Source organism: Rattus rattus, chromosome 5, assembly GCF_011064425.1.
Source record: "Rattus rattus isolate New Zealand chromosome 5, Rrattus_CSIRO_v1, whole genome shotgun sequence".
Taxonomy (NCBI): Eukaryota; Metazoa; Chordata; class Mammalia; order Rodentia; family Muridae; genus Rattus; species Rattus rattus.
The window spans coordinates 89,739,670-89,811,758 of NC_046158.1; the positions used below are offsets into that span (position 1 = coordinate 89,739,670).

General features: G+C 35.5%; 5 protein-coding genes and 1 pseudogene across 5 annotated transcripts; 5 read left to right on the forward strand and 1 right to left on the reverse strand.

The window, feature by feature from the left end:
• Window positions 1-2,407: 2,407 nt before the first annotated feature.
• On the forward strand, window positions 2,408-3,569 carry LOC116900545 (olfactory receptor 4K3-like). The gene has a single exon (XM_032902272.1). It carries the CDS (start codon window positions 2,652-2,654, stop codon window positions 3,567-3,569), a length of 918 nt encoding a protein of 305 aa, XP_032758163.1. The 5' UTR covers window positions 2,408-2,651.
• An 8,669-nt stretch (window positions 3,570-12,238) lies between these two features.
• LOC116900546 (olfactory receptor 4F21-like) lies at window positions 12,239-13,174 on the forward strand. The gene has a single exon (XM_032902273.1). It carries the CDS (start codon window positions 12,239-12,241, stop codon window positions 13,172-13,174), a length of 936 nt encoding a protein of 311 aa, XP_032758164.1.
• A 27,588-nt stretch (window positions 13,175-40,762) lies between these two features.
• LOC116900548 (olfactory receptor 4F17-like) lies at window positions 40,763-41,701 on the forward strand. The gene has a single exon (XM_032902274.1). It carries the CDS (start codon window positions 40,763-40,765, stop codon window positions 41,699-41,701), a length of 939 nt encoding a protein of 312 aa, XP_032758165.1.
• Window positions 41,702-43,117: 1,416 nt separating this feature from the next.
• Window positions 43,118-46,481, forward strand: LOC116900945 (olfactory receptor 4F4-like). The gene is made up of 2 exons (XM_032902586.1): window positions 43,118-43,126; window positions 45,510-46,481. Exons 1-2 carry the CDS (start codon window positions 43,118-43,120, stop codon window positions 46,479-46,481), a joined length of 981 nt encoding a protein of 326 aa, XP_032758477.1.
• A 5,984-nt stretch (window positions 46,482-52,465) lies between these two features.
• LOC116900549 lies at window positions 52,466-53,571 on the reverse strand (annotated as a pseudogene).
• An 8,838-nt stretch (window positions 53,572-62,409) lies between these two features.
• LOC116900946 (olfactory receptor 4F4-like) lies at window positions 62,410-65,447 on the forward strand. The gene is made up of 2 exons (XM_032902587.1): window positions 62,410-62,418; window positions 64,476-65,447. The coding sequence occupies exons 1-2, from the start codon at window positions 62,410-62,412 to the stop codon at window positions 65,445-65,447; spliced, it is 981 nt and encodes a 326-aa protein (XP_032758478.1).
• Window positions 65,448-72,089: the final 6,642 nt, after the last annotated feature.

The window sequence follows — 72,089 nt, forward strand, 5'->3', positions numbered from 1 at the left end:
CTAATATGCAATTTTACTGTATGTGTGTTTATCAAAAAATAATGTTGTGGGGTTGGGGATTTAGCTCAGTGGTAGAGCACTTGCCCTGCAAGCGCAAGGCCCTGGGTTGGTCCTTAGCTCAAAAAAAAAAAAAAAAAAAAAAAAAAAGAAAAAGAAAAAGAAAAGAAATGGTGTTCATCTTAAGTACATATAGTAAATAGATAAATAAAGGCAAATTATACAATCTAAAATAAGATCGTTTGCCTGATTCATAAGTGTGGTAGCAGTTAAAAGTAAAGTATCAAAAAAGAAAGAAAAAAATTCCTCTGTTAGCATTTCCAAGTGGGGATGTAATTATCTAAAAAGATAGGTGAACTGTAAAGCTACAGACAACATGTTTTCCTACTTTTTCAAATAATTATTAAATTTATTCAGTGTAAGGTGGGTGCATGTGTCCTGATTAGACTTGTCCATATACACACACTCATATAACAACACATGTGGCCATCAGAAGACAACTTGAATAAGTTAATTATATTCCTCCAACTTGTGGATCTCAAAGATTAACTCAGGTCATCAACAAGTGACTTTACTTGCTGTGGAATCTCAAGGTCCCATATGACTCATCTTTTAGCTTGTAAGTTGTCATAATGGTCGTAAAATATTTACTCATAAATTATAAAATATTTTTAAAATGAGAAGAATAATGTTTCTTTATTGTTAACTTCTCTTATTTATATTAGCAAGAGATGTTGAAGGCTAGGGATCCCAAAGGAATATGAAAGCAGAAGGCTTTCCAACTTCGTGGTCCTATTTAATGTGCAAAATGGGAAACTTTCCAGGTAGACATGACTGTTGTCGGTGTATATAAGCCACACTGAGGTAAAACATTCAGAACAACTGGTCAAAGCAGAAACCACAATTTGAGAGATTCATATTTAAGGAAGAATTAGAGGAAACATCATCTAAAAGGGAGGACCTGCTTTACAAGGTGATTCCTATAGTGAATAATACATCACAAACTATTTGTACTTTCATTTTTCATCACAATTCCTCATTTAAGTTTTGTTTTAGTAGCATATTTTTTAACTTCTTTGATGATTGTACAGTGAGTCTTGCATTTGTATTTTTTAAATGTTTTGTTTAACAAATACATGGTAGAAAGTTTCCCTTCTAATTAATCCTTGAGACTTTGGACACTTAAAAGTTTATATGTTCACATCTAATGATCTCTTACTATAAGCTTGAAAGGTCCAAGTCTCTTGACTTGAATGAATGTCATACTCGCAGGCCACTAAACTTACTCTAATGTTATCTAATGATCTTTATATTACTGGATGCTCTATTTTCTCAAGATACAGACAATATAGTAAAGTAGTTAATAGAAATTGGAGGGAGATGAGAGTGGCTGTGTTTAGAATAATCATAGTGCTGTCAGAATTCACTGAAAAAAGTATGTGAAGTGCCCCTGATATTCAGTGGGTTAAATATGCTTGATTTTGAACACAATAAGTTAACTTTTATGCAAACCTGATAATTTTTATTAATGAAGTTGGTCATTTATATTTATTTGTATGTACAAATGCCTTGTTTTACAAATGTCATTAATTTTCTTGGACTACTGAACATCAAAATTCCTATCATGTCATTTATTTCATAGCCTGGAGGCAATATTGGGGACTTGGAGTCAGAAAGGTCTCACTTTGCACTGCAGTTTTACTACTTTATTATAGAAATGATTGGCATAGGAAATCAATATGAATTATTATTAATAAAATATAATGGTTTTTAAGTTCTTAATACGGAAATTGCAAAATATTTCCTAATTTCCTGACATGTCAGCCTTCCAATTTTAAACTTAAATATAGTATTAAAAAGTACACAAATTAAGATGTGAAAAAAATTCATGAGAAATAAATTGTCCCCTGACAATTAAGGAAAGGAAAAAGAAAAAAGAATTGAGACAGAAAGGTTGAGAAGATTTTAAGAATAATTTATTCAAACTAGTATATGACTTCGTACTATTTAGAATTAAGTAGCATCCATCGTGTCTAGGAATATATAAATATTCAGTGACATAATTCAGTGGCTAAGTCTATAGTTCAAGGAAAGACATAATGCTTTCAGCCTGTAGGTTCTCTAATTATTCGATGAAGCATGTTTTATCACTCATTTTATTAGATTTAATTCAATTTTGTCTATTTATACTTAGTCGAAAATAGATTTGTTCCTGGGAATTTTGTGTTTATTCCTGTAAGATGCCAAGACATTGTCATTTTGAGCTTATACTTGTCAAATATAGAGGCTCTAATATTAACTCAGGTATTCATTGAAGAAAATTATTTCTGATTCCATAAAGAACAGGTAGTTTTAAGTGTTGTAAAGCATAAGAGAATATTTGGTACTAATGTTTTTCAACAGTATATTAATTTATATACATTTACATATTGTTTTGAAGATGTATATTTCAGATGTATAATTTTTGAACATTCCCTGATTAGAAAAGTATAACAACATAGGAAAGCTATTTTAAACTTAAGTAGATACAATACTTAGACATAATTTGTATTTTTCTCTGCTTATTTAACTCTGAACATTAAGTTATTGTTTCTATTTCAGGAATTGTTAGTTCCGCTGTGTCTCTCTCAATCCATCAGAACGCCTTGTAGTAAATGGAAGAAGCAAACCAGACTGTGGTGTCTGAGTTTATTTTTCAGGGACTTTGTGCTTCAAAGGAACTACAGATCTTCCTCCTACTGCCATTTTCCACACTCTACCTGATGGCTGTGGTAGGCAACCTCTTTATTGTGATATTGATCATCATTGATCATCATCTCCATTCTCCCATGTACTTTCTGTTAGCTAATCTATCATTTATTGACTTCTGCCTTTCCTCAGTAACCACACCCAAACTGATAACTGACCTCCTAAAAGATAATAAAACCATTTCCTTTGGGGGCTGCATGAGCCAGATCCTCTGTGTTCACTTCTTTGGAGGAGGTGAGATGGTACTTCTTGTAACAATGGCCTATGACCGCTATGTGGCCATCTGCAGGCCACTACACTACAGCAGTATCATGGACAGACAGAAGTGCATCTGGCTTGTTTTGATATCATGGATCATTGGCTTCATACATGCCATGAGTCAGCTGATCCTGGTTTTGGAACTACCTTTCTGTGGACCTAGACTGGTAGACAGCTTTTTCTGTGATATTCCTTTGGTGATGAAATTAGCCTGCATGAATACTGATACCCTGGAAATACTAATAAATGCTGATAGTGGTGTTTTAGCAACAACTTGTTTCATCCTCTTGCTCATATCCTATACTTACATTCTATTAACTGTTAAACTTTACTCTAAAGATGGCTCATCAAAGGCACTATCCACATGCACATCCCATATCATAGTAGTTCTGCTGTTCTTTGGGCCAGTCATTTTCATCTATCTGTGGCCAGTTAGCATCACTTGGGTTGACAAGTTTCTTGCGGTATTTTACTCAGTCATCACACCTCTCCTGAATCCTGCCATCTATACACTGAGAAATAAAGATATTAAAAATGCCATAAAGAAGCTGATAAATCACATGTGAATTCTGGTTTAGACATCTTACATAATCAGAATTTACTTTTCATACACCATTTTATCCACATTTTTTGTGAAAACTGAATTATATACTAACTCATTTTGGAAATCTATGAATTATAATTAGTATATAGTTATGAAAATAGGCATTAGAAAAATACATTTGAAATTATAATACTAATATTTTTATCCATTTGAATGAGTAATAACTCTGCATAGTATACCTGTATATACTGAGGATTAGCAGATGGTAAAAATGTTCCAAAGATAATGATCATGTTACTACACATTATCTGTGTTCCCAGCGTTGGGAATTCAATTTAATCAGATTTTAAAAAATTGGCTTTGAACTTCTTCTCAATACTACCATCCTTTAAAATATGGCATTATATGCCAGTATACCAATCCTAATTCTATTTTTGCCACTGACGATATTGAAGATATTTGTGAAGTCTGGATATGTGTGAGAAATCAAATCATAATGCTAATTGCCTCATATTGACCTAATCCCTGTCAGTTTTCCAGTGTTATCTACTCATATGAATTCAGAATTTTTTAATTCATTCCTTCACAAAGAAGACAATTTGCATATATTTTAATATATTTTTCTCAGTTCAAAAATTATTTGTCTAATTTTTATTTTATATTGACAGTGAAATGTCATAATTGCCAAGGCCAGTTAAGTAAATTTTATATACTCTTGATAATATGATAGAAATGATATTTCATGTACTGTGTCATTTGCTGGATATAACTATACATATAGGTGTTTACAATACTTCGAGTTTTAGTTTATTGCTAAATAGATATGAAAACCATAATTTCATGAGTATAATGCTCTAATATTTCATGTGATATGGTTAAAATCAATCTGTATGTATATTTCAGTAAATTAAAGCAGTTGCTATAACAAAAATTATCTAACAAAATACACACAAATACCTGTTTTTCCAAAATCGTATTAAAGGTAAGTATGATTCATTTCTATACACAAACCTTCCTGCATATATATGTGTAGTTTTTGATCTTTTTGAGAAAAAATTATCTCCATTGTAATTATAAATTTAACTATCAATACTTTTATATCACCATATTTTTATTAAATATGTTCTTTAATAATATCTGCAATAGTTGAGCATATCTTATTTTTGTCTATGATTTTATATTTTCTTCCCAACTATTATCCCTTTCCCTGGACACACACACATACACACACATACACGGACACAAGGTTCTTTGTACATTTATGCATTTTTGATTTATTCATATGTTTTTTTTTATTTTCATCTGTTGCTCACAGTTCAACAAGAAGTTGTAGTAGTACATAGGAACTCTCTGGTCTGTGATTGACTGTTGACTTTTTTGTTATGCAGAGGCCATGGCTGGCAGCCTTGGGATCATGACTGCATTTTTTGTGACATGCCCACAGATTGTACTTCATAACTCTTGCATTCTTTTTGTTCCCTTCCACATTCCCAATTCTAAAATGACCTATTATTGCCTGTGTAGTTTTTAAGTCTTAGTTAAATGGCTTATTCCTGGACAGATCACGCCAAGCCAGCACAGTCCTTAGGAGAGAGGTCCTTTATTGAAAGAGGGGAAAAAGAGAGATGAGTCAGGGACCTTGTCCTTGTCCAGCTGTGACATAGGTAACACAGGTAGAGACACACAGAGGTGATACAGGTGAGGTATGGGCAGAGAGTGTGCAGAGGAAGCCATGGCAACAGACACAGGAGGGTCTTTGTCACCTAGGGGTGTCATCGTCACTGGATTCAGAACCTGGTTGTAAACAACTTCTGATATTAACACTAAGGGTATATATTACACTTAAATTTTAGCAATTCAGTAACGCTACTTGTATAAAATGTGTGTTTCAAGAAGAAGCCCAATGGAGACTTATTATTTATTATTATTTTTATGGCTCAGCACATAAAGGAACTTCCTGTCAAACAAGAAGGTATGAGTTCCAAACCCCAAATCTTTGTGCTTTTTGCCTCTCTGTGGTTCAAGTTCCTCTAACTGGGCTGCTTTTTCTGGCCTCAGAGGGCAAGGATACCCCCAGCCCTGAAGAGACTTGATATGCCGTGGTGGGGTTATATCCAGGGGGGCCTCCACCCTCTCAAAGCAGAAGGGTATGGGGAATTGGGGAGGGACTGTGAGGGGGTCATAGAGAGGTGAGACAGCGATCATGATATAAAATGAATAAATAAATAATGGAACAAGAAAAACAAGCAAACAGGACATGACAGTAATAAAATAATAAGGTTCACTAATTCATTACTTAGAAATAAACTTACAAAGCAAAGATCTGAATTTTTCCAACATGCCAAACATGTTGAGTGAAGGAAAGGATAATATATTTAACAAATGAAGAATGAATTTCACCATGTCCCTTCAACATGAAAATCAACTCTGTGAACGAGCCTGCCGGTCCAAGTCAACATGAAACAGGAATTGGGGAAGTGAGGATGAAAAGACACAGAGACAAGGAATGGAGCCAAAGCCTGATCCTGGTCAAGACTTGAAGTTTATTTCTGCAGCTATAGCTTAAAATCACTTCAGCAAACAAAGCTCTTCTTGAGAAAGTTTCTCTACAGACTATGTTTATAGATAAGAGGTCCTCTTGGCTGCACACAGCTCTCTGACCTTGGCTACACAGACTGCTCTCTGGCCTTAGCTACACACACTGCTCTATGGCAGTACTCTGGCTCTCCACAGTTCCAAACAGATCAAAGGCCTTATTATAATACCTGAAACTTTGAAATAACTGAAGATGAAAAGATCATGGGAACTTCAATTATAGGCATATATACTTTCTGAATAGTAACCTAAAACCCCAGGAAATGGTAAAAAGAATTGAAAAATGGGATTGCATGCAATTAAAAACTTCTACAAACCATAGGCAACAACTTACAAAGTGAAGAGATAGCTACAGAATGAGGGGAAAATCTCTGCCATTTCTCCCAACAATAAGTCCCGGAACCCTGGAGCTGGAACTGACCTGATTGCTTCCTTCATGAGAAAGAGCTTTTGTGATACCAGATGACCGACTACTTCATGGTACCTGAAATAACACTAATGAATTCTCTGTATGCTCTCACACTGTGGTAAAAATGCTAACAATAGTGCAAGAGATTTAATGCCATTAGGAGTTGGCATAAGAAAATACAATTTTAATGTAGAAAAAAAGACATGAGCTAAAGAAAATTAATCTCAGGAAAAAGAAAGGGATGCCAAAACTGCAGGAACATGAAGGGTGATAGAGGGCAAATATGATCAAAGTATATCAGATGCATACAGTAAAATGTGACATAAAACTCACTGTGCAATTTACATTAATAAAAACTTAAGGGGTTGGGAATTTAGCTCAGTGGTAGAGCGCTTGCCTAGCAACTGCAAGGTCCTGGGTTTGGTCCCCAGCTCCGAAAAAAAGAAAAAAAACTTAATTCATCAAGCAAGTGCTAAACAGCAAATTGCCTCAATGTCACCTCTTCAATCACTATAAAATATTATTTAGATATTTAGAAAATGCTAATTATAGAAGAGTTATTATCCTATAGAGGGCAAAATTATAAAATGTGAAAAAAGTTTAAATGACTTTGGATCTGTTTATGTATACTAAGAAGTCCATGGATAAAATTATGCTTAGTGGGACTTGTTGAAAGCATGGAAAGAACTAAAATGATATATTTATAAAGAAGAAAATATATGAAGCTTATGAGAAACCAGGACAATATAGCTTTTTTTTCTTTGAAAAATAAATTAAGTTTTATTTAGCCACAGTGGATTAATACAAATATTAACATTTCTAAATTATTGATCTAAGAAACATCATTTCTTCTGTCTTTGTTAAAATATTTAGAGATACTTATATGTCCATTTTACATTTCTTTTTTCTTCTCTTTTCATGTTTGATATTATCATAGATTTCTTCTTTGTCTTTCCTACCTCTAATCTCTTTCATTTTGCCACCCCCACCAGTCTCCTTTGAATTCATGGCATCTTTTTCCATTAATTGTTACATCATGAGTATATATATATATATTAAACACTGTCTGCTCAGTCCATATAATGTTACTTATATATGCATTTTCAGAGCTGATCTTTTGATTTTGGACAATAAATAGATGTGCTCTTCCTTGGGAAGAACACCTTTCCCACTTGCAGCCCTCCTCAGTTTCTAGTTCTTTTTGTAGGCATGAGGCCTCATGGGCTTTTTGCTATCCACTTTGGAATGCCCTTTGGTATCATCCTTGTTCGTCTCACATTTGAGCAGTCATGTTCATGAAACTATATATGTGCCAGAGCATCAGAGAGTTTGCTTTAAGAGTGTATATTCTTCTATGACCGGAATCTCACCTTTTGTTCTGGCTTGTATTGTTGTATTAAACAATAGGTTAAACAATGCACACTATATCTGTAGTTCTTTAATTATGTATCCCTGAAATCTGTATCCATTCTTTTTCTATAATGTGTTTAGGTTTAGCTTAAAGTAGTACATTTATGATGATAATTTTGCTCTGCATGCACACGTGCATGAATACATACATATACCCTCACACCCTTACTTTTTCTCTTCTGACTTTTGTCTTGAGCTTTCATTCATCTGTACAAGCCAATTGCAGACATGACAATATATTATTCTCAAGTACTTTATATTTCTAATATTTTGTAAACCACTTATCAACCTGTTACCAAGACAACTGATCAAGATCTTTGCCAGAAAATAAAGTTTTGCTCTTTGAACCAAAGGGTTCTGGTACACTAAATACCAGAGTTTGTAAAGAAATAGATTCACGCTAAATTTAGTTTTTCTATCATCCCATCGCAATGAACCATGTCTTTAAAAAAAGATCTTAAAGAATAGCTTTACCTGTGATGGGATTCATCAAAGAAGCCAAGATAATGTTTTGCAGGACAGTGAAAGCCCCTATGGGCATACATATTAAATGGACAGTTAACAGTACACTATTTTACTTGGTTTCTATTTATTTCTATATATTTCTTAGTGTTGGGTATGAACATAATTTAATAGATGCCAAACAGGTATTATCAATGATTTTAATAAGTCAAATACTTCATTGTACATCAAATCTCAAAAAGAAAATACTGAAATTTAAGAATAAATTGAAATTTTTATTTCATCCCAATACAAGAAGTTGTAAAGATGGCCTAGTGGGTATAGTGGGTATAGTGGCTTAGTGGGTTTTCAAAAATCAAGTTTCTAGATTTGTACATGATTAGAAACATGTTTTTTTAAAAATAGCCACACAGTGTCTCTTATCAGATAGAACAGTCAATTTGCCAATAATCAATTCTGCATCTGTTAATTGTTGACTCTTGGGAATAACAATATTTATAGAAAGCACTGTTTCTATAAAAAATCAATAATGATGTAGGTATTGAACTTTATGCCCAGTTGTATTAATTGGTTACATTCCTGATAATAAATACCCTTGTGCCTTTAGCTGTAATGTTGAGTGATGGATTAGAGAAAGAGTAAGTCTCCCTGTATTTCTCATCCCTAGAAGATGCTGAGGGTAGAATCTATGCTTACACAGGTAGGGTAAACACTGTTCTCTAACCTTCTGGTTTCAGACTACATTCTCCTCACCTTGTTCTGTGCTTTTGTTCTTCACACTTTTCTTCTTTTCATCCTTATGTTTCAATCTCAGCTCAACTCACTCAAGTTCATTTGTGGCTTTTGGTTTCTTTCCTCACATCTGAAACTGTGTGGAAAGAAACTCAAATGTCTTCAAAGCAGATATATATATATATATATATATATATATATATATACATATATATATTAACTTGGATATATTTTAAATTTGAAAAACTACTAAATGTAGAACAACTCATATTGGTAAGAATAAATTGAACTTGTTATTTTGTACCAATACCAGACGTTGTAAAGATGGCTTAGTGGATAAAGGAGCTTCCAAATATCAAGGTTCTAGATTTGTATGTGATTAGAAATATGTTTTGAAAAATAGACAATTTGTATCTATTTCTTGGTATTTTGGTAAAAATAAGCATTGCTTAAATAAAACAAGTCTGGGGCATTTTCTAAACAATAATAGTTTTCTGTTCTCTGTCCTACTCCTCATTATTTATTTCTTCAAATTTCATGCTTCACATTTTGGGTTAATCCATCATATTTATACTACTTTTCAGGAATTATGCAGTTAATCCATAGTCTTCTGTGAATTGATATACTTGTAAGTTGGAACTTGCTTTATTCTATTACTACAGTTTGGTCTACTATTTTAAACAGGATTTCAAATGTATCAGAAAATATTTTAATAGAATGTATATGCTGTCTAAGTACTTTTTATGTCTTTTTGTATATTTCTAACTTAGTTTAAATATTCTTCTTGCATATAATAGTACTTCTTTGTCTTGATTTAGAGACAGTCATGTAATTTGACAATTGATTACTAGAAATTTAGTTCTTTGCTTCAAATAACATTCCCTGAATTAGACTCTTGTCTACTTCATAACATACTGCTAATATATAGCTCCGACAGTCTTTTCTTTACTCTTTTATCTCTGTATTTTACTAAAAATCAGAAGTTGGCAACTTTAAAATTCTATTCATATCATCTTGGATACATTATTTATAAATGCTTCCTTTTATTTTTATAATTATGTACGTCAGTTTAAATTTAGTAATTTGTGTGTTCTATCCATTTTCTATAATAAGTGTGTTAAAACTCTCTGCTGTTTCATCAAAATTTTATACAATATGCTATAGAACTTCAAAATGTTTCTTAAGAAATACAACCAAGAATTAAGTAGGAAAATCACATTGACAGCATGATCTTCAAATAGCTTCACAAATGTCGTGTAGATTCACATAAACACAAGAAAGAAAGGAGACAAGAGCATCATTCATTGTGGTCAAGATAAACTTGAGGAGTAGAAGGAAAAAATGACAATAGTGATCTAAAGGAAGAATTGATTTAGGAATTATTAGAAAGTAAATATATAAAAACATAGCAACACTTTAGAAAAGCATTTATGATATACAATAAAGGTTGTTTCACTTAAAATTAATACCCCTCTGCTCACATTCTGAGGAAACAGATTTTATTTTGAAAAGTTAGAAGGGCACACAGCTGACAGATGTCAGAAAGCCACAGGTAGAAACATATAGAAATCAGACCATGACTGAGAGCATGAAATTCTGCAGTAATGCCAAGAAAACTAAGATTAATATGACAATTGCCTAAGATGTTGAGATTTATAATTATTTTCTCTAAAATAAAGCAATGAAAGTATCACAGTAGATAAATAAACTTGCTCAAGCCCTTACAAAGGAGGAGTTGGAGAGAAAGGAGGAGTTGGAGTTGGACTAGTTAGTGCATAGAGTTCCAGAGCCTTACTTATTTTTGTGTTTGTTTATTTGCTTTGCATTTTGACATAAGGTCCCTTGTAGACAATTCTGGCCTCAAACTCACTATCTATTCCTGAATTACATTCAATTGGTGATCCTCTTCTGTTGCCCATACCGAAGTGCTACCACCCCCAGCATCTAGATTTATATTTTAAATGCAATAATAGAAACAGATTTCGCTGTGTTAGCAGTTTAAGGAAAATAAAAACTGAATATAGCTTAGTCAATTGATTATATGCTTGAGAAAGATCTACAGCATATGATTAAAAGGATTGCTCTTCAAGAACGCAGTGTGATACTTAGGAAAATGGATTACCATATCCTTTTGTTATGAATCCAAGTCCTAATTCTGACACTTTATTCCTCTAAAATTCACTTTCTCCATGAATAAAATGGATCTAAAAAAATAGCTCTGGGAATTGTGTAAAATTTAAGTAAGATAGTATACTGAACAGATAGTATCCCTTTGCAGAATAGTTGTTTAATAGAAGCCATATGTAAGCATTATATGCATAGGCATTGCTTATCATATTTTACTTCCATATGCATATCCTATCTTTGTAAGAAGGAATCATTTGACATCTGTTTTATTTGGAATTCGTTGTGAATGACTTCTGTGTATCTTACCTCCACAGTAAGTTGTGCAAACAAAAACAAAACACATGCCAGATACATTGGATGAAATTTTCAGTTTGTTAAGAAAATAATGATGTCCATAAAGGAGTAAGAAATACAGCTAGGAATAATTTTCAAGTTACTGTGAAAGCTTTGATGTGAAAATACCATTTTCACATAATTGTGACCTGAGTGCAAATAATCACAGTAACAGCGCCAAGAGAAACATAAAGACATCTTTGAAAGTCAGAGCAAGGCAAAACAAAACACAAAATACCTGGTTATAAAAAACAAAAAATAAACAAGAAAAGTAGCCCATTTGCATCCATTTAATATCTAACAACTTCCTTTTCTTTATGTATTTAATAATATACCATCATGATTATGAAACGATTTTGTATCTCAGGAGCCTTGAACCCATGATTCTCCAGCCTCCACAACAACACACGGGAACTAAAGAAATATGCTGCATTATACTGCTAGCTTCCATCTCTTACATGATTTCTTGATCACTCTTCTTCCTTTTCCTATAGTTTTTCCTGTATTTCTGACTTTGATACATACAATAAACAATCAATAGGTATCCACTATACTATTTTCAATGACAATTTTATCATTTTCTATCAACAGTTCCATTGAAATTTTCTTGACTGTTCTAGTCAATGGATCCAATAAATGAAACTGTCGTTTTTGAATTTGTGTTGCTGGGACTCTCCAGTTCCTGGAAAAGTACAATTTTTCTCATGTCCTCCTTCTCTTTTCTCTATGTAAGCATCATCCTGGGAAACCTTTTCGTTATCTTTTTGGTAGTTACTGACTCCCATTTACAGTCTCCTATGTATTTTCTTCTGGCCAATCTCTCTCTCATTGATGTTGGACTTTCCTCTACCACAGTGCCCAAGATGATCTCAGATCTTCTGAAAGAGCACAAAGTCATTTCTTTCCACAGTTGCATGACTCAGATATGCTCTATCCACATTATGGGAGGAGTGGAGATGGTGCTGCTCATAGCTATGGCGTTTGACAGGTACATAGCCATCTGTAAGCCTCTGCGCTATTTGAGCATCATGAGCCCTAGAATATGCATTTCATTTGTAATTGCTGGCTGGGTCACTGGAGTGATTCATGCCCTGTCACAGTTCTCTTTTGTTGTAAACCTCTCCTTTTGTGGTCCTAACAAACTGGACAGCTTTTACTGTGACTTCCCTCGAATCATACAACTCGCCTGCACAGATGGAGACAAGTTTGAGTTTGTTGTTGCTGCCAACAGTGGCTTCATGACCATGGGGACCTTCTTCTTGCTTCTCCTCTCCTATGTCTTCATTTTGGTCACAGTCTGGCAAAGGTCCTCAGGGGACTTGTCAAAAGCTTTTGTCACTCTGTCAGCTCACATCACTGTGGTTGTTCTGTTTTTTACTCCATGCATGTTTCTCTATGTGTGGCCTTTCCCTACATCATCGATTGACAAATACCTGTTCATTGTTGACTTTGCTGTCACCCCTGCTCTTAATCCTATCATCTATACACTAAGGAACAAAGATATGAAAAATGCAATAAAAAAACTGAGCAAGCAGAGATGTTACATCAGAATTTTCTGACCAGATTTGTCATTAGAGTTTGTTTATGACTACAGAAATCTGTATTTGCTTGGTTATTTAACAGCTTCGGTTAACATGTTGTTCAGGCCAGGCTCAGCATTAAATCTACCTCACTGGACAAATATATATTATTTTTGCAGGCTGCTTACTAATGGTTTTTAAAACTGCGGGAAACAGGAAACATCACAATGTGAGTGAGATATTATAAAAAGATAGAAGCTCTCTTAAGGAATAATATTTTGAACTTTGTGTCATAGTCCTTTTGACATAAGAAATAATATAATAACATTCCTTCTGTTTCTCATATTCTTTACAAAATAAAAACCTGTTCATTTATTCTGTCAAATGTCATATGCAATCATTAAATATGTAGAAAAAGTAGCTCTATTTCATTTCTTCCCTCAAAGCTCCTCCAAACAAAACCGGACACAATCTGATTATAGATACTTGGTTTGAAAACTGATGGTTAATGGCATAAATAAGAAAGGAGAAAAGAGAAAAGAAGAGTTAAGTGTTATGGTTACAAATAACTGAGTTCCAACCACAAGACAGTCAAGAAAAGACTACACTACTATTAATGGGAAATCATTGTGGAGATTGCTCAATGATTCTTAAACAAGATGAGCAAATGATGACTCAGAAACTCTGGTGTGTGTGTGTGTGTGTGTGTGTGTGTGTGTGTGTGTGTGTGTGTAATTAATATATAAAACAGATATCCATGCACACACATTTATTGCATTTCTGTTCACAATATCTAAGAAATTGATACTACCTAAGTACCTATCAAGTAATGAATGGAAATACCATCAAATGCAAAATGAAATATTACTAAGCCATAAGTAAAGAAAAATTCTCATTCATGCAAAAGTAGTTAAAACTGGAGATTTTATGTAGAATAAACCAGTTCTGTGAAAACAAGTTCTACATGATTTTATGCCCGTATGAAACTTTTTGAAGTTGATATCACAGAAATGCAAAGCAAAAAACAAAATGGTGATTTCTAGAGTCTGAGGTGAGTGGTGGTGGAAGGTGGAGATACCAAAGTTAGATTTGGACAGAATAGTAAGTTCCATTTTTTTTTTTTTACATTGGGGCTCTACAGAAAACAAGGATGTGCTTTATATTTTAAAAATTAGAAGCAAGTATTGCGAATGATTTAGCAATTATAAATCATAAATATTGAAGAAATAAACATTTATTTACTAAATTATTTGTTATCCCATAAATATTTATAATTTCTTGTTTTTTATATGTTACATCAACTTTCAAGGGAAACATCAAAGAAATTCTTGTCTTCAAATTGGAAATGGCTGGTGCTCAAATACCAAACCTGATTTGAAGAATTCAAATGTGATGGATAAATGAGTTTACTAGTGTTAACTTAGCAGGGTTGAATGACTTAAGTGAATATGCATTCAAAGAAATCACCACCCATGCCTATTAATGTCCTGTTTTATGTAGCTGTATTACTATACAGCACAAAGAAGAGATCAGAAACTAACACAGAACAATGACGTGCTAGGTGAATACCATCTTTCCTTTTACTAAAAAATCATCCAGAGTCCCCAAGACCAAAGTACAGGAGGCCTTGCTTCACTGTAATCTCATACATAGAATCAATGCACAGAACTGAAAACACATAGTAGTCTGATGAAAATGCTGTCACCTTTGAAATGTAATTGAAAATAATGCTTACATAAATCTTAGGAACAAAACAAAGAAGTATAATTGTTGATGTTCATATTAAAAGTGTTCATTCCCTCAAGTATCCAAAGAAATGTAAATTTCAAAAGAGATAATCACTATTTCCTTTATCAAAACTGCCAAGCTTAAAATAATATTCCATATATATGTGTGTGTGTATATATATATTAAAAAGAGATATATAGCTATATATGTATATCATATTATATATGTAAAACTTTACTGATCAGATATAAAAAAGAAATATTAATGACAATGCTTAATCTGAGATTTATATAAGATTAAGACATACAATGTACAAAATACTTAGGCATGTAAAGTCATATGTAAAAAAAGAAATATTAAAATGATTTCATCATGTTAATACCTCATCTAGTTCAACAGTTTCAGTACACTGTTATACTCATATTACTTATTTATGTGAGGAGATAAAGTATGCCTTTTACTGTACTTTGATAATTTTACATTTTTATTATTTCCCTTTATTAAGCAGATTTTCTCAAACAATAGAACATAAAAGCAGTTTCCCCTCCTTCTACTCCTTCCAGTTCTTCCTACCTCATCTTCTCCCATTCATATCTCTTTCTGTCTCTCACTAAAAAAGAACAGGCTTCTAAAAACTAGCAACAAAACAGAACAAAATAAAATAACAGAAACAACAAAAAACATCATATCGAAGTTGGAAAAGACAAGCCAATAGAAAAGTAAAAGATAGCAGGCACAAGAATTAGAGAGCAACTCATTGACATAGTCAAGAGTCCCATAAACGTGCTAAACTGAAATATGAATATATATCAGACCGATATCAGGCCCCGTGATGACTGTTCCAAACTCTGTGAGATCATATGAGCGTTGCTTAGTAGATTTAAAAGACCTTGTTCTCCTGGAGTCCTCCATACACTCTGTCTCTCCCATTCTTGCTTACTTTTCCCTGGGTTCCCTGAAATATGAGGGGAAGGATTTGATGGAAACATCTCATTTTAAGATGTGTGTTCTATGGATATAGTTCTCTCCTGAGAGACACAGCCAGAACATGTCAAATACAGAGGCGAATGCCAGAAGCAATCCACTGAACTGAGAATGGGACCCCTGTTGGAGGAATTAGAGAAGGGACTGAAAGAGCTTGAAGGGGCTTGAGACCCCATATGAACAACAATGCCAACCAACCAGAGCTTCCAGGGACTAAGCCACTACCCAAAGACTATACATGATCTGACCTCGGGCTCCAACTGCATAGGTAGCAGTGAATAGCCTTGTTAAGGCACCAGTGGAAGGGGAAGCTCTTGGACCTGCCAAGATTGGACCCCCAGTGTAGGGGATTGTTGGGGGGATGGGGGATGGAGGGAACACCTTATAGAAGGGGAAGGGGAGTGGTTAGGGGTCTGGTGGACAGGAAACCGGGAAAGGGAATAACATTTGAAATGTAAATAAGAAATACCCAATTTAATAAAAATGGGGAAAAAGATGTGTGTTCTAAGATTTCTCTTTGAGTGTACTGTCTGGAAGTTGGCCTGTATGCTTTTCCCCATCTGATGCAGCAAACGACTTCTCTGATTATAGCTAATTAAGGCACTGATCTATGAGTATAGCATAGGTCATTAAGAGGATGGTTACTTTCCACAGAACTGGGTTTCCATACTGACCTTCAAATGCCGTAAGATTTTAGTTGTCTCTCCACTTTCTGCCTCCCTCAATCCTAGCTTTTCTACACTTCATGTCTGATCTTCCAATTCTCATCCCTCCCCACATCCTCGATCCATTTGAGCTATAAAAATCTGTTCTATTCTGCCTTCAGAAGGAGATTAATTTTCCCCTCACTCCCCCCCCCAAGTCCCTTCCTATATGTCTATCCTCTCTTCATCTACAGATTGTAGCTTGGTTATCATGTATTTAATGGTTCATATATAGATATAAAAATATACACATGGAAGGACCTATTGTTCCAGCTGCATGTGTAGCAGCGGACTGCATTTTGAAAGGAGTAGGTATGTTTCCAATGAATGTCTGCTGGTGTGGGAGGCTGGGATAAGGAAATGAGTTAAAGAAAGGAACACTGTGGGAGAAGATCTTGTGATATCTGGAGGAATGAGGTCAGAGCAGAAAGGGAAGGCACGGTAGGTTTTCTTGTGCAGAGCTGGAGATTGGAGGTGAGATCAGAGGGATCGGTTTTGGAGTTGCAGAAGAAGGGCTGGGAATCTACTATCAGCCTATGTGTTGCCCTCTTCTTTGGAAATTGTAAAGATTAGCGTGGCTCCCAGTCCACAGTTAGAGATATTTACAATTTAAAATGAAAAGACTCCAGACACAGGGCAGACAGCTTCTAACATGAGAGACTTGTGCTTTTATGTGCCACATATGTAAAAGAAACATTACTGTAGCTCAAAGCACACATTGAAACACACACAATAATAGTAGGAGACTTTAACACCACACTGGACAGATCATGGAAACAGAAAGTAAACAGAGACACAGTCAAACTAATAGAGGTTATGAACCATATGGACTTAATAATTACCTACAGATAATTTCACCCTGTAGGTTGATACCATTATGTAGGTGAAGGCAGACAAGATAAAAGGAGTTCTGTCATTGGACAAGAAGGAAGGAAGGCTGGAACAGAGGCTTTAGAAGGGAGGGAGAAGCAGGGGAGAAGGAATCTGAGTGAGGAAGAGGAATAGGGAGAATATGGTGGCAGATGTTAAGATTCTTCTCTGTGCATAGATTACAGGTTGTTATGACTATTTTTAAGGGATGGGTGTATACAGGATTTTGTCCTGTCCAGATGGGAAAATTATATCTTCTTTTTTCCTTCCATTTTAATTAAATTGGGTATTTCTTATTTACATTTCAAACATTATTCCATTTCCCTGTTTCCAGACCATCAGCCCTCTAACCCCTCCCATTCCCCTCCTATATGGGAGTTCCCTTCCCCATCCACCACCCATTACTGCCTCCCAACAATCCCGTACACTGAGGATCTAGCCCTGGCAGGACCAAGGGCTTCCCCTTCCACTGGTGCCCCTACCAGGCTATTCATTGCTACCTATGAATTTGCAGCCCAGGGTCAGTCCATGGGTAGTGGCTTAGTCCCTGGAAGCTCTGATTGGTTGGCATTGTTGTTTGTATGGGGTCTTAAGCCCCTTCAGCTCTTTCAGTCCTTTCTCTAATTCCTCCAACAGGGTCCCGTTCTCAGTTCAGTGGTTTACTGCTGGCATTTGCCTCTGTATTTAAAATATTCTCACTGTGTCTCTCAGGAGAGATCTACATCCAGTTCTTGTCAGCCTGCACTTCTTAGTTTCATCCATCTTATCTAGTTTTGGTGGCTGTATATGTATGGGCCACATGTGGGACAGGCTCTGAATGGCCGTTCCTTCAGTCTCTGTCCTAAGCATTGCCTACATATCTCATCCTACGTGTATTTTTGTTCCCCCTTTAAAGGGGTGAAGCATCCACATTTTGGGCATCCTTCTTGAGTTTCATGTGGTCTGTTCATCTTAGGAAATTCAAGAATTTCGGCTAATGTCCACATATCAATGAGTGCATACCATGTGTGTTTTTCTCTGATTGGGTTACCTCACTCAGGATGATATTTTCTAGTTCATTCCACTTGTCTATGAATTTCATGAAGTCATTGTTTTTGATAGCTGAATAATATTCCATTGTGTAGATGGACTACATTTTCTGTATCCATTCTTCTGTGGAAGGGCATCTGGGTTCTTTGCAGCTTCTGGCTATTATAAATAAGGCTGCTATGAACATAGTAGAGCATGTGTCTTTGTTATATGTTGGGGCATCTTTTGAGTATATACCCAAGAAAGGTATAGCTTGGTCCTCAGCTAGTGCTATGTCCAATTTTCCGAGGAACCTCCAGACTAATTTTCAGAATGGTTGTACCAGTTTGCAACTGCACCAACAATGGAGGAGTGTTCCTGTTTCTCGTCAGCATCTGCTGTCACCTGAGTTTTGTATCTTAGCTATTCTGACTGGTGTGAGGTAAAATCTCAGGCATGTTTTGATTTGCATTTTCCTGATGACTAGAAATGTTGAACATTTCTTTAGGTGTTTCTCAGCCATTTGATATTCCTCAACTGTGAATTCTTTCTTTAGCTCTGCACCCCATTTTTAATAGGGTTATTTGTCTTTCTGAAGTCTAACTTCATGAGTTCTTTGTATATTTTGGATATTAATCATCTATCAGTTGTAGGATTGGTAAATATTTTTGTCAATCTGTTGGTTGCCATTTTGTCCTAATGACAGTGTCCTTTTCCTTACAGAAGTTTTGCAGTTTCTTGAGATCCCATTTGTCAATTCTTGATCTTAGAGCATAAGCCATTGTTGTTTTGTTCAGGAAATTTTCTCCAGTGCCCATGTGTTCGAGATTCTTCCCCACTTTTTCTTCTATTAGTTTGAGTGTATCTGGTTTGATGTGGAGGTCCTTGATCCACTTGGACTTAAGCTTTGTACAGGCTGATGAGAATGGATCAATCTGTATTCTTCTACATGATGACCTCCAGTTGAATCAGCATCATTTGTTGAAAACACTATCTTTTTTCCATTGGAAGGTTTTGGCTCCTTTGTCAAAAATCAAGTGACCATAGGTGTGTGGGTTCATTTCTGGGTCTTCAATTCTATGCCTCTGTTCTGTCTGCCTGTCTCTGTACCAATACCATACACTTTTTATCACTATTGCTCTTTAATACTGCTTGAGGTCAGGTATGGTGATTCCCCCAGAAGTCCATTTATTGTTGAGAATAGTTTTAGCTATCCTGGGTTTTTTGTTATTCCAGATGAATTTGCAAATTATTCTGTCTAATTCTGTGAAGAATAGAATTGAAATTCAATGGAGATTGCAATGAATCTGTAGACAGCTTTTGGGAAAATGTCCATTTTTGCTATATTAATCCTGTCAATCCATGAGCATGGGAGACCTTTCCATCTTCTGAGGTCTTCCTCAATTTCTTTCTTCAGAGACTTGAAGTCCTTATCATACAGATCTTTCACTTGCTTGGTTAAAGTCACACCGAGGTATTTTATATTATTTGGGACTATTATGAAGGGTGTCATTTTCCTAATTTCTTTCTCGGCTTGTTTACCTTTTATGTAAAGGAAGGCTACTGATTTGTTTGAGTTAATTTTATAACCAGTCACTTTGCTGAAGGTGTTTTTCAGGTTTAGTAGTTCTCTGGTGGAACTTTTGGGATCACTTAAATATACTATCATATCATCTGCAAATAGTGATATTTTGACTTCTTCCTGTCCAATCTGTATCACTTTGACCTCCTCTTGTTGTCTGATTGCTCTGGCTAGGATTTCGAGAACTATATTGAAAAAGTAGGGAGAGAGTGGGCAGTCTTGTCTAGTCCCTGATTTTAGTGGGATTGCTTCAAGTTTCTCTCCATTTAGTTTAATGTTAGCTACTGGCCTGCTGTATATGGCTTTTACTATGTTTAGGTATGGGCCTTGAATTCCTATTCTTTCCAGGACTTTTATTGTGAAGGGGTGTTGAATTTTGTCAAATGCTTTCTCAGCATCTAATGAAATGATCATGTGGTTTTGTTCTTTCAGTTTGTTTATATAATGGATTACGCTGATGATTTTCCTTATATTGAACCATTCCTGCATTCCTAGGATGAAGCCTACTTGACCATGATGGATGATCATTTTGATGTGTACTTGGATCTGATTTGCAAGAATTTTTTTGAGAATTTTTGCATCAATATTCATAAGGGAAATTGGTCAGAAGTTCTCTTTTTTGTTGGGTCTTTGTGTGGTTTAGCTATGAGAGTCATTGTGGCTTCATAGAAGGAATTCAGTAATGCTCTATCTGTTATAATTTTGTGGAATAGTTTCAACAGTGTTGGTATGAGGTCTTCTATGAAGGTCTGATAAAATTCTTCACTAAACCTATCTGGTCCTGTGCTCTTTAGGTGGGAGACTTTTAATGAATTGCTTCTATTCCTTTAGCATTTTTGGGATTGTTTAAATGGTTTATCTGTTCCTGATTTAACTTTGGTACCTGGTGTTTGTCTAGAAAATTGTCCATTTCCTCCAGATTTTCGAGTTTTGTTGAATATAGGCTTTTATAGTAGGATCTGATGATTTTTTAAATCCTCTGTTTCTGTTGTTATGTCTCACTTTTCATTTCTGATTTTGTTAATTTGGACACACTCTCTGTGTCCTCTCATTAGTCTGGCTAAGGGTTTATCTATCTTGTTGATTTTCTCAAAGAACCAATTTTTGGTTCTGTTGATTCTTTCTATGGTCCTTTTTGTTTCTACTTGGTTGATTTCAGCTCTGAGTTTGATTATTTCCTGCCTTCTACTCCTCCTAGGTGTACTTGCTTCTTTTTGTTCTAGAGCTTTTAGGTGTGCTGTCAAGCTGCTGACATATGCTCTTTCCTGTTTCTTTCTGCAGGCACTCAGAGCTATGAGTTTTCCTCTTAGCACAGCTTTCATTGTGTCCCGTAAGTTTGGGTATGTTGTACCTTCATTTTCATTAAATTCTAAGAAGTCTTTAATTTCTTCCTTGACCAAGTTATTATTGAGTAGATCATTGTTCAACTTCCATGTATATGTGGCCGTTCTTTCCGTATTGTTCTTATTGAAGACCAGCCTTCATCTGTGGTGGTCTGATAGGACACTTGGGATTATTTCTATCTTTCTGTATCTGTTGAGGCCTGTTTTGTGAGCTATTTTATGGTCAGTTTTAGAGAAGGTACCATGAAGTGGTGAGAAGGTATATCCCTTTGTTTTAGAATGGAATGTACTATAAATATCTGTTTAGTCCATTTGGTTCATAACTTCTGTTTGTTTGTGTCTTTTTTTAATGTTGGTTTCCATCATCTGTCCATTGATGAGAGTGGGGTGTTGAAATCTCCTACTATTATTGTGTGAGGTGCAATGTGTACTTTGAGTTTTAATAAGGTTTCTTTTATGTATGTAGGTGCCCTTATATTTGTAGCATAGATATTTAGGATTGTGAGTTTATCTTGGTGTATTATTCCTTTGATGAACATAAAGTGTCCTTCCTTATCTTTTTTGATGACTTTGAAAGACAATTTTATTTGATATTAAAATGGCCACTCCATCTTGATTCTTCAGAACATTTGATTGGAAAGTGCTTTTCTAGCCTTTTACTCAGAGGTAGTGTCTGTCTTTGTCTCTGAGGTCTGTTTCCTATAGGCAGCAAAATGCTGGGTCCTCTTTAAGTATCCAGTGTGTTAATCTGTGTCTTTTTATTGGGGGAATTGAGTCCATTGATGTTGAGAGATATTAAGGAATAGTGATAGTTGCTTCCTGTTATTTTCCTATTTGGAATTGGGATTATGTTTGTGTACTTTTCTTCTTTTGGTTTTGTTGCAAAAAGATTACTATCTTGCTTTTTCTAGGGTGTAGCTTGCCTCCTTGTGTTAGGCTTTGCTCTTTATTATCCTTTGAAGGGCTGGATTTGTAGAAATATATTGTGTATATTAGGTTTTGTCATAGAATATCTTGGTTTTTCCCTCCATGTTAATTGATAGTGTTGCTTGATACAGTAAACTTGGCTGGTATTTTTGTTCTCTTATGGTCTGTATGACATCAGTCCAGGATCATCGGGCTTTCACAGTCTCTGGTGAGAAGTCTGGTATAATTCTGATAGGTCTGCCTTTATGTCCTACTTGACCTTTCTACCTTACTGTTTTTAATATTCTTTCTTTGTTTTGTGCATTTAGTGTTTTGATTATTAAGTGATTGGAGAAGTTTCCTTTCTGGTCCAATCTATTTGGAGTCCTGTAGGCTTCATGTATGTTTATGGGCATCTCTTCTGTAGGTTAGGCAAGTTTTCCTCTATGATTTTGTTGAAGATATTTGCTGGCCCTTTAAGTTGGGAGTCTTCACTCTCTTCTATACCTATTATCCTTAGGTTTGATCTTCTCATTGTGTCCTGGATTTCCTGGATGTTTTGGGCTAGGAGCTTTTTTTGTTTTACATTATCTTTGACAGTTGTGTCAATGTTTTCTATGGGATCTTCTGCCCCTGAGATTCTCTCTTCCATCTCTTGTAATCTGTTACTGATGCTTATCTCTATGACTCCTGATCTCTTCCCTAGGTTTTCTATCTCCAAGGTTATCTCCCTTTGTGCTTTCTTTATTGTTTCTACTTCCATTTTTACATTTTTAACTCCTGGATGGTTTTGTTCATTTCCTTCTCCTGTTTGTTTTTTTTTTTTTTTCCAGTAGTTCTTTAAGGGATTTTTGTGTTTCCTCTTTAAGGGCTTCTAGTCATTTACTTGTATTGTCCTGTATTTCCTTAAAGGAGTTATTTTTGACCTTCTTAAAGTTCTCCATCATCATGATAAAATGTGATTTTAAATCTAGATCTTGCTTTTCTGGTGTGTTTGGATACCCAGTGTTTGATTTGGTGGGAGAATTGGGCTCTGATGATGCCAAGTAGTCTTGGTTTCTGTTGCTTGGGTTCCTGTCCCTGCCCCTTGCCATTAGGTGTCTCTAGTGTTAGCTTGTCTTGCTGTTCCTGATGGTGGCTTGACCCTCCTGTGGGCCTGTGTGTAAGGACTGCTGTAGACCTGTTTTCCTGTTTTCTTTCAGCCAGTTATGGGATCAAAGTGTTTAGCTTTTAGGCATGTAGTCGCTCCTGGTGGCTGGCTCTCAGCTCTCTGTGTGGGCCGGAACCACTTCTCCTAGTGCGCAGAGGGCACAGATGGCACAAGGCATTTTCCTCTTGAGTGGGGAATGTGGGTAGAAAGTAGTCTCACAGGAGTGTTTCAGAGGAGTGTCTGCCCCTCTGATGGTCTATCTCTCCCCTACCCCATGGAATTTGGGTGCAGGGAGCTGTTTTACTGGTTCAGTTCAGATCCCAGTGGAGATCTGGACCGTGGGGCTCCTGCAGCTTGACTGCTCCTATATTCCTGTGTTCCGAGGCACTATGCAGTTTCCTCTTGGGCCAGGGATGTGGGCAAAGGTGGGAAGAAGCGGCAGTCTCTCCTACGTTGCAGTATCTGGGTTGCCGCACTTCTGGGTGTTCAGCTTTCCCATGGGATTTGAGAGCAGAAAATTATAATTTATCAATTGCTTCAGTGATTACTGTGGTGTGCTTTTTCATGTGGCAACTTGAGTCCACAGTAAGAGAGCTGTGTGATAGGCAGTCTCTGTATGAAACTGGCATAGCAGCAACCCACCTGGAAAACTAGATGGGTAGAGAGATTGTTGTCAGGCTCAGAGAGTAGGTGTCTGCAGTGTGAGATGAGATGGAGCTTAGAGGGTGAGATGTTTTGCTGACTGAAATGAAAATACCCCTTAGATGCCATGTGTCAGCAATAGCATGGGATAAAAGAAACCATTTTTAATTTTTACCTCAACATCACCCTAAAACAAAAGAATACCTTCTCAGCACCTCATGGTACTTTGATTAATGATCCAAAATTGATCATTAATCAGGCACAAAACCAGCCTCAGCAGATACAAGAAGATTGAAATAATCCTATGCATCCTATCAGATCACCATGGATTAAGGCTGGTCTTCAACAACAGCAAAAACAACAGGAAGACCACATAAATAAGAAAGGTAAACTATGCTCTACTCAATGAAAACTTGATCAAGGTAGAAATAAGGAAATTAATGACAGTGAAGGCACAACATACCCAAACTTAGGGGACCCAGAGTTTTTTCCATAAAGAAATTGGAGAAAACATACACTAGCAGCTTAACGGCAAAGCCAGAAGCTCTTGAACAAAAAGAAGCAAATACACCCAAGAAGAGTAGAAGGCAGGAAATAATCAAACTCAGGGTTGAAATCGACCAAGTAAAAGCAAACAAACAAACAAACAAAAAACTATACAAAGAATCAACAAAACCAAGAGCTGGTTCTTTTACAAAATCAACAAGGTAGATAAATCTATAGTCAGGCTAACCACAGGGCACAAAGACAGTATCCAAATTAACAAAATCAGAAATGAAAATGGAGACATAATAACAGAACCTGAAGAAATTAAACAAAAATTATCAGATCTTATTACAAGGGACTATACTCAACAAAGCTAGAAAATCTACAGGAAATGGATGATTTTCTAGACAGAAACAAGTACCAAAGTTAAATCAGAATCAGATAAACCACTTAAACATTCCTATAACCCCTAAGGAAATAAAAAGGGCCATTTAAAGTTTCCCAACCAACCAACCAAACAAACAAACAAACAAAAAAAAAAAAAAAACAAAAAAAAAAAAAAACAAAACAAAAAAAAAAAAAAAAAACAAAAACCAGGACCAGATGGTTTGAGTGCAGAATTCTATTACACAAGACCTCTTAAAGTGTTTTTTCAAATAGAAGCAGAAGGAGCACTACCTAATATACTACCTAATAGTGAAGCCACTTACACTAATACTTAAAGTACACAAATACCCAACAAAGAAAGAAAATGTCAAACAAATTTCCCTCATGAAAACTGATGCAAAAATACTTAATAAAATTCTTGCAAACCAAATCTAAGAACACATCAGGTCAATCTTCACCATGATCAAGTAGGCTTCATCCCAGGGATGCAGGCGTGGTACAATATACGGAAGTCAATTACCATAATATAAACAAACTAAAAGAGAAAACACATGATCATCTCATTAGATGCTGAAAAGGCCTTTGATAAAATACAATACCCCTTCATGTTGAAAGTGTTGGAGAAAATAGGAATTAAAGGTTCAGACCTAAATAAAATAAAGCAATATACAGCAAGCTAATAGCCAACATCAAACTAAATAGAGAGAAACTTGAAGCAATCCCACTAAAATCAAGGACAAGACAAGGATATTCACTGTCCTTCTATATATTCAATATAGTACTTGATGTTCTAGCCAGAGTAATTTCTCACCAAAAGGATATCAAAGGGATATGAATTGGAAAGGAGGAAGTCAAGATATCATTATTTGCAGATGATAAGATAGTATCCATAAGTGTTCCCTCCCCCCCCAAAAAAAATCCATGAGAGAATGCCTACAGCTGATAAACAACTTTAGCAAAAAGGCTAAATACAAAAGTAAATAAAAAAAAAAATCAGTAGCTTTCCTCTACTCAAAGAATAAATGAGCTGTCAAAGAAATTAGGGAAACAACACACTTTACAAATGTCACAAAATATGGAATATCTTGGTGTAATACAAAACAAGCAAGTGAAAGATTTTTATGACTAGAACTTCAAGTCTTTGAAAAAAGAAATTGTAGAAGACCTCAGAAGATAGGAATATCTCCCATGTAAGGTTAACATAGTAAAAATGACCATCTTACCTAAAGCAATCTACTGATCCAATGCAATCCCCATCAAAATTCCAACTCAATTATTCACAGAGATAAAAAGAGTAATTTTCAAATTTACCTGTAACAACAACAACAACAACAAACAGGAAATCAAAAACCATTCTTAGCAATAAAAGAACTGCTAGAGGAATCACCATCCCTGACCTCAAACTATACTGCAGAGAATACTGATAAAAACGGAATGGTATTGGTACAGAGATGTGCAGGTAGATCAATGGAATAGAATTAAAGACCCACAAATGAACCCACACCCCTGTAGTCACTTGATCTTTGACAAAGAAGCCAAACCATCCAATGGAACAAGACAGCATTTTCAGCAAATGTAATTGGTTCAACTGGCAGTCAGCATGTAGAAGAATGCAAATTGACCCAGTCTTACTCCCTGTACACAGCTCAATTCTAAGCAGATCTAGAACCTCCACATAAAACCAGATAAGATGAAACTAACCAAAGAGAAAGTGGGAAAGAACCTTGAAAACATTTGCAAAGTGTTAAATTTCCTGAACAGAACACCAATGACTTAAGCTCTAAGATCAAGAATTGACAAATAGAACCTGATAAAATTGAACAGCTTCTGAAGTCAAAGGACACTGTCAATAGTACAAAATGGCAACCAACAGATTGGGAAAAGATCTTCACCAACCCTACATCTGATAGAGGGTTAATAGCCAAAATATACAAAGAACCCGAGAAGTTATACTACAGAGAACCACATTACCCAATTTTTAAAAAAAAAAAAAATGGGATATAGAGCTTAACAGAGACTTTCCGACTGAGGAATTTCAAATGGCTGAGAAGTACCTAAAAATGTTCAATATCCCAAGTCATCAGGGAAATGCAAATCAAAACAATTCTGAGATTCTACCTCACACCAGTCAGAATGACTAAGATTAAAAACTCAGGTGACAACAGATTCTGGGGAGGATGTGGAGAAAGAAGAACACTCCTCTATTGCTGATGAGATTGCAAGCTTGTCCAACCACTCTGGAAATCAGTCTGGAAGTTCCTCAGAAAATTGGACATTGCACTACATGAGGACTCAGCTATACCCCTCATGGGCATATACCCAAAAGATGCTCCAACATACGACAAAGACACACGCTCCACTATGTTCATAGAAACCTTATTTATAGTAGCCAGAAGCTGGAAAAAAACCAGATGTCCTTCAACAGAAGAATGGAAACAGAAAATGGGGTACATTTACACAATGGAGTACTACTCAGCTATTCAAAACAATGAAATTCATAGGCAAATGGATGGAATTTGAAAATAACATCCTGAGTTAACCCAGTCACAAAAGAACACACATGGTATGCACTTACTGGTAAGTGAATATTAGCCAAAAAGAAGCTCAGAATATCCATGATACAACTCATAGATCATATGAAACCTAAGAAGAAAGAAGATCATACCAAAGTGTTTATGCTACAGTCCTATTCAGTAGTGGGAAAAAAATAATCTCTGGGACAAAGAGAGAGAGAGGGATCTGGGAGGTAGGGAGGAGGGGATCTGAAAAGGGTGGCTCTCCTGATAAGGGAGGATATGCAAGAGAAGTACAGAAGTACAGAGGTTCAGGAATTTGAAAGTAGGTGCAGGGGACTGGAAACTGGGAGTAGCCACTAGATAGTTCCAGATGCCAGGGACCTAAGAGGTTCCCAGGGCCCAACAAGGAGGATGTTGTCAAAAATACCCTACAAAGGGGAAATAGAACCTGTAGAGATCATATCCATTGAATAGGCATGGCTCCAGTTGAGGGATGGGGCCATCCACCAAACTCAAAAATATTAATCCAGAATTCCTTTGCTCAAAAGGAAATATAGGGACAAAGTATGGAGCAGAGACTGAATGAAAGGCTATACAAAGACTGCTCCACCTAGAAATCCATCCCATCTGCTAACATCATCTGCTGACACCAAACCCAGACACTATTGCAGATGCCAAGAAGTATTTTCTGACAGGACTGGTATAGCTGTCCCCTGAGAGGTTCTGCCAGACCTGGAACAATACAGATGTGGATGTACTCAGCCAAACATTGGACTGAGTGCAGGCACTCCAATGGAGAAGTTTGGGCAAAAACTGTCACAACTGAGGATGTTTGCAACCTCATAGGAAGAACAAGAATATTAACCAACCAGAATCCCCAAAGCTCCCAGGGACTAAGCCACCAACCAAAAAGTATACATGGGGGGTGAGGGAACCATGGCTTCAACTGCATATGTAGCAGAGGATTGCCATATCTGGCATTAGTGGGAGGGGAGTCCCTTGGTCATGTGGAGGCTTGATGACCCATGATAGGGGAATGCTAGGGTGCAGGAGTGGGTGGGTGGGGCACCCTCATGGAGGCAGGGGGAAGGAGGAGGGGATAAGAGGCTTGGGGAGGGGAACCTGGGAAAGTTGGATAACATTTGAAATGTAAATAAATAAAATAACCTATAGAAATAATGAGAAAAAAATGTCCCGTAGGATCTTAACCCTGGGTCATGGTTCAGTTCCTGAGTCTGGATTGTGGTCCTGACTGTTCAGTCCCAGTGCATATGCTGCATAAATTATCCCTGTCTGACTGAAATTGGTGTTTGTGTGTTTTGTTAGACAATTCCTGGACCCCAACAATCAATAAGATTGGGAAATCCTTATTTAAGTTAACTAAAAGGCAGAGAAAGAAGATCCAAATTAACTAACTCAGAAGTGAAAAGGATGACGTAACAACAGGCACTGGGGAACTATTGAGAATCAACCACAGCTACGTACTTTAAAACCCCTATTTCACCGACCTAAAAGTCTAAAGTGAATGGAAATTTTTCATTGATACACGTTACTTATCAAAACTAAATCAAGATTAGATATGCAATTTAAACAGACCTTTAGCCCCTTTAACCTCTAGTGAAAATGGTGAAATAAAAGTAGGCATTAAAAGTTGCCCAATCAAAAAAAAAAAAAAAAAAAAAAAAAAAAAAGCTCAGGGACAGATATTTTAGTGCAGAATTCTACCAAACTTTCAAAGAAGAATTAATTCCCATATTCCACAAAAATAAGACAGAAAGAACATTGCCACATTCATTCTGATGCCACAGTTACCCTGATACTCAAACTATACAAAGATACAAAGTCCCAACCAAGAAAGAGGATTACAAGAATTAGTGATCAATTTCTCTAATGAAGATAGACACAAAAATACAATAAAGTACTTGCAAACAGAATTTAAGAACACATCAAAATAATTATCCAACATGATCTGCAGGCTTCACCCTAGAGCCTAAAGCCAAACATATAAACATAAATTAACACAAACAACTACAGAACATAACAAAATAAAATACTGAAACAGGAACACATCACAGGAGGTAGAAGGAAGATAGGGAAGGGAAGACATAATGTAACTATAGTTAATTTGCAAAAAATTAAATAAACAAAAACAGTAATAAAAGTGATAGAAGGATATGGGAGAATATTAGTTGTTTTTTTTTTAAAGAAGGAAAAGATGAAGAATTGATATAGTTCTTTTTCTGGATCCTGAAAACATGGAGAATGGCATCTATAGTTACAAAGGGGAGGCCAGGCTAATTGATAGACCTTTGATTTTTGTTTTATTTAGATGGCTGATGAGCCTGTATTTAACAAATGTCCAATGTCTTTCATAGCCTTCTTCACTTGAATAGTTTCCTTTCTTTTCATACCAGGGACCTCTCTCTGGTGGCTACATTTAACCTTGCATTCTGTGAGCTAGATATTTTCAAAATCCCCAAGACTGCATCTTTAGAAGGGCTAACCATTCTATCTTGGGGGAAATCTTCTCAGTTCATTGTAAATGTGGTAAACAGTCATAGCACTGAAATCTGTTCATCATAGGGCTTCTATTCAACCTTTCCTGTTCTCCCAAACACTAAACATGCACTGGAAAAATGTGCTTCAGAATAATCTTTTATTTCAGGATACCATACAGTGGCTCCAGATGTTGATCTATCTACTGACCTCTGGCTCTGGGCTATCAGTTTCCTGTCCTATCCTCAGATGATTGCAAAGATTCCAGCCTGCAGAGTGGGCCTATGTGTTTCACTGCCTGAGTGAAGACCTGTTATGTCTGAAATTTACACTAGAGCAATTTATGAAATTTCTGTACCTTGTAACTTCCTTTTAGGGATGCTTCTCATTCTGGGCATTGGTAAATTATATCCAGGTTGCCTGACTTGTAGTTGTTCCCCAGGGGAACTTCATTTTAAACAAATCTTTAAAGAAACACATTCTATCCTTGTAGAACTATTTCTGAGACCTGGGTCAGAAGAGCACAAAGCATGAGGCAGACAGAGCCTAAGATACTGATAAAGTTTATAATGTCTCATTTATAAGAAATTTCACAGAGACAGGCAAGAGGGGAGCAAGGAAACACCTGTTCCATAAAATACGTCATGAAAATCAGCAACACGGAGTCATTACATTTAATAATGTCCTACTCTGCTCCAACAAGAACCAATCTTTAATAAGTCTAAAGTTAAAAGGGAAGTTTCCTTCTCAAACCTGATCTTTTTTCAATCAACCCAAGTTACAATAAATAAATAGTTACTTGGCCACAAATCAAGGAATAATGAATTTCTTCCTCCCTTTGATGTTTATTTGTCACCAAATTATCAAGCTCTATGAACCCTAAGTAGCTCTTAAATATGTCCTCAATCATATACAAAGAACTACAGATAGCTGAGTGAAGCTGGGAAAACATAATAGATTGTTTTTATTCTTTGCCTGAAATTTCAGCTTCTCATGCCTGAGGCTTTGCACTGGCTAAACAGTTTGTCTTAATGAGTGTTCTATTGCGGTCAAGAAACTTCTTGAGCATGTCATCTCTTATAAAGGAAAGTATTTAATTGGGGACGACTTGCAGTTTCAGAGGTTTATTCCATTCTCATCATTGTAGGTAGCACAGCAGCATGAAGGCACACATGATGCTGGAGAAATAGCTGAGATATCTATATACAGATCCAGATCCAGGAGTAACAGAAAGAGATTTTGGACTTGAAATAGGCTTTTAAAATCTCAAATCCTTCTTTCAGTTGCCCACTTCCTCAAAAGACCACACCCTTTAATCCATCTCAAGTAACACCACTCCTTGATTACTAAGCATTCAAATATATGAGTCTATGAACGCTATTCTTATCCAAGGCTTGTAGCCGTATTGTAATGTAAAATGCATTCAGTCCAACTTGAAAAGTGGTCTATTCTGCCACAGGCTCAATATTTTTTAAAGTCTAAATTTCTAAGTCTCTTCTTAGACTCATAACATTCTCTTAGCTGTAACCCCCGGTTAAATCAAAATAAACAAATAAAAAATAGATCACATACTTTCAGCACCCAATTGCACAGAATATACATTACCATTCCAAGAAGGAGGAAAGGAAAGATAGAGAGAAAATACTCAACTAAAGCAAGACTGAAAAACAGCAGGCAAACTCCAAACTCTTCATCTCCATGCTAAAGCACTTGCTGTGGTTTGAATGAGTACTTCCTCTCCCCCATAGGTTTAGAGATTTAAATACTTGATCACTGTGGAGTGGCACTACTTGAAAGGATTAAGAGAATTATGAGATGTGTTCTTATTTAAGGAACCAAGTCTGTCTCGAAGGGCTCTGAGGCCCTTTTAAAGCCTATGGCATTTTAAATCCCCTGTCAAAACCAATATAAACCCTTTCTCCTCCTGCTGCCTGTGGATCTATAGAACTCAGCTACTCTCCAGCACCAGGCATATCTGCACGCCACCATGCTCCCTACCTATGTGAGGATAAAATAATCCTCTGATACTCTAAGCAAGCCCCAATTGAATGTTTGCTTTTCTAATATTTGCAGAAGTCAAGTATCTCTTCACAGCAATAGAACACTGACCAGGCTATAACATTTCAGATCTCCTACTCCTTTTGGCTTTGTTGACTGCTACATGTTTCTCTCTCCTTTAGAATGGTTCCATACCCAGTCTGAAGTTTTCCTTGGCCATGTCCCACAACTGCCCAACATCCCGGGGTCTCCAAAACAATCCAGGCCTCATCTTCACACCTGCATACAATAACCTCTCTGGTTCCATGCAGAAACACCCCTGACCCATGGCAAACCCTACCTCAAGAGTTTTCCTTAGCTGTGGAGGGAAAGTCCATAGTATCTTATATTCTTTACTCTACAGTGAGAAACGTGGGTAAAGCTACCAAGTTTGGCTGCTTGCTAGGACTAGAACTTAGCCTCCCTCATTCAAATACATTTTTATCAGGTTTCTCTTTTTGATGCTTTCTTTCACTTCTTAAACTTTTCTTTAATTCTTTTCTACAAATTGGGAGATTAGCTATGTGGGTTCTTTCCTCATGTCACCAAACCTTTTATTCCATTTACTGTCAGGTTTTTCTTTAGCATTTTTGTTTTATCTCCTACAGCACTGGACTTAACTCCATTGCATTTTCTGGTGCACTTTTTATCCTCAAACTGTTCATTTTCTCCTTTTCAATATAGGTCAATATAAGAGTGACCACTAAAAACACACGACAGAGACACTATTAGCTATATTGAAATTGACCCTGTCAATGCCAGTAATACGAAACTTCAATTTAGCCTAGTGCACATTTTTCAACAAGGGCACAAAGTAACCACATTCTTCATCAAAATATCACAAAAAAGTCTATAGGTCACTTACTAATACACTTCCCCCTTGAAACTTCTGGAGCTAGGCCTCCACCATCATCAAGTCATCACTATCTTCCATGCTCTTATTACAATGGACCATTAATCCCTGCTCGAATTGTTTAACTGCTTTTCTAGTACATAATCCCAAAGGAATCCCTATTCCTCTAATAAACAACATGGTCAGACCTATCATAGCATTCAATACCTTAGTCCCTGGTGGCAACTTCTGTCTTAGTGAATATTCTATTGCTTATAGAGACACCATGACCATAGCAATTCTTATGAGGAAAACATTCAATTAGGGATTACTTACAGTTTCAGAGGTTTAGTTCACTCTCATTAAGGGTGGGGGGGATATATCACAGCAACATGCAAGCAGACACGGTACTGTAGAAGTTGAGTGTTCTACATTTAGTTCCTCAGACAGCAAGAATAAGACCTGCCTTGGGCTTTTAAAACTTCAAAGCCAACCCCTAGTCACACACTTCTTCTAACAAAACTACATCTTCTAATTATTCTCAAGAAGTTCCACTTCCTGATGATTAAGCATTCAAATAAATGAGTCTATAAGGACCATTATTATTCAAACATCGTAGAGTCTAATGAAATATTTGTCCTTCATGTTTTTCTTTATAACTTGGTTTCATTCTTTACGACATCGAATCATTGGTTCCTTTATTTTGCCATATATGGATCTCTGAAATTTGGGTTAAAGGGGTTTCTTTTCCTTTCATTTATTTATTATTTATTTATTTATTCATTTTACTTCCCAGTCACAGCAACCCCCTTTCCTCCTAGGGCCCTCCTCACACAGCCCTTTCCTCATTTCCTGTCCCCATTCTCATCTTAGGTTTGTCCTTGGGTATCAACCCACCCTGGCTCATCAAGTTACTTCAGGACAAGGCATATCCTCTTCACTAAGGCCAAACAAGACATGTAGTCAGGGGAACAGGATCCACTAACTGTTCCTAGGTTACCATCCTAGGAACAACCCCTGCTCCAGTTCTTAGGGGACCTGCATGAAGACCAAGATGTACATCTGCTACATATGTGCAGGATACCTAGATCCAACCCATGCATGCTTTTTGGTTGGTGCTTTGGTTTCTGGGAGCCTTAAGGGTCTAGGTTAGTTGACTCTCTTAGTCTTCTTGTCGTGTTCCTATGTCTTTAGGTTCCTCAATCCTCCCCTCCCTTCTTCCACAAGGCTCCCATAGCTCTGTCTAAAGACTGACTGTGAGTCTCAGCATCTGCTTTGGTCGGTTGCTGAGTTGATCCTCTTAGAAGATGCTTATGCTAGGCTCTTGTCTACAAGCATAACAGAGTATCATCAATAGTGCCAGAGATAGATTCTTGCCCATGTGATGGCAGTCAAGTTGGGCCAGTCCTTCCCTCAGTCTTTGCCCTATTTTTGTCCGTGTATGTCTGATAGCAGGACAAATTTGTGGTCAAAGTTTTCTGAGTGGACTTGTTCCTTCACTGGGAGTCCTGCCTGGTTACCAAGGTGTCCATTTCAGGCTCTATCTTCCCAACTACTGGACTCCTGGGAACCTCCCCAATCTCTAACATGTTCCAGAGTCCAGCAATTTAATGTCCCCCCTCCCACGGATGAATTTCTGTTCACTTTCCTGTGTCACTTGTAAACACAAGCAGAGCTTTCCTTCTTTCAATGAAACCTCAGTGAGATCAGATTCTGACTACATAAATGACAAGACCCATTGAGACTGTACTCATGGCTTTATTAATATAGTGTTGAATGATGGTCTACTTCTCAGGTATCCAGACCCTTCTTTCAAGTAATTCAAAATAGCTATCTATATCTTCTATAATTTCTAAACAAATTGACAAAATGACTTACAAATTTGATTTATAATTGATTAACTCAAATAATAAAGTAATGATTTTCAAATATACCTGTACTCTCTGGTTTTGCAGAACATGCAGGCTTCCTTGGGCAAACATTTGCCAAAATGAAACAATAGGAATTTATATATTTTTCCTTACTGACAAATGAAGTATATTTTCAGATAAAGAGATTTAGATTACTTCAAATTTGATATATGAATACAGAGTATAAGTACAGATATATACAATATAATACATTACTCAGAATCTTGTTATTTTTTTTCCCTCTTAGATAACCACTCTTTTTACAGCTTTGTTTTCTCTCTTGGGAAACCAGTAGCTCATCATTCAATTCCCAACAGAAACTATTACTGAGCTGGGTATTGGCCACCTCCACAGCACCAATGGGTCACTCTCCTGGCAACTAATTAGCTTCTTTGCCACTATAAAATATACATATACCTTTATTTTCAGGGCCATTGCTTATAGAAATGAAGAATAATCTACTTAAATTTTCATTCTCTTCAATGTATACCTGCTGTTACTTAAGAGAAGGTAAGGGATGGTTTACACTTAAAACCTGCCCACCATAGTTGTTTTCATCTTGCTAAACCACTAAACTCCCATCTGTAAAATAGTATGTCAGACAAGTCACCTTTGACAAGTATTTTTGTCCTTGTATTTTACAATATCACACTATCATTTTGAGATTTCACTTAAATTTATTGCTTTATATAATTAATCTCATACCCATAACTTTGATATTTTTTTTAAATTGGCTTTGTTGGTATGAAGATTTTTCAAGATACATGTGTTTTTGCTTTTTGTAGCTCTCAGATAATTGTACACTTCATTTTCTACTATGCCAGCCAGATGTCTGATCTCAGATATTTCATGCATATTTAAATTAAAGATAATATTATAACTTAAAACAGAAAATAATCTCAAGCCCTGTCTTCCCATGCTCTGGAGTAATTACTATTTTTTAATTTGTTTGTTTCGGTTTTTTTGGGGGGAAGGCAGTGAATAACTGAAGGATTATGTTGAGACTTAGATATATTCTAGCCCATAGTAAGGAATTCTGCAGAAATGCATTGGGTAAGAGTTCTTTTTATTGCAGCTGTTCAAATATTGGTCAAGGTGTTTGAAAGCATAAAAAGAAAATTTGGCAGAGCCCATCAAGGGAACAAGGTAGCAAGAGAACTATTCATTTAGGAAGCAGGATATATAGTTTGATGTCAAACTGAATATAAAGAATCCTTTCAATAGAGTAAAGTGGTCCTATTATATATATATATATATATATATATATATATATATATAATAACTGTTGCTCCTTATTATATGTAGAATAATATCAAAAACTAGCACACTAGAATTTAGGGTATCTGTCATATAATCTGGACTTCTCAATGCTTTGCTATTGATGTACTGTTAAACACTAGGCTGTTTGATGTAGTATTAAGTGTTAAATATGTTCTCTCACAGTTATTCCAGATTTTCATGTAAATCTATTATTGTGTTAGCAAGCTTTGTTTAATACATGTTTATATTTCTGGTTTGAAGTAGTACCTATTCCTAGACCTTGAATAATAGACAAATTTTAAGTCACCACCAGGAAAGTCAACAACACTGTGGGGACTAGTCTCTTCATGAACTCCTAGGAGCTTTATGCCATTACCAACAGCTCTGAAGGAAAAGAAATGAAGCACTATATTTTGTTTTTGTTTTGATTTTCATCTTTTGGAAAAAAACTGGGAAGTTGTTTTGTTGTAGTTTTATTGTTTTTGCACATAAACTGTTTGGGATCATGTGGATTTAATAACGATTTACAATAATAATAACCAAAGATATTTGTAAAAGAATATGATCATCCTCATTTATTTAAAATCTAATGCTTTATAATTAGCACAAATAGAAAACAACATATATAAATGTGTATTAAATTAATTCCACTATACTTTTGGGGAAAATATAATTTTGCTTTTCCAGTTGAACAATGTTATAGTTATTTTTATAAGTATTTTGTGAAATATTTTGTTGAAGCTTTCCTATGTGTTCCAGGTATAACTTTATGTAGGTATTCCTATATTGGAGAGAAAATAAAAACAGTTTCCTGTACTTCTTTTTTCCCCCTGGACTTCTAAGCTTTACTTTATCCTCATTAAAAACTATAAATATTAGAGCCAGGATAAACAAACTCTGCCTGAAAGATAAAGGTTTGTTTTAATCAATGACTTCTTAACCTTTTAGAAGATGACTTTTCTGTAAGTTAGCTGAGGAACCCCCAAAACTATCAAGCATCCAGTTCATCTCTTCATATTTCACTGTAGCATCCAGTCATACACATTCTTATTTTCTTTATATTCTCTTGACACCAGTAGTTATTTACTCCACAGCTTCTCTATTGCTTTCCAGCCTTCCAGTAAACATACGCAGTAACAGTGCATGAAAATTCTGGGAACCCAGTCAGTTGGGAGTTCTTGATACACACGTTCCTTTTTAAATCATAATGGGCAATGCAAAGCTATACAGTGAATCGACTTCTGACCATCACTTGATTATCATTGTTTCTGCATCATGATTCTTTCGTTTTTTATCTGTCACTGCTTTTCTGTCTTTCCACCACATCTTTTTTCTTCCTTTGTGTCTCCTCTTCTGTCTGCCTGTCAAAAACAGCCTATTGATGACAATATAACATTCTTTATGTATCAACTAGTTCTGAATTTTTTAAATGTAGAAATCACATGTTAAAAATTGAATACTATCAATAACAAAATAAGGCTATAGGTGAAAACATTTTATCTTCTAATAAATAACTTTCATAGAGTTTAGGGTCTTGTTCTTTAAAAATATACATCTCACTGGCCTACAAGACAAATACCATTTCAACAGCCTTAAGTTAATAGTATTATGATTTCTAAAGCTACTGATGTAATTCATGATTTAATTATTAATTGGTCTGTGGTTAATTTTATAAGCTAAATTGTGGAATTTATTTTATCTTGCCTTAAATATGGAAAGCCTCACTATAAGTACTACAAATGATTCTTATACTTCAAGGTTATGTTTTCATTGGCATAGTTGAGTTTAGTAAGTCACCAATCACAATCTTCTTAGCACAGTACCGAGCATTGCCAAGAAACATTCAAATGATGATTTTATTAACATTATAATATACTTCTCATATTTGACCCCACTTCACAAATATTTTCAAATGTCACCTAGAAAACTGAGCGATGTAAATATAGGTTAGAAGTCCAGGAACAAAATGGTGATTACATTAATATCAAAAAATGATTTTGAAACATATAGTACAATAACCAAAAACTTGAATGGGTATTCAAGAAATTTTATGTGGAATAACACAGGAAATATTGGAGAAATTGAAAGTTAACCAAAATTGCTACATATTGGAGAATAGGAAAGGAATCCAAGTAATTAGGCTCCAGATTCATACCAAAGTATTATCTCTTTTTGTCCCATCTCATTATGCTTCTCTGTATTTGAGCATTCATTATATTTTTTTTTAAAATTGCCTCTTTCAATAATTGTTAAGCAGGGATAAAACCAATAGACATTATAACATGGATGATAGAAAGCCTCAGTCTTCCACAAAGAATTGCAAGCAACTAAGGAATGCTGAGAGTAGGGGAAAGAGCACACTAATTGGTTATCCAATACTGACTGCTCATCCCTGAAATCATACATGCAAATCACATTGTATGCATTGATTAACTTATTATCCCAGTCCACACCATTACTCTTGCTCACACTGAGCCTGTCAAGGTCACAAGGACATTTGTTTCCTTACAGTTACTTTATTATTTTAAGAACTCATTCAGAATGGTCATCCCTGGTTAACACAAAGCAGGGAACATGCTTTGTCACTGCCTGAGTAGACTTCCCTAAAACGTTTTCATCTTCAGGTAGCTTTACACCAAGCCCAATGTTAAAGTATCTTTTATTCACCTAGTAAAATTGTCATTGTGGAAATTTACTTCCTCTGTCTTCTAACTGAGTCTAGTCCTGGAAGCTTCTAGCCTTTGTACAATCTTATCTAAGCGGAGAATGTTTCCAGCCTCTGAAAGTTACTAGTGAATAAGCTCACCCTCTATAGCTCTTTTTGAACTGGCTGACCGGCCAACTTGGCTGTTCTGTCTCAAAACTCTCCAAGCTGACTGATTTAATCTGGCTTTTCTTAGATTTTACTGAATTGCTCTGCTTGCCCTAAAACTAATTCTGCCAATGTGTTCTAATTCTGTCTCCTTTTCATTCTCATTCTATCTTTACCTGTGTCTAGCTTGTTCTTTCTCTGCAACCTGTCTCTGTACAACTGTCCTGGCAAAAACTGCTCTCTCTTCTCTCTTTGCAAGTATCTCTCTTAAGTATCCTCTTTTCTCTCTGTTCTCATAAGAGGTGGGCATATCTCATTCTGTCAAATCTTTCTCTGATTTGTCACTTTGTCTGCCACTTAATTAGACATCACTTTTGGATGGATACTTCCTCCAACAAAATTAATTTATCTTTGTTTTGGATTCTAACTGTACTAGGGGAGTGTCTTTGATAACCTGTCATCTCTTTAAGTCCCTAGATAACTTGATATTTGCGGGAAAAATAGGTATGGACATAATGCACATTGAAAGATTACTTAAATGCAAAAATAGAATTATAAGCTCTGGAAATGATGGGCTATGCTAATTACTTTTCATCAATATTTTAAATAACAATCTTAATACTGTTGTAAGGTCCATCATCAAATTTTGTTTCATTATTATAGCCAACTGTGTGTATTTGGTATATTTATCCCTAATGGCTCTCATTTAAACTGCCTTAAAGCCTTACTTACAACTGTCAATAAAGTATTAAGAGCATTTGTGACCAGAGCTATCTGTACAAGTAGTATTTCAGGAGAAATACTTCACAACATAAAATTCCTGATATATCAGTTAAGGGTGAAAATATCTTTTCTCCTGTGAATTTTAAATAAACCCATTTCCAAAGCTTCTGCTCCCTGATTTGTGTGAAGTATTGTCCACTCTGAATTGCTTGATAATAATGATAAATTTTGCTAATTATAATCATAATTTTTCTAATTTAACAAAAGAGTAATATTTTCCTCATATTTCATTGATTTCTAACATATACACACACATACAAATAGATAATTACATTTCTCAGTTCTCTATATCATTGTTCACTTTGCCTGATAGACTTTTGGTATCAATCATGTATAGTTTAATCATTTTAATATTATAAAAATATCAGTTTAATTGTCTCTAAAGCATTGCAGTTTACCCACAGGATAAGTCATGAGTTAATCTTGTGACAAGCACGTATAGGAAATGATTCTTGATTTCTTTGTTCCTCTTTTTGTTCTATCTTTGTTTCTTTCTTTGTTCACTCATTCCTCATTTTTCTTTTTTTCTTTGTTATTCCTTTCTTTCTTTCTTGTTGTACAAAGAATCCAACCCCATCCATGCAAGCAGAGCACTTTATCATTGAGTCATTCGTCAGCTGGCATAAGTAAGAAATAAGTTGTTTAAAGTGTTTTGACTCACCTTCCATTCTAATGCTTGATATTTGCTTAATTTTGTTATTTTTAGATTACAGTTTTAAAATAATCTTTTTTATGTTTCTAAACAGTATTTATGTCCTTATAGAGTCTTTTGATTCTCTGGAATACTGTATTCATTTAATATTGCTCCCAATATCTCTTTTTATTTCATCTGAATTTCTTGAATTTATTTAATCCATTTTATTCTATTACATAAATTGTCTCAAAAGTTTATGTTTTATCAATCAATATTATTTAATGCAGTATATCATTCTGAGTAGAGCTCTTTTAAAACTCCACAAATCTCTCGTACACTGGGTTTCTTATATTTTATAAATAGTTTGGTACCAAATAAGAAATACTTATTACTAATAGAAATTGTTTGATTAAACAAATGGTTTGTTTACTGCCTAGCAATATCTCTGGTACAGTGTCCTATTTTAAATTACTAACATTTAATCTTAATTTAGATGCTTAAAATAATTCATCTTGTTTTTTAGGATTTTTTCCACATCTTCCCTACTTTCTGATCCAATGGACCAAGTGAATGCTTCTATTGTAACCGAATTTCTTTTGCTGGGACTTGCACAATCGTTTGGAACACAGATTTTCTTTGGCCTCCTCTTTTCCTTATTTTATGTGGGGATTCTTTTTGGAAACCTCTTCATTGTGTTCATAGTGATTTTTGATTCTCACTTACACTTGCCCATGTATATTCTACTGGCCAACCTTTCACTCATCGACCTGGGCCTTTCATCTACAACAATTCCTAGGACAATATCTGATATTTTTACTGGTTGTAAAGTAATTTCTTTCCACAGCTGCATGATACAAATGTTCTTCATCCATGTGATGGGTGGAGTTGAGATGGTGCTGCTCATAGCCATGGCATATGACAGGTATATAGCAATCTGCAAGCCTCTTCATTACCTGATGATCATGAATCCTAAAACGTGTATAATTTTGGTAATAGCTGCTTGGGTCATAGGCATGATTCATGCAGTGTCTCAGTTTATGTTTGTCATAAATTTACCCTTCTGTGCTCCCTATAATGTAGGAAGCTTTTATTGTGATTTTCCAAGGGTCATTAAACTTGCATGCATGGATACTTATAAACTGGAATTTGTGGTCTCTGCCAACAGTGGCTTCATTTCTATGTGTACCTTCTTTTTCTTGATTACATCATACATTTTTATCCTGGTCAATGTACGACAACATTCTTCAACTGATTTATCCAAAGCATTCTTCACCTTATCAGCTCACATCACTGTAGTAGTTTTGTTTTTCATACCATGCATGTTTCTCTATGTTTGGCCTTTTCCAACTAAGTCACTTGATAATTTCTTTGCTATCGTTGACTTTGTTCTCACTCCTATCTTAAATCCTACTATCTATACTTTAAGGAATAAAGATATGAGGTTGGCCATCAGAAGGCTAAGTAGACAGGTTTTAAGTTCTAATGAATTCACATAGTAAATTTCATTAATAAAAATACAGAAAATGTGATAAATTATCAATATTAAAACTACAGTATAAAAACATTATTTTATAGCGTTTAGAAACTAGGGAACGCACCTACCAAAGAGTTTCAATTAAGATGGAGTTACAGTAACTTCTGATGGTTACAAAACAAAAGTGTTTCCCAGTCAACATAACTAAATTTTTATTGGTTTTATATTTTTGGATTGTATTGAACTATTTGTAATATATTTAAGTTATTAGAATCATCAATTACTGTGCAAACTTTAATGTTGTTTTGTTTGTACAAATAAATGTGCATATATGTATACAAAGTACCTTTATTAGTATCTGTATGCAGATAATACAACACTACTTATTAATATATATTTCTTATGGAAATTATGTGGATCCAATGGGTAAAATATAGGTTAATGTAAACCAATAATTTTGGTTTAAGACATATAAGTAGGATAATCATCACTTATCTGTTTTTCAATGAAATGTATGATGTCATTTTCAGCATAGATTTAGTATACTTTTATCATACAATACCTGTGTATGTCCCTCTTATATAATAGCATGACTTTGTTTCCCTGGTAATCTTCCTCAAAAAGTTTCTAATTAACAGAAAAGAGACATCTGCAAGTTAAAGTATTTCAGGAGACTTAATGTCTACAGCTGTAACACCAAGATCTGAAGAGCTTATTTAATATGCTCTCTCCCAACTGTGGTGCTCAGGAAGAAGAATGTGCTTGAATCCTTCAGAAGAAACCAGAAACACATGGTGGTCAAGAAGCATAACTTGAGACAAGTCTTGAAATTGTTTCTTAGATATGATTTAGAAACGTCACTGTTTATCTCAGATCACTTAATGTCTTTGTGGTAATTAAAGCTTAAAAGATACCAAACTTGTATGAACTGAAATTTTTAAATTCATCAGGAAATTTTTGATTTGTTCTTCATGTACTGACTATCAATATCTTTGAACTATTTTCTTGATAACATTGAAATTTTATCATTCAGTGCCTGATTTATTTGTATAGATTTTAATTTTGTAAATTACTCTATTCGTTTACAATGGGATTGGCTTTGCAATCACTCTTAGATTGAGTGAGATGGTAAACTTATCCAGTGATCCAAGAAACTGTAACAATGTTCATTACCTCAGGAATAACTATGCTTCTCCCAAAGGCCAAGGGAAAAACCTAGGACAGTGAATCAGTCTGTCAATAAGCCTCAGACCATTTGTGGATTCTCCATGGGCTTCTGGTTACTTCATAAATGCTAACTTATCATTAGCCAAGCAGTTTGCTCAGGAGGATAATTCAAATAAAAGCCAATCTCCTAGTAATGTTAATACTTTAAAGTGTGTTCAGAACGGATTCTGTACTGTTGTGTCTCTTAAGATTACTGCTGTCTCTTCAAGTTATGAAAGAGGTAAGTGGAATGAGAAAATTGACATTCATCAGGAGAAGCAACTACAGGTTAGAAATTTAATGCTTCTATGAGTAGAAACTCAGTCTGCAGAACTAAATTTTGATTATTTTTTGTTCAGAAAAACAAATAAAAAAATCCTGTAGGGTTGGATTACACACTTAGTTAACATGGTGAATATTAAAAAGGATAACATATGTGTTCTATACCCAAATTTACTGGTTTAACATATTGTTTACTCTTTGTGATGTGGTTCTAATGAGTACTTCTTACAAAACAAAACAAAACAAATCAAAACAAATACTTAGTATTTCCTTGTCCCATGTCTTTTTTTTTCTTCTAATTAACCCAAGGGAAATTAGTTTTGAACATGTCTTTCACATAGAAGTTGTAAATAGTGTTAACACCATGAAAATCCTGAGAAGTACTAATTGGATTATACTATTTCAAACCAGAAAAATGAAGGCACAGGAATTTTTCTCAGTACATCCAGGATCAGGTGGTGCATTTGTGGTTAAACCTAAAGCTCTGATTCTCATCCCTATGAGTACAAAAATGTTTTCCTTTTACAAAAAAAATCAAGGTAAAACATGATTATGAAGAGCACAATATTTTAATCATTTACTTCAAAACTAATATACTGAGAGTATTTTGTCTTTAATCATGCTGGGCCTGTGGTTGTGATAATAAAAGCAGTACATTCAGCCTTAATGTGAGTGGATGTGTTTAGTATTATTGTAACACGGTATGGCATGTTTTGTTTATGTACTACTGAGGCCTGCCCCTTCTTAAAAACAAAGGAGAAAAGGATTTTAGGGAGACGGCACAAGGGGAGGAAGAGGCTGTGTTCAGGATAGAATATGGGAGAAAAGAATACATTTCTAAATAAGATGCAGAAGAACTCTTTACATTTCAATGTAAACTTAATAATAGAATCATTATGTTCTTCTAAAACTTCTTTAAAATTTCCTAGAGTCCCACATGAAATGAGGAAGTTCTGTTGGTAAAAAGGACCAATGATGAGAATACCATGTTATCATTTTCCTCTTAGCAATATAATTCTGCAGATGTGACCAATAATGTATCTCAGAATTTTTCCCTTTAAAGATATAATTCTTAAATTCTTATTTTCCACTGTGGTAGATTTTGATATGCAGCAGATGAGAAAACTGCTTGTCATATTCCTTGACACATTTTTCATTGAGATACAGTCTGGAATGTTTCCTTCTGTATCTTCTTAATTCTCAAGACGTTTGAAAATTTTGAAGCAAATAAACACTCACAACAACTATAATCTGCATCGTAAGAGTCTAAGGAAAAGCCATCATGAACAAATTTTGCCATAATGGATCTTACAAGATGAATCCGATGCTTGAGTACGATCAGAGTTGGATAATTATATTTATACTGGGTTAAGAAAGCATAACCAAAAGATATTTTATGAATTATTTTATAATGAGATCTGTCTTCATTCTGGAAAAATAGAACCACTAAATTTTCATAGAACTTTGTACATAGTAATTTGAAATATAACTAGGCAGGTGTAAAGAAACTGATCTGGACTATTGCAGAGAAAATTTTTAAGCACATTGTATTTTGGTTGACTAAATCACAAACAAATAATAAATAACAGCATTCTCTCAAGAAATAGACAAAAAGAAGTCTCTATGTCTCTTAAAAGACATTACTCATTAAATCTTTCTCTGTCTATGTTATAAATGTCTATTGTATAACCTTTTCATTTTAAGTCATATATTTTTACTTATTTTTGTCATTTGTGTTTTTATTTTTAATTTCATCTTAGTAAATTTATTTTTTCTTAAAGACTTTCACATAAAATAATGTAAGGAATATTTTATATATTACAGTTTCTTTCTTTGCTTTGTTTTGTTTTTAAAATTCAGAGCTACAGAAAATAAGTCTGTATCTGGTTCCTGTCACCATGCACTTCTTAGCTTCATCCATTGTCAGGAGACAGGGCAGGAACCGGGGTTGGATGGAAAGTGGAACACCCTTATAGAAGGGGAGGGGAAGGGGTTAGGGATCTTATGCTCAGGAAACCCGGAAAGGGAATAACATCTGAAATGTAAGTAAGAAATACCCAATAATAAAAGAGAGAGAGGAAAAAAAAAGTGTAGGATGAGAGTACAGAGAGGGCAGCACAGACAATACCATTGTGTGAGAAAGGGTCTCGTACCATGGATACATGAGAGGCTTGGATATCTGACTAAGAAGCAAAGCAAAAACAGTATAGTGCAAATTACGAGTTTTGAGTCTTAGTTTGGGAGTTTTTAATCAATAGATCATAGCAAGTTCTTAATGAGTGAGGAGACGTTAGAATTTACATTTAACAACTCTGACTTCTATTTTTATTGTCTTCTCCAAGGCAAGTGCAGAACTTCTCTTCTGGAATGAATCAACATGGGAAACAAATCATTCCGTAGTGACTGAATTTATTTTAATTGGACTCTCCGATTCTCGGGAACTTCAGATTTTTCTGTTTGCATTCTTTTTTGTTTTCTATGTAGGAATTGTGTTTGGAAACATTCTTATTGTCATAACTGTGAGCAATGACTCCCACCTCCACTCCCCTATGTACTTTTTGTTGGCCAACCTATCATTTATAGATTTGTGCGTATCCTCTGTCACAGCTCCAAAAACTATTGCTGATTTTTTCTACACGCGCAAAGTGATCTCTGTCAAGGGCTGCTTTACACAGATATTCCTCCTTCACTTTTTTGGGGGCAGTGAGATGGTAACCCTTGTAGCCATGGCCTTTGATAGATACGTAGCAATTTGTAAGCCTCTGAGCTATACTACAATTATGTGTGGAAATGTGTGTGTTGGCATTGTGGCTACTGCATTGGGAATTGGCTTCTTACACTCAGTGATCCAGTTGACCTTTGCAGTGAGCTTACCCTTTTGTGGTCCCAATAAGGTCGATAGTTTTTATTGTGACCTGCCTAGAGTACTCAAACTTGCCTGTGTAGACACATATAGGCTAGAGATCATGGTTATTGCCAACAGTGGTGTGCTCAGTGTGTGTTCCTTTGTTCTGCTAATCATCTCCTATGGTATCATTCTATTGACCATCCAGCGCCGCCCTTCTGATAGGTCGTCTAAGGCTCTGTCTACACTGTCTGCTCATATCACAGTAGTTCTTCTGTTTTTTGGACCCTGCATCTTTATTTATGCCTGGCCCTTTCCCATCAAATCATTAGATAAATTCCTTGCTGTGTTTTATTCTGTGGTCACCCCTCTCTTAAACCCTATTATATACACACTGAGGAATACAGAGATGAAAACTGCCATGAGACGCCTGAGACAATGGAATTTAAATTTTTGGGTGAAGACTTAAGTCTCCTGTAGCCTTGACATGGAGATCATGAAAGAAGGAAGTTGTTACATTATTTAGCAGACCTTATGTCAACTTTAAAATTCCATTTTACCTCACTTAGTAATTGTTTAAGAAGGTTTATTAAACCTTCGATTTATTCTATATAACTATAGCTTTTATTTTTACACAGCTTCAAAATTAATAGCATTAATTCAAGATACTATTTCATTTATTTTTAGAATAATTAAAGGGATTATTATGTTATTATTTGTGTATAACTGATACTTCCTGGATACTTTTGTGTTTGAGATGGCAAAAGCTACAAGCTGGACTATTTTACATTAATTCTAATCTTTAGAATTCGCAATATAGTAAATATCCCTAAGAAAATTTTTTAATTAAATAATAATAGCAGTTATTATATATGTTAGGTAAATTTCAAAAACTCATTTGGCTCAGTTTTCATAAAAGTATAATAAATGAATTACTACTCACCTAACTAAAAATGTGCTCAATAATATGAGTTTAAATCTGAATTACCAAAATTCGTGAAGAATATTTCTGACTGGTAACCATATATCATTTGTTTCCTACGAGAATAATAAATCATAGTCTAATAGTACATTTCCAAGTGTGATATGGAGACAAAATTTGCCACCGTGATTTACTTTCATGGTGTTTGACACCCTGTGGAATACAGCGATTGGTTTTAAAACAGTGAAAAAGAATTAAGAGTACTCAGGCCACTTACCATGTTGAAACAAAGCACATGACTTACATTCATCTATCACTTTTTATTGTCAAAATTTTAAAGTTAAAAGATGTTGAGTTCAATTACACTTAAACTTTACTAAATATTATTATGGGGACTTATTTATCTTTTATAAGGTTTGGATGTCATATTAATAGAAAGGATATTATGATATCTATTACATATGATTATTGTGAGAGGTAATAATATATCAGAGTTATGTAAGATGATATAAACATATGACATATTTACCACTCAGTTAATAGTAGATAGTATTATAATAGCCATGCTAATCATCTATGTTAACAAAACTTTTTATACTTTGGTATTTCAGAATGTACTTCAGGGACATGACATATTTCTATGTTACTAGAGGGTCATTTAGGGCAGTACAGTTACAATTGGAAATTGTTCATTTATATGCAATGTGACATCAACACATTTATATGCAAGAGATGTCAGACACATATCTGTGAAATGTACATGTATTCTGCCATCATAGTAGGAGTTCTAAATATCAGGACAGAAGTAAAGGAGAGAACACATGGTTTAAAAACTTAACAGTTATTCTGGCAACTTTTCACCTTTCTACTGACTGCCTTTGATGCAGGCTAAAGTGGAACATCATAGCTCTGACTAAGCATGAACATAGCTGAATAATTATAATCTGAATGAATGAATAAATAAGTAGAAAGGAAAATTCAGACAGTTAAAGGGTCAAAGTTGTACCTATTCAAGAAAAAAAGTAATCATGAGATTGCTAGGGTACATGAACAGACAGCATCTCTAATCAATGGTAAAGTGAAAGAGCTATTAATAAAGTGAGGGAATCAATAGGATGCTTTAGGAAGAAGGTATTGGATCTATTTAACATGCTACAGAACAATTTTTAAATGAACTGAAGTTTTGAATCAACTTAAAAACTGTACGCATATTCTAAAATGTGAACTAATCTTTAGAATTCACAATGTAGTAAATATCCCTAATAAAATTATTTTTAATGAAATAATAACAGCAGTTATTATATATGTTAGGTAAATTCCAAAAACTCAACAACCTTGTCGAAAATTAACAAAAGTTTTAAACTTGCAGTGTTTACATAAGATGAAACCGTATGTACAAGAAATATTGTCAAACTTCTTCATGCTAAAATATATGTTTCATAAACATAAATTTCATCTAAATATCATCTCTAACATATAAGGTATCTGATGTCAATATTTAATAATACAACTAGAGAGTGAAACTGTGTTGAAAAAAAATGATGAACAGCTACAAAATCTTTTTAGTATCACCCTTAAATGTACCTAAATCATTTCTACTATTATAAAGCCAAAAATAAAAATAAAAATATTAAAATAGTATGCCAGCAAAAAGAAATGGACCATATGAGGTTCAGACCGACAGTGATGACTATAATAAGTTGAATCATAAGTACATAGAAGCATCCATGAAATGATCATTAAAATAAAACTATCATATTTTCTCTTTGAATGAATGTAGTAAGCTAAAATTTGCAGGTAAGAGTGTTGCCATTAATTTATGAGAATTAGCAAAACAAACAACTTCAAGATACAGATCATGACCAATATCATGTGGACAAAATAAGGTACAAATGAAGTAATAGTAAGTAATTAATAAAGATTATCTGCTTAATGACATTCTACAGGAAAGAGACGGGACAAAAACAAGGAAAAATACCTCAAAGATTCAACAAAATAAAAATCAAATAATAGAAGAGTTAATTGAACAAATAGTCTAGAACATTCAATGGGTTCAAGATATGAAAAGGGGGTAGGGAGAATTGGTATTGATTGAAACCCAGAAGAAATGTCAAACTCAATGAGTTTTGTGAAGGGCCTAATTTAAGTAAGCCAATTTTCATAAAATTGCAGGGCAATTAACAAAATTTGAATAACAAGCAAGTGTGTGTTTATGGTAAATATAGACAGCCAGATATAGCAGCAGATAAATAATAAAGAGATTGGAGGTTGTGAGGTCAGGAGGAGAAGAAAGAGGGAAGGGAATGAGAGAATCAAGATTACACAGAAAAAAAAAGCTCATAACATTTTGTCTCACAGATAAATTCTTAATGGAATCTAATGCTGAAAATCCAGGCACGAAGAAGTTACAAAAAGATAAAACTTGGCATCACACAAACATAAAACAAACCAGAGAGGACTAAAGCAAAGACATGAAGAATAAAATCTACTAACTCAAACTTCTAATCCTCTATTGAGCCTTATAATAATAAAATTGTATATTTCTGTTTTTATTATATTTTCCCTAATTCTCTCAGTAGTGTTACATAATTTTCAAAGTATAGTTTTGTTAAAAATAATCCTGATATCTTGATATTATAAAAGAATTATTCATTTCACTTCTGCAAATCTGGTGCTAAGGTAGAGATACATACAATTTTAAATTGTTATAGTCTGCAATCTCTCTGTAATAATTTTTTGTATATAGTATTGCTATTTGGATATTTTATTATTTTTAAAACAACTATTTGTGCCATCTACCAATTTAAAGAGTTCTACAATTTTTAATTATTGTGTCTTTTTTGATTTTTATATTGTCGAAGATTTCCAATAAAATAATAAATAGAAATGTGAGAGATGGATTTTTGCTTCCAATAAATCCTAAAGGACAGGAATAATTTTTAGTGACTACATCTATTTCCTCAAAGCTGAGAAATATAGAGACATAAAATGTTCCACATTTTGTTATTTCTTTAATGTTATTAATTTCACTGATATAAACTTGTTTAATTATTTGATTATATTCTGTTTCATTGGTAATACTAACCTTTTATCAAATAAATTAAAAATTAAATGTAAACACATTAAAGATTTAACTATCAATTAAATAATTATCAATTTCATGTGTACATATTTGTTAACCCTAATAATAAGGTATTTGTGAAATGCCGTCACAGCATAGATATCCTTGGAACACATCAGCTCCAAATATCAACTATCTCCTCTGTTCCCTAGATACCTACCCTACATACCCTGCTATATTTGTGATTAACAGCCTTCATATATGTTTTTGAGTTATTTTTTCACACTAAATAAACACACATACACATACAGACACACAGACACACACATGCACACACACCAAGTATATCATTGATATCTGACATCTGTCAGAATTTGTACTTTTTGCACATTTGAATTTTTATTTCTTCTAGATTGTTCACCCCTTTATTAAAATATAATGATCAAAAGAAATAGGATGAAGAAGAATCTTTTAAAATGTATGTGCTCTATGAAAAAAAATCCCATAATCTAAATAATGATCATCTCAGGTTTTGTTTTTGTTTTTGTTTTTTACCAGTTAAAAATCAGGTACTTTGTGTTTATTTATGTAGTGAGAACTCTTCAGACTACCCCTGCAACCAATTTTGGAATGTATTAATATTGTCAAAGATACTGGACATAGAGAGCCTTTAAATAACACTTACTCAATAACAAAATCTGCCAGGTTCTAGTTCACCTGGATAGAATGGTAAGAGACCTGGCTTGTGTGTTTCTGCATCTTTCAACAATGACACCCTACCCCAGGAGTCGTGACCACACACAAGATCTTGCTAGAGACCTGGCTGCATCAATTCTGAACCCACCCTGCTACACGACCATCACTACAAAACCATGAGCACAAGTGGCCAGATCTGATCAGAGAACTCCCTCTTTCTTTAGCTCTATTCTTCTCATCCCAGCAATTTCAGAAAACTACTTTCACCTGGACTCCAGACATAACCTTACAATTAATTTTTAAAAATCTTACCCACAACCCAACTCTAAAAGACACTATCCAATCATAAAATTACAAACAGTGTTAGAATGCCACCATCCAAGAAATCACTAGATGTACTGAAAAGTCCTCAATAAAACAGTTTAGAAGCACAAAAATAGTCAAATTATTGCTGACCCAAAATAAAAATTTCCGATTAAAATACTATTTTTGATCTCAAGTGATATTACAGAGCTATGGTTATCAAAACAATATGGTGCTGGTGTACTGTATACCTACATGTAAATGAATACAGTAGAGTAGAAGGACTTCATTAAACTCTACAGAATGAGAGTTGACATGTCTTTCATCGAATATTACAAGACTACATTCTTGAGGAAAGACAGAATCTTCAAAAATCTTGGAAAAATGATATATGTACATGTCGAAGAATGAAATTAAACCCAGATGCCCTTCAACAGAGGAATGGATACAGAAAATGTGGTACATCTACACAATGGAATATTACTCAGATATGAAGAGCGATGATTTATGAAATTCATAGGCAAATGGATGGAACTGGAAAATATCATCCTGAGTGAGGTAATCCAATCACAGAAAAACACACATAGTAGCACTCATTGAAAAGTGGCTATTAGCCCAAATGCTTGAATTACCCTAGATGCACAAAACAGATGAAACTCAAGAAGGATGACCAAAATGCTAATGCTTCTCCTTCTTTAAAAGGGAACAAGAATACCTTGGCAGGGAATAGGGAGGCAAAGTTTAGAACAGAGGCAGAAGGAACACCCATTCAGAGCCTGCCCCACATGTGGCCCATACATATACAGCCACCAAACTAGACAAGATGGATGAAGCAAAGAAGTGCAGGCTGACAGGAACTGGATGTAGATCTCTTCTGAGAGATACAGCCAGAATACAGCAAATACATAGGCGAATGCCAGCAGCAAACCACTGAACTGAGAACGGGACCCCTGTTGAAGGAATCAGAGAAAGGACTAGAAGAGCTTGGAGGGGCTCGAGACCCCATATGAACAACAATGCCAACCAACCAGAGCTTCCAGGGACTAAGCCACTACCCAAAGACTATACATGGACTGACCCTGGGCTCCAACCTCGTAGGTAGCAATGAATAGCCTAGTAAGAGCACCAGTGGAAGGAGAAGCCCTTGGTCCCGCAAGACTGAACCCCCAGTGAAGGTGACTGTTGTGGGGAGGGTAGTAATGGGGGGAGGATGGGGACGTGAAGCCCATATAGAAGGGGAGGGGGAGGCATTAGGGAGGTATTGGCCCAGAAACTGGAAATGGTAATAACAATCGAAATGTAAATAAGAAATACTCAAGTTAATAAGGATAAAAAAATCAGTATAAACATTGATTTTGAACAACTCAACATTTATGATACAAATATTCTGTAACATTTTCTATTCCAAAATAAAAAATTCCCTGAAAAAAAAATCTATTTCAAATGTGAAATATTTAGTACAATTTTCTGGCTAGAAATTTCCTTTGTGACCAAGGTAGTTGCTTATAAATCTTTTCATAGCATTTTTCATCTCTTTATTTCTCAGTGTACAAATGGCTGGGTTTAGGAGAGGCGTGAGAACAGAGTAAAACACAGCAAGGAATTTGTCCAACCAGGTGATATTGAGAGGCCACACATAAATGAAGATGCAGGGCACAAAAAAGATCAACACCACAGTGATTTGGGCAGTGCACGTGTTCAATGCCTTAGATGCCCCAGCTTTAGAGCTCTGACATACAGTGATAAGGATATATGTAGGAAATAAGCAACAGATATATCCACAGTGTAGTTAGAATATAAATGGCGCCCAACAGAATAAAGCAGACACCAGGATCCTTTACATCTTGAAGAGGAGAGAGTGAGCCCCAGAAGTCCTAATGTGGCGTGTCCAGTCACCCATGATTCATTGGCACGAACTCTTGCACATACAAGCAAGACACAGTTAACTTCCTGAAAGGGAAGTCTGCTGGCGTCCAGGCCATCTTGTAACGAGCTAATCCATGCAAGCCAGGGCCATCTTGATTACCAATGGCATGATTACAAGAAAAAGCTGTCTATTTCCTTAGGTCCACAAAAGGGCAGCTCCACAATGACTGTCAAGTGGCTCATAGCATGTACAAATCCAGTTGTCCAGGAAGTCAACACCAACCCAGTGCATCTCTTCAAGTTCATGATGGTGAAGTAGTGGAGTGGTTTGCAGATGGCCACATAGCGATCATAAGCCATTGCCACCAACAGCACCATCTCTCCTGCAACAATGCAATGGGCAAAGAAGACCTGACACATGCAGCCTGCAAAGGAAATAGTCTTGTTTTCCCTGAGAAAGTCTGTGATCATCTTAGGAGTGGTGACTGAGGAAAGCCACATATCAATAAAGGACAGATTGGCCAACAAGAAGTACATGGGAGAATGAAGATGGGGGTCGTTGGTGATTAAAACAAGAATGACAATATTTCCAGAAACAATGAGAAGATAAAGCATTAAAAACACCACAAATAGTAAGACCTCAATCCTCTGTGAGCAGAAAAGTCCCCAGAAAATAAATTCTGACACCACAGTCTGATTGCCTCCATCCATTGTTACTCAGTGTGTCTTCCAAAGTAACCTGTAAAAAAAGAACAACTACGAACTAGAGATATGAGGAAGGTTACTTTCTCTGTAGTACCTGACATTCACATATACTTACCTGATAGAAATGCACACAAACAAAGAGAAAGCTAAGGCAGATAGGAGTGACTGGTGCCAAAATGAAAGCTGATGAGTCTAGGGCAACTCCACAATAACAGAAGCATCAGGTGTGACTTCTATAATCTATTTGAAAATTCCTTTTACAAGAGAGCAGTAAGGTGAGCAAGATTGTAATGTGAAAACCTAAAAATATGTGTTATTCCTTAAAAAAAAGTCTGAATATGTCTGTAGCCATCATGACATTCCATAACAAAATTGAGGATTACATTTAGCAACTTATGGGAATTGCATTGAATTTCAGTACAAATAGTATTATAAGATCTTAATATCTAGACAAAATATATAATAATTTCTTGATCATCAGTAGGACAATATCTCTGACAATAAAAGAAAATTTAGTTTAAAACTCTAAACAACACGTTAGAAAGCCTATGTTGGGAAGTATACAGACAGCCATATAATATATACATAGGCATGCGACTGAAATGCAAAAACTAGTTCACAGGTTTTCAATAATAGATATATATCATAGATTTTATTTGTTTAGCTGAACTGATGAGCAAACTAACAGTGCAAATGCATGAATGAGTGGATTGTCCCTGCAAATATGCAATTCATATTTGGACTTGAACTCTAAAAGTCACAATCTTAGCAGCAGAAAATATTTGTGTCAAATTGCATAAAATAATTTTCATGGGACTTTTGATTTTGGAATGTTGTTGTTTCTTGGTGTGATTAATATATCATCTAGCATCAGTATATTTTCTGATTGTGTCCCTGGTCTACTGATCATCTGTGTTGTTTTCAAAAAATATAAATAAATAAACATATTAGTCTACCTCTCATTTGGCTGTCAGTCTTGGATGAGTGTGCAACTCTCCTTCAAGCAAGCAGCAGTCACTGCACTCAAGACAGAGACCTGCTGCTTACGCTGATGTACTGAACAGTACCGGAGCCAGAGAGGGAATAGTCATTGCCCATTTTCTTCTCCATTCAGTTATTCTCTTAGTGTCTGGAGACTTATAGGTCTCACTTTCTTTTATCCTAGAGCATGTGGACAATATTTATCCCAAACACTATCATCAGGAAAGAAAATGCACTTATTATGTAGTGAAGATTGTGTTTTCTTTGAATTACTTTTCACATATGCCGAAAAGTTTCAGGTCAATATGAACTTTTGGGTTTTTTTGGTATTATTTCTTTTATTTATTTTATGATTATAATATAATTAACACATTTCTCCATTTGATTTCCTCCATCAAGATTCTTTTATATATTGTTCCCTGTTCTCTTTCAAATAAATGGGAAGAACAAGGCCATACCTCAACTGAAAAAAGCTCATATGAACTCACAGCGAGAAAAGCAGCAAGCACAGGGCCTACATGGATCGCACCTCTACATACACACTACAGATCACGTTTTAGTAATTTTATCAAGTTCCTGAGGAGTGGGTCTCTGAATCTTGTGCCTTCTTTTGGAGCTCTTAAATTTTTCTGATAGCTTGTTATATCCAATTTTAGTATGATGATTGTTGTTTTATCTTAGTATATTTTATTTTCCTATGTTTTGTTATTTTCTCTTAGAAGCCTGTTCTTTTCTAGTGAGAGACCCAAAGGGGATGCATCCAAATGAGAGAGGAGGTGGGAAGGAACATGAAGCAATAGAGGAAAGGAAACTGTATTCAGAATAAATTGTATGAGATAAACTGTATTCAGGAAACTGTATTCAGAATAAATTGTATTGTAACTTACGTGTAATTAAAGGTGAAAAAAAGAAATCATGGCCTCCTGCTTCATTAATTATATTATAAATTATGTATAATTTAATAACTATATTTATATGAATACCGACATATACATATACATACAGATATACATGTATATATATATATATACATGTATATACAGTATTCAGACTGTATAATGTTACATGTATATGTTTTCAAGGCTGACCATTAGTATTGGATAAACAATGGAAATGCTCTATCCTGGATACTCCACTTCTCCCACTCTCATGAATCTTTAGTTGGCTGTGATTCTTTGCCTAGGGTTAAGAACGCCTGCATTTTCTCCTCTTCCACTGTAGCATGGTGTTGGGTTTATTGAGCTCAATTTTGATAATCATGATAAAACTGTAGAAGCAATTACTAAGAGAATGAATTCATTTACAAAATGATGTCAAACTCTCTTTTTGGACCTCTGCTGCAAAAGAGAATCAAGAGTCTCAAGTACTGCCTTTTGAATTTTCGCTTCTAGTATTATAGATGATGTAGGACACTACTGATCAGACCTCTGAGAACGAAAATCATACAACTGCTTTCTGATACATAGTAGTGACAATGTATTATCAGACCTGTTTTAATGATGTTACTCAAATGATTTGTTTCCATGTGATAACTGAGAGACTAGTAAAAATGATGCCGTATATTACAATGGCTTAGAATGTGTTACATTCTCAATCCCATGTGTTGTGAAAATATAAAATAAAATATACACATGGGAATAATTAAATCTTTCCATTAAATTCAGAGTACAATAATATATGAGTTGTTCCTTTAATCATGAATCATATTTCCTAGTATATTTTGAAACAATATTGTTCATATATATATATATATATATATGTGTGTGTGTGTGTGTCTGTGTGTCTGTGTGTCTGTGTGTGTGTGGGGGGGGCTGTTTGTGTGTGTATGTATCTTCAAATGTACCATATAGGTTCATATGTAAATACATATGTACTATATACAAATATACACATGTATTTATATCTTTCTTAAAAGTTATTTTTATAAATTTCTAAATTCATATTTATATATGTTCTTACTTAAAGTAAAATAGAACAATTTTCCTATTTCCTTTTATTCTCAATACCAATACAAATACCTTTTATTCCCAATCCCACTCCCAGATACCACCCCTGCATACTATTTCCATGCTAACACTCTGTGGCTAACATCTTTGTCCTTAATTTTTAGTGTTACATATATGTGTATATACATGTATGTATATGAACAAATGCATATAAGTTCAATCTGTTGACGTCATTATTGTTGAGACTAATGATTTTAAGATTGACCTCTCTACATTTAATAAAAAACTAGGGGTTCATCTTTAGGAGTGGCTAATCCTTTTTCTCCTTGTAGGCAACAGTTGGCAGAATGTTTTGAGCTAATTTCTATAAAAAAAAAAACACTACTAAACTGATTTTCATATTTACTTCCAACATTTTGTTTAAAGTTGTCTTCTCTACTATGTACTCTTTCATTTAAAAATATTTTGTCTGTTTAAGTTGAAGTGAATAGTTGTAAAATGTTAGCTGGATATTGCTTATATGGATTACCTGATTTAAAATATGATGAACATACAGTCACGAGATCTCATGAAATAGGAGAGGTAGAGAAAACACTTTAATTGGCCTCAAAGGCTGACAAAAGACAAAGAAAAAATTCTCAAACCAATACATAGTAGACATTGGTATAAAGATATAACTAGAAATATTTTAAGAATTATGTAATAGGTGACTATCAGAGAGATGACTTACCAAAATCACAATTTTCTCTTGGGTCAGATTTTCTTCCCATCTGATATGTGCTTATGAAGACATTGATATTGTGTAGAGACAGTTTTCCCTTCAGCCTGACCAATCTTCATTTCCTGAAATTGTCTCATGGGTGTTCCATGTCATAGGTTCTGTGTTCTGAACAAAATGAGAAAGTTGGAAATAATTACCTTGGATATCTCTTAGGGAGTTCTCTGTGAAGAGGAATACTGAGTGCTACAAGTTTGTGTAAATAGAAAGAGAGGGACAAGTAAAATCTCCTGTTACTCATCCCAGCATTGATAATGTCAGCCAACTTTTCAAAACCATTCACTGCATCAATAAGGAATATACCGAAGTTTGCTCCTGCCTGGTCTCTTACAGTATCAATATAATCTAAGTGATTACAATTTTTTTTTAAAAAAAAATTATTGCATTTATTTACATTCCAGTCGTTGACCACCCTTTCCTGTATGCCTTCCCAGAGTTCCTCATCCTATTCCTCTTTTCCCTTGTCTCTGTGAAGGTCACCCACCCCAACAGGCCTTCCCTTTTCCTCAGACCTCAAATCTCCCAAGGATTAAGCACATCTCCCACTGAGGCTGCACCAGTCAGAACTCTGCTGTGTATGTGCTGGGTCCTCTGACCAGCCCCTGTATGCTCCTGGTTGGTTGCTGAATCTCTGAGAGCCTCATGGGGTCTGAGCTAGTAGAGATTGTTGGTCTTCCTCTCCTCTTCAGGTTCTTTAATCCTTCCCCCAATTCAACCATACTCCTTCCAACTTCAGGCCAATGGCAGTGTGAAAGCATCTGCTTCTTTTCTCAGTCAACTGCTGGAGGGCTTCTCAAAAGGCAGGAATGCCAGGTTTGCATCTGTAAACATGTCATGGCATCAGTAGTAGGTGTCAGGCTTTGGTGCCCCTTCCTCCATGAGATAGATCTCAAGTTGGAACAGTTATTGGACTGCTTTCCCTTCAGTCTCTTCTCCATTTTTGTCCCTGTACTTCTTTTAGACAGGAACATTTGGGTCAGAAATTTTGATTGTGAGTTAGTAACTCAGTTCCTCCATGTGAGGCCCTGTGTATCTACTGGATATGGACTCTGAATTCCCTCTCCTTGTTGTTGGGCATTTTGGCTCAGGTCACCTTCATTGACTCCCGAGAGTCTCCAATTTTCTGATCTTTGCTACTTTCTAGAGGGTCCCCCCACATTACACTCCCCGAGGCTGCTTCTTTCCATTCATTCTCCTGGCTTGTCTCATGCCTCCCAGCATACCTACCTGATCCCGTTCCACTTTTGCCTACCCCTCCCTTCTTGCAACCAGGTCCCTCCCTCCCTCAGCCTCCTGTTATTATTTCCTTCCCCTTCTAAGTGGGATTGAAGCATCCTCACTTAGCTATGAGATCATATGCTAAAAGTGTGAGATATGACTAGATAAAACACATGCTGTGAATATAATACCCTTATGCATGGCAAAACTCTGTCAAATATTAGTCACGTGACTGATGATGTGTGATCTGTACGTGTATGTAATATTGTCAGGTATAAATTGGATATCATAAGTGTAAACTCTGTGGAATACTAATATTTCCTCTGCTGATTTTAGAAAATTAAGGTGTGTTCCTCTCAAATATTTCACTTGAGATTCAGTTGTAATAAATTCTGCTGGTTATAAGATAAAAGTACTATATATGTTTTTATTGGTTATTTTATTTATTTACATTACAAATGTCATCTCCCTTCCTGGTTTTTCCTGTACAATCCCCCTATGACATCCCCCTCCCCACTGCTTCCATCAGGGTGCTCCCCCACCCACTCACCCACTCCTGCCTCACTTCTAGTATTCCACTAGGCAGGGGCTTCGAGTTTTCAAAGTACCAAGGGTCTCCCCTCCCATTAGCGCCAGATAAGGCAATCCTCTGCTACATACATGTGTACCTGGAGCCATTGGTCCTTCCGTGTACTCTTTGGTTGGCTATTTAGTCCTTGGGAGCTTTGGGGAGGTCTGGCTAATTCATATAGTTTTTCTTCCTATGGGGTTGCAAACCCCTTCATCTCCTTCAGTCCTTCCTCTAACTCCTCAATTGGGGTTGCTGTGCTCAGCCAGACCACTGCAAGCATCCCCATCTGTATCAGTAAGGCTCTGATCAAGCCTCTGAGGAGTCATCCATATCAGGCTCTGTTCAGCAAGCACTTCTTGGCATCAGCAATAGTGTCTGGGTTGGTGTCTGAATATGGAATACCCCAAGTGAGTCAGTCTCTGGATGGCCTTTCCTTCAGTTTCTGCTCCACTCTTTGTCCTGCATTTCCTTTGGATAGGAGCAATTGTAGGTTAATATTTTTGAAATAGGTGCATGGCCTCATCCCTCAAAGCGGGGGATTTGCCTAACAAACCTGAGTTTGTTCTCTACAGGTTCTCTCTCCCCTTTTTGGATATTTCATCTAAAGTCATCCTCCCAACCACAATGTTGGGTCCTGGGAGCCTCTTCCTTTCCTGGCATCTAAGACTTTCTGGTGGCTACTCCAGTTCCCCATCTTTCATTGCTTCATACCTCTGTTCAATTTCCTGACCCTCTGTACATCTTCACGATCTCCTCCCATACCTGGTACTGCCCCCTTTTTTTCCTCCCCCTCATCTCTTGCTCCCAAGTTCCTTCCTCCCTCCACCTCCCTTGATTATTTTGTTCCCCCTTATAAGTAGGTCTGAAGCACTAGATTTTGGTCTTCCTTCTTTCTGACCTTCATATGATCTGTGATTTGTATTGTGGGTATTCCAAGCTTTTGCCTAATTTCTACTTATCAGTGAATATAACCACATGTGTTCTTTGAGACTGTACTACCTCATTCGGGATGTTATTTTCAAGTTCTAGCCATTTACCTGTGAATTTCATTAAGTCATTGTTATAATAGCTGAGTAGTATCCCATTGTTAAATGTAACACATTTTCACTATTTATTCCTCTGCTGAAGAACATCTTTGTTATTTCCAGCTTCTATAAATAAGACTGTTATGAATTTTGTGGTACATGTATCTTTTTATATGTTGGTATATGCCCAGGAGTGGTATAGATGGATCTTCAGGTAGAACTATTTTCAAATTTTTAGGATTGATTTCTAGAGTTATTATACCAGCTTGAAATTACACGAACAATAGATGTGTATTTCCCTTTCTCCATATCCTTACGTGCATCCACTGTCACCTGAGTTTTTGACCTTAGCCTTTGACTGGTATGGGGTGGAATCTCAGGGTCATTTTGATTTGCATTTCCCCAATTAATTATTAGCCCATTAGACTGTTTCCACAAGGAAGGACAGTGGGCTATCAGTTTAATGAAACAATTGGGACACTATAAATAGCATAATAAGACAGTCAGAACTCTGACCAGATCTGGACATTTGTGCTCAGGGCTTGGCCAAGAGTGTCTTGGTGCCGTGGGAATGAGCAGTGGTCAAATCCAGGTGTTTTCTAGACTCTAGGCTTGGCCACACACTTGGGAGAGAGTATACTTGGTAAATTCTACAGGTCTCTTACCCTATCTGTCTATGAGGATTATAGCCTGGTAGAGTTTTTTAAACAATAAGTACTACTTCATTTTATCCAATTTCAATAAATTTAATAATATTGTTCATTTCATATTTACTTACCTGGAGCACAGATTTTTCTTAATAAGCATATCTAAAGTGTATCAGAGATTACTGCACAAATTCTATGTCACTTTGCTTGTAAAAATTTACATACCCCAACCAATAGACTGAAGTTCAGGTCCCCTGTGATTGAATCACGGAAAGGCTGGAAGAAGGTGAGGAGGAGGGCGACCACATAGGAAGACCAGCAGTGTCAACTAAACTGGACCCCTGAGTGCTCTCAGACACTGAGCCACCAACTGGGCGGCATACACTAGCTAGTCTGAGGCCCCTGACAAATATACAGCAGAGGACTGCCTTGTCTCACCTCAGTGAGAGAAGTCTTGCCTAACCCTCAAGAAACTTTCAGCTCCAGGGAGTGTAGAGGCCCGGTGGGGTGGGATGTTGTAGAAGGGTGGGATGAATGGTGGTTGGGGACATCCTTTCTTGGAGACAGAAGACGAGGAACGGGATGAGGAACTGTCTGAGGGCAGATGAGGATGGGGATACACACTGAACTGTAAAAAATGATTAAAATTAAGTAAAAAATTTTCAAATATATATGTGTAATGAAACTTTATCAGCATCCGTTTGCAGATGGGACAGCACTGAATATTAATAGATATCTCTTAGGGAAAGTATATGGATACAGTGGGGAAAAATACGGGTTTACTAAAGCAAAAAATATGTGAACTAGAGTAATAGTCTTGTATACTTTAAGAATGAACAAGAGGAAAAGCAACACTGTTAAAGCTTGTATGTGTTCTTCCCAGCTGAGCTTGGAATGCATGATTTATATTGTCGTTTCAGATATAGACCATAGTATTTTTGAACTATGTAATACCTTATCTCCAAACAAAAAAGTTGTATATTATAATAGCACAACTTTGCTGGACTGGTAGTCTTCTTTGCAGAATTTCATGATTTAGAGGAAAAGACATGTATAATTTAGAGGACATCTGAACACTCATTTTCTGAAATTAGGTACAATTTAAAAACATTTGTTGTTTATCACAGCAAATTTTAATGTCTTCATTATAGTTAAATATGAAAAATAAAGCAAACTATAGGCACTGAGAATGTTAATACTAATGAGTATTTTTTCTATGTTCTCCACATATTGGTCCTTGATAGCTTACGCGATCCTATTCATATAAAATCTAAATAATACCTTTCACTACCTGATTAATATTTATAAAATTTAATTTCTCCATATTGTCTCATTTATTTTAATTTTTGACAATCAAACTTAGATTGAATGAAATAGTAATATTATCCAGTGACCCAAGAAATTGTGAAAATGTCCCTTAACTGAGGAATAGACCATGTTTCCTCCAAGGTTAAGTGAAAACCTGTAACATTGAATGAGTCTGCGAGTAAGCCTCAGGCTGTCTCTGAATTCTCCAAGGGCTTCTGATGACTTCATGAATGCTTAACCATTACCCAGTTTGATGAGGAGAATGTTTCACATAAAAGCCAATCTCCAAGAAATGTTAATGCTTTGAAAGAGTATATAAAGGGACTCTGTACTGTTCCTTTTCTTAATATCACTGCTGTCTCTTCAAGTTATGAACGAAGTAAGTGGAATGACATTTGAATTTATCAGTAGAAGCAACAGGTTAGAATTTTGTTGATAATTAAGTGTTAGTATGAGTAGGATTTCATTTTGTAGAACTCAATTATGATTTTTTTCCTCAAGAAAAAAATGAAAATCCTGTTGGGTTGCTTTAAGTACTTATAATAACATGAGTTGTAGTAAAAGAATACCCCTCACTAGTGATGTTCTAGTAGCAATAAATACTGACTGCTACACCTAGTTTCCTTCCTGACAAACTACTTTCTCTTTATTTGGTGGATTTTACTATTCTTCCTGGCCCCAAATCTTTACTTTTTTTTCTGTGTGTCATTTTAAAAAAAATAATCTGAGGGGAAACCTAGCTTTTAATCTTTTGTTTGTTTTTTGTTAATGTTTTTTGGTTTTGGGTTTTTTTTTTTTGGTTATTTTATTTATATACATTTAAAATGTTATCCCTCTTCTGCCTCTTTTTTTTTTACATAAAAATTGCAAAATAAATTGTTAAAACTTTAGAGATTCTGTGAACTATTGGTTGGGATTTTTTGAAATGAAAAAAGGGAAGGCCCAGGAATTTTTCTTGAGACATCCAGGATCAAGCTGTGGATATGACTCAAACCCAATGCCTTGATTACTATCCCTATGAATAAAAAAAGTTTTCTTTGAAAAACAAATTAAGGTACAAAATGGTTATAAAAAATACAATATTTTAATGATTGAGTTCAGGGTTACATAATTCAAGTACTTTCCTTTCAGTCATGCTCAGCTGTAAGTATCATATACGCAGTGTGAGATGCAGGAGAAATCCTTCAATGAATGGAAATTTAAAAATACAATCTGTACGCTCTTCAAAAGCATCTTGTGTCTTTTTGACATTCTCTAACGAACCATGAGGAGACTGTGCACTACTGGTAAATGGACACTAGATGGGGATTGCATTTTATCATTCTCCTCCTAGCAACATAACTTGGCAGATGTGACTCATTCTGACCTACAAGATTTCCTTTTTTTTTTTTCTGAAAAATTACATTCTTAAATTCTTATTTTTTTACTATAGTACATATTGATTTTTTTCAGATAAAAACCCTTGAGCCATCTTCATCCTAGACATATTTCTCATGGAGACATGTCCTGGAATTTTTCCTTTTCTATCTTTTTCTCTATTCCCAAAATGTTTCAACGTATTAAAATAAATTGAAACTCAAAACCACCTTTCGCATTGTATGATTCTAAAGAAATGCCTTAATGAACTAGCTACAACATAACAAATCTCACAGTTGCATTCTCATTCTTGAGTGTTTTCAGTGTTCACATGATTATATTTTAACTGGATTAAGGAGCTACAAATTAGAGTTTAATGAATTATTTTATGATTAGATCTTCCCTATATTTGGAAAAAAGAGAGTTACTAAGTTTGCATAAGATATAGTACATAGTTATTTGATTCTTTACTAGGATAGGGTAAGGAAAAAATCTGGGATAATGGAAAGATGAACATAATTCTTAAGCACAATCAGTTGTAAGTAAATTTCCAAACTAATAACAAATAACAGAATTCTACAAGGACATTCCTTTATAAAATTTTGTCTCCCATAATGCATTTCTCATCATATTTATCTCTGCCTTTTACGTTATAGAAGTGTTCTGTGTCATATAATCTTCTAAACTTCTATATATTTGCTTAGTTTTGCCATTTCTATTTTGTACATTTTGTTTTATTTGGTGAAATTCTTTTTCTCCTAAGCACTTTAACATTTAAAATGTAAGGACTGTTCTTTACCTCTTAATGTCATGACATTCAGAAATCAGTGAAGGATAGGAAGAGAGCACAGAGAGAGCAGCATGAACAATAACATTGTCTTAGGATGGAACGTAAAGCCATGGAGAAATTGGGAGGCTTGGCTAACTGAAGAACAAGACAGGCAAGAAAGCAATGAGTTTTAAATTGAGTTTTATTTTTAGTTTGGAAGTTTTATGCAATATATCAAACAAGTCCTTATTGAGTGAACAGAGGTAAGTTTGCATAACAAGTCTGACTTAGTTTTTATTGTCTTCTCCAAGGCAAGTTCAGAGACTGTCTTCTGGAATGAATCAACAAGAGAAGCAAATCGCTCTGCAGTGAAAGAATTTATTTTTGTTGGACTCTCTGATTCTCAGGAACTTCAGATTTTTCTGTTTGTATTCTTTTTGGTTTTCTATGTAGGAATTGTGTTTGGAAACCTTCTTATTGTCATGACTGTGGCCTATGATTCCCATCTCCACTCTCCTATGTACTTCCTATTGGCCAACCTCTCATTCGCTGATCTGTGTCTGTCCTCTGTCACAGCTCCAAAGACCATTGCTGATTTTTTCTACACACGCAAAGTGATCTCTGTCAAGGGCTGCTTTACACAGATATTCCTCCTTCACTTTTTTGGGGGCAGTGAGATGGTAACCCTTGTAGCCATGGCCTTTGATAGATACATAGCAATTTGTAAGCCTCTAAGCTATACTACAATTATGTGTGGAAATGTGTGTGTTGGCATTGTGGCTACTGCATGGGGAATTGGCTTCTTACACTCAGTGAGCCAGTTGGCCTTTGCAGTGAGCTTACCCTTTTGTGGTCCCAATAAGGTCGATAGTTTTTATTGTGACCTGCCTAAAGTACTCAAACTTGCCTGTGCAGACACATATGGGCTAGACATCATCGTTATTGCCAACAGTGGTTTGCTTAGTGTGTGTTCCTTTGTTCTGCTAATCATCTCCTATGGTATCATTCTATTGACCATCCAGCGCCGCCCTTCTGATAGGTCGTCTAAAGCTCTGTCTACATTGACTGCTCATATCACAGTAGTTCTTCTGTTTTTTGGACCCTGCATCTTTATTTATGCCTGGCCCTTTCCCATCAAGTCATTAGATAAATTCCTTGCTGTGTTTTATTCTGTGGTCACCCCTCTCTTAAACCCTATTATATACACACTGAGGAACACAGAGATGAAAACTGCCATGAGACGCCTGAGACAATGGAATTTAAACTTTTGGGTGAAGTCTTAGTTCTCCTGTAGCCTTGAGATTGAAATCATGAAAGAAGGAAGTTATTACATTATTTAGCAGACCTTATGTCAACTTGAAAATTCCATTTTTACCTCACTTAGTAATTATTTAAAAAGGTTTATTAAACCTTCAATTTATTCTATATGACTACAGCTTTTATTTCTATATAGGTTCAAAATTAGTAGCATTAAGTCAAGATATCATTCCATTCGTTTTTGGAACAATTAAAGTTATGTTTTTATTTGTGTATAACTGAGACTTCCTGGATACATTTGTGTTTGAGATGATAAAAGCTACAAGCTGCACTATTTTACATTGAATAAAATTATATTTTGCTCACCTTTAATAAAAGTACTATGGAGAAATTAATTACTACTCACTTAACTAAAAATGTGCTCAATAATATGTGTTTAAATCTGAATTACCAAAATTTATGAGGAATATTTCTAACAGGCATCCATATATCATTTGTTTCTTACTACAATAATAAACCATAGTGTGTGATATGGAGACAGAATTTACCACCATGATTTGCCTTCATGGTGTTTGGCACCCTGTGGAATACAGCAATTGTCTCAGAAATTCTTAATTGTATCTAATGCTGAAAATCCAGGCATAAAGAAGCTCCAAAAAGGTAAAACTCGGCATCACACCAATATAAAACAAACCAGAGAGGACTAAAGCAAGGATATGAAGAATAAATCTACTAATTCAAACTTCTACTGAGCCTTATAATATATAAAATTGCATTTTTCTCTTATTATTATATTTTCCTTAATTCTTTCAGTAGTGTTGCATAATTTTCAAGGTATAGTTTTGTTAAAGATAATCCTGATTTCTTGATATTATAAAAAGAATTATTCAAAAAAAAGAATTATTCATTTCATTTCTGCAAAACAGGTGCTAAGGTAGAAATACATATAATTTTAAACTGTTATAGTCTGCAAACTCTCTAATAATTTATTGTATATAGTATTGTTATTTGGATTCTTTATTATTTTTAAAACAACTATTTGTTTCATCTACCAATTTAAAGAGTTCTTCAATTTTTAATTCTTGTGTCTTTTTTGATTTTTATATTGTCTAAGATTTCAAATAAAACAATAAATAGAAATGTGAGTGATGGATTTTTGCTTCCAGTAAATCCTAAAAGAAAGGAATAATTTTTGGTGACTATATCTATTTCCTCAAAGCTGAGAAATATAGAGGCATAAAATTTTCCAAATTTTGTTATTTCTTTAATGTTATCAATTTCACTGATATAACCTTGTCTAATTATTTGGCTTTATTCTATTTCACTGGTAAGACTAACGTTTAATCAAATCAATTCAAAATTAAATGTAAACACATTAAAGATTAAATTTCACTTAAAAAATCATTAATTTTATGTGTACATATTGTTAACCCTAATAACAAGGTATTTGTGAAGTGCCATCATAGCATAGATATCCTTGGAACTCATCAGTTCCAACTATCAACTATTTCTGCTGTACTGTAGGTACCTACATACCATGCTAAATTTGTGATTAACAGCCTTCATATATGTTTTTGAGTTCTTTTTTCATACTAAACACACACACACACACACACACACCACACACACAAACACACACACCACAAGTATTTCTGTCTCTGCCCTAATACATTACTCACCAATTGTATTACCCTATTTTGTATTTCATTGATTTCTGACATTATCTGTCAGAATTTGTTCTTTTTGCTCATTTGAATTTTTATTTCTTCTAGATCTTTTACCCCTTTATTAAAGTATAATTATCAAAATGAATAGGATGAAGAGCAATCTTTTGAAATGTATGTACTCTATGAAAAAAAAATCCCATAATCCAAATAATGAACATCTCTGGTTTTGTTTTGTTTTTGTTTTTTACCAGTTACAAATCAGGTACTTTGTGTTTATTTATGTAGTGAGAACTCTTCAGACTACCCCTGCAAACAATTTTGGAATATATAATATTGTCAAATGTACTAGACATGGAGAGTCTTTAAATAACACTTACTCAATAACAAAATCTGCCAGGTTCTAGTTCACCTGGATAGAATGGTAAGAGACCTGGCTTGTGCATTTCTGCATATTTCAACCATGACACCCTACCCCAGGAGTCTTGACCACACACAAGATCTTGCTAGAGACCTGGCTGCATTGCTTCTGAACCCACCCTGCTATATGACCATCACTACCAAACCATGAGCACAAGTGGCCAGATCATGAGCACAAATGATCAGAGAACTGCATGTTGAAGAATAAAATTAAACATTTATTGTTGGAAGCCATGTTGGGGAATTCCAAAACAGTTTTAGAACTAATGGAATGTAGTCCACCAGCCACACAGTTATGACCGAATGTGCCTAAGAGAGGCAAAGCCCTGAGGACTCTGTGACTTGAGGACTTCATGCTGTTAAGGGAGCATCACTCTGCTTGCTGCCTCTGTGGTCACCACATCTCGCATAATCTATGAGTTGTTTGGAAACTCTGGGGTAGAAGGAGTTCCAGCAGTATTGTTGACACTCACAATAATAGTGTTTGACCTTTTCCCCTAATGCTGCCGGAGCAGATTAATGATTCATCCACTACATTCAGAAAGAACTTAGAGATGTCCATTGTTAGCAGTGACCACTACCCTTAGAAAGCATTTGAAGAAGTAGATTTTTACTAAAGTTAGGTTAGAATAATTTTGCTAATGGATTTGAAAATCAAAGAAGACCAATTTGGACCTCAGAAAGACAAACTCTTAATAGTTGAGCTAGGGAAATTTTGAATTCAGAGAAGGACACTGGGAGCCCAACCAAAACTAGGTGATGTGCCATTCTTGCTAAAGCTGGACACATAAATAAAGTGATTAATTAATTTCTTGTACCCATTTTTTGACCTTAGCTTCTTGCTATAATGTAATAAAAATGTATTAATGAGTAGATTTTACCCTGAGGATTTAAAGTAGAAATGACTGATTTTTATGTAAAAGTTTAATTTTGTGATTTTTAAAGGACTTTATATTACTTTTAAAGATAATAACAAAATAATTCACCCTTTCTTTGTAACCACAAATTGCAGTCTGCCAGTAACAGAAATTGGCTGAGTAAGTTACTTTACTTGCTTATATTTTTATCTATAACAAATTTCTCAGTTACAAGTGTATGCGTCTTCTTAGCAATAATTTATTTCACTAGTAATACATAAAGTTTATATTCATGTGAGGATATTGGGAAACGTTTTTTCTTACATATACCCATTGTAATCATTCACCGGAAGAAAAATATAATGTAGTCACACTGTAATTTTTATACTTCTTGACAGATTTATCTAGAATATTTAAACTGGAAAAAAACATAAAGTTCCCGTGGATCTCGGCTCGCAGCAGCTCTCTGCTCCCAGACCCCCTGGGAGAGAGACCTCACTGCCTGGTCAGGTGGGCACTCCTGAGGCTGCAGAGCAGAAGAGACCACCAACACTGCCCACCCCTGCCCACATCCCTGGCCCAAGAGGAAACTGTATACGGCCTCTGGGTTCCCGTTGGGGAAGGCCCAGGGGCGGCAGGACCTCTGCGCCTGAGACACTGCCTGAACCTGAAGGGACAGACTGGATAAACAGTTCTCTGCACCCAAATCCCGTGGGAGGGAGACCTAAACCTTCAGAGAAGCAGACACACCTGGAAAACCAAAAGAGACTGCACTCTGCACACATCTCTGACGCCAGAGGAAAACACCAAACGCCATCTGGAACCCTGGTGCACGGAGGCTCCCGGAAAGGGTGGTGCAGATCTTCCTGGTTGCTGCCACATCGGAGAGCTCATAGGCAGCACCCCACGAGCAAACTTGAGCCTCAGGACCACTGGTAAGACCAACTTTTCTGCTGCAAGTGACCTGCCTGGTGAACACCAGACACAGGCCGACAGGAACAGCTGAAGACCTGTAGATAGGAAAAACTACACACCCGAAAGCAGAACACTCTGTCCCCATAACTGGCTGAAAGAAAACAGGAAAACAGGTCTACAGCACTCCTGACACACAGGCTTATAGGACAGTCTAGCCACTGTCAGAAATAGCAGAACAAAGTAACACTAGAGATAATCTGATGGTGAGAGGAGAGCGCAGGAACCCAAGCAACAGAAACCAAGACTACATGGCATCATTGGAGCCCAATTCTCCCACCAAAGCAAACAGGGAATATCCAAACAGACCAGAAAAGCAAGATCGAGTTTCAAAATCATATTTGAGCATGATGCTGGAGGACTTCAAGAAAGATGTGAAGAACTCCCTTAGAGAACAAGTAGAAGCCTACAGAGAGGAATCGCAAAAATCCCTGAAAGAATTCCAGGAAACCATAAATAAACAAGTAGAAGCCCACAGAGAGGAGTCACAAAAATCCCTGAAAGAATTCCAGGAAATCATAAATAAACAAGTAGAAGCCCATAGAGAGGAGTCACAAAAATCCCTGAAAGAATTCCAGGAAAACACAATCAACACAGTTGAAAAAATTAAAAATGGAAATAGAAGAAATCAAGAAAGAACACATGGAAACAACCCTGGATATAGAAAACCAAAAGAAGAGACAAGGAGCTGTAGATACAAGCTTCACCAACAGAATACAAGAGACGGAAGAGAGAATCTCAGGAGCAGAAGATTCCATAGAAATCATTGACTCAACTGTCAAAGATAATGTAAAGCGGAAAAAGCTACTGGTCCTAAACATACAGGAAATCTAGGACCCAATGAGAAGATCAAACCTAAGGATAATAGGTATAGAAGAGAGTGAAGACTCCCAGCTCAAAGGACCAGTAAATATCTTCAAGAAAATCATAGAAGAAAACTTCCCTAAACTAAAAAAAGAGATACCCATAGGCATACAAGAAGCCTACAGAACTCCAAATAGATTGGACCAGAAAAGAAACACCTCCCGTCATATAATAGTCAAAACACCAAACGCACAAAATAAAGAAAGAATATTAAAAGCAGTAAGGGAAAAAGGTCAAGTAACATATAAAGGCAGACCTATCAGAAGTACACCAGACTTTTCGCCAGAAACTATGAAAGCCAGAAGATCCTGGACAGATGTCATACAGACCCTAAGAGAACACAAATGCCAGCCCAGGTTACTGTATCCTGCAAAACTCTCAATTAACATAGATGGAGAAACCAAGATATTCCATGACAAAACCAAATTTACACAATATCTTTCTACAAATCCAGCACTACAAAAGATAATAAATGGTAAAGCCCAACATAAAGAGGCAAGCTATACCCTAGAAGAAGCAAGAAACTAATCTCCTTGGCAACAAACAAAGAGAAGAAAAGCACACAAACATAACCTCACATCCAAATATGAAAATAACAGGAAGCAATAATCACTATTCCTTAATATCTCTCAACATCAATGGCCTCAACTCCCCAATAAAAAGACAGAGATTAACAAACTGGATACGCAACGAGGACCCTGCATTCTGCTGCCTACAGGAAACACACCTCAGAGACAAAAACAGACACTACCTCAGAGTGAAAGGCTGGAAAACAACTTTCCAAGCAAATAGTCAGAAGAAGCAAGCTCGAGTAGCCATTCTAATATCAAATAAAATCAATTTTCAACTAAAATTCATCAAAAAAGATAAGGAAGGACACTTCATATTCATCAAAGGAAAAATCCACCAAGGTGAACTCTCAATCCTAAATATCTATGCCCCAAATACAAGGGCACCTACATACGTAAAAGAAACCTTACTAAAGCTCAAAACACACATTGCACCTCACACAATAATAATAGGAGACTTCAACACCCCACTCTCATCAATAGACAGATCATGGAAACAGAAATTAAACAGAGACGTAGACAGACTAAGAGAAGGCATGAACCAAATGGACTTAACAGATATTTATAGAACATTCTATCCTAAAGCAAAAGGTTATACCTTCTTCTCAGCTCCTCATGGTACTTTCTCCAAAATTGACCATATAATTGATCAAAAAATGGGCCTGGACAGGTACAGAAAGATAGAAATAATCCCATGCATGCTATCGGACCACCACAGCCTAAAACTGGTCTTCAATAACAATAAGGGAAGAATGCCCACATATACGTGGAAATTGAACAATGCTCTACTCAATGATAACCTGGTCAAGGAAGAAATGAAGAAAGAAATTAAAGACTTTTTAGAATTTAATGAAAATGAAGGTACAACATACCCAAACTTATGGGACACAATGAAAGCTGTGCTAAGAGGAAAACTCATAGCGCTGAGTGCCTGCAGAAAGAAACCGGAAAGAGCATATGTCAGCAGCTTGACAGCACACCTAAAAGCTCTAGAACAAAAAGAAGCAAATACACCCAAGAGGAGTAGAAGGCAGGAAATAATCAAACTCAGAGCTGAAATCAACCAAGTAGAAACAAAAGGACCATAGAAAGAATCAACAGAACCAAAAGTTGGTTCTTTGAGAAAATCAACAAGATAGATAAACCCTTAGCCAGACTAACGAGAGGACACAGAGAGTGTATCCAAATTAACAAAATCAGAAATGAAAATGGAGACATAACTACAGATTCAGAGGAAATTCAAAAAATCATCAGATCTTACTATAAAAGCCTATATTCAACAAAACTTGAAAATCTGAAGGAAATGGACAATTTCCTAGACA

What these genes read in the sequence shown, in the direction of transcription:
- LOC116900545 (XM_032902272.1), top strand. Translation starts at nt 2,652, where the DNA reads ATGGAAGAAGCAAACCAGACTGTGGTGTCTGAGTTTATTTTTCAGGGA.
- LOC116900548 (XM_032902274.1), top strand. Translation starts at nt 40,763, where the DNA reads ATGGACCAAGTGAATGCTTCTATTGTAACCGAATTTCTTTTGCTGGGA.
- LOC116900546 (XM_032902273.1), top strand. Translation starts at nt 12,239, where the DNA reads ATGGATCCAATAAATGAAACTGTCGTTTTTGAATTTGTGTTGCTGGGA.